At 44.2% G+C, this 72,089-nt stretch overlaps 1 protein-coding gene across 2 annotated transcripts; it reads right to left on the bottom strand.

The window, feature by feature from the left end:
- Nucleotides 1–37,755: 37,755 nt before the first annotated feature.
- On the bottom strand, nt 37,756–68,912 carry LOC106610359 (CXXC-type zinc finger protein 4). 2 transcript variants are annotated; one of them, XM_014209680.3, is made up of 3 exons: nt 67,998–68,912; nt 64,995–65,990; nt 37,756–39,798 (listed from the first exon to the last, which is right to left on the bottom strand). In XM_014209680.3, exons 2-3 carry the CDS (start codon nt 65,856–65,858, stop codon nt 39,754–39,756), a joined length of 909 nt encoding a protein of 302 aa, XP_014065155.1. In that variant the 5' UTR covers nt 65,859–65,990; nt 67,998–68,912; the 3' UTR covers nt 37,756–39,753. The 2 variants fall into 2 exon arrangements, with proteins under 2 accessions (XP_014065155.1, XP_082834617.1); XM_082978491.1 differs by having other exon boundaries at nt 68,002–68,912.
- Between the last annotated feature and the right edge of the window lie 3,177 nt (nt 68,913–72,089).

Below are 72,089 nucleotides of genomic sequence, written 5' to 3'. Positions count from 1 at the left end.
CTCTTTCCACCCGCGCCCCCTCCGTTCATCCATCGTTCCTCGGCTCGTGTCAGCGAGACACTGAGGGACGGGGGGAGCGCGAGCCACGGCAAAGGACACATTTTGGGAATCCAAGGTTAGCCAGACTTAGTCAGGCTCTGTGTGTATTTCTCCTATACAAGATGACCGTGACCTCCTGTGATCTGCTGTATGAAAGCCCGTGCTTGTTAAAGACTTGAAGACCATTTTATCAAGGCGAGATCATGAATATCAGTAACGTAGTCATTTTTGTTGTTGTCATAATCCATGTAACTATGTCACATAACCACAGTCATAAACACAGATGTCTTTGCTGTTCCGTTCTCACACGGTACATTTCTATGGCAGTAACATCGTCGCAGAATGTTAGGAGCTGTTTCCCATGTCCGTCTCCTTCGCTGTTACTTTGTCCTGTGTGGCGCAGTTGGTAGAGCATGGCACTTGCAACGCCAGGGTTGTGGGTTTGATTCCCACAGGGGACCAGGACAAACAAATATAAAAATGTATGCACTCAGTACTGTAAGTTGCTCTGGGTAAGAGTGTCTGGTAAATGATAAAAAAATTGTAAACAAAAAAACATGTTTGAATATTCCTCCTTTCACACTATGGTCTGATATCTATACTGCCATATACACAGTTCATCAGACATGTGTTCTAAGGGATTAGCTATATTATGGACATATGGACGTTTATAGCCTTGTTCTGTCTTATGAGCGTCCAGCCTCCCGCTACGGTCAGAATGAAGCAGATAGGATTGTGGGTAATGGAGAGTGAGGGCAGGTTTTTGGACGGCCTGATAAGGGGGCAGCCGTGACCTTGGGGCCCTTTCTGCTCCTCAGCTTAATTAAGGAGAAGGCTAGTGTTTCTGTGAAGCACCGTGACTGTCTCTCTTCTCTCTCACAGAAGGCCTGTCTTCCAAGGAGCTCTTCTACCGGCTGCATATATTCCAACTACTTTGTATTTCTAGTCAGGCGTTCTTCAGAAAATGATGACTACCTTCCTGACCTCAATACAGACCGGAACAGTACAAAACAGTGGTTGGCGGGCATGGAATTACCACGTTGCCACGCCGTCTTCGTGCTGCATGAGAAGAAAAACGTAATTGGCTACTCCTCAGACAACAGTTACCTTCAATTAGGCATGAAAAGACACGTTCATGTCGGATCGGTGGGAGAGAGAGATGGCCCCTTTTCGCCTGGCATTCTTTTTGCTGCTACCTTCGGCTGAGGTAATCTGAGGGAAAATCTGCTGGCCCGGCTTTGTTTCATTGTGCCGTCGTGTAATAATTGAATCATCGCATAACTGCAATACCACAAAATCAGCCGAATAAAGACACACAGAGACAGAATGAGAGCGAGAGAGAGAAAGAGAGGGTTAGGTAGAAAGAAAGAGAGGGAGAGAGAAAGAAGGAGAGGGAAGAAAGAGAGCACACTATTGAAACGGACACAAAGGCTTTTTTTTGTGTTTTTTTTTCTACCTTGATTGTCCAAGCGCATTGGTGGATGAAATGCTAAAAGGCTAGCTAAGCTAACACTGAGCAGTTAGGTGCTGTTATGGATACTCTTTACATTGGAGAGAAATGACACAAGAGTTGTCATTTAAAATGCACCGCTATAGCAGGCCTGTGAACATTTCTCAAAGCTAAATGTATCAGAAAATATTTTTGAAAAATGAAAATAGAGTTTCATGGGCATTTGGCAGGTGATTGGATTAAATCAAGCTCAGTTAAATCCAATATTTGCCACATAAGGAGCAGGAAGAGGGAATAGGGTGCGACGCTTTAATCTGACCCCGGGGTAAGGTGCCATCCAAGCTAAATAGGGACGGGGACAATGGACGGGCGGGGACTTTTTAGAGGACAGACTAGGCTTGTTGCCACCATCCCATTACACAACCATTCTGCTCCAAACCGGTAAACAACATTCAAAAACCAATGACATTGCATCTGCAGTCTTTTGAAAATGCCATACAATATTATACAGGTTACATTGTGTGATGGTATAGTGGAACAGGAGGTTGGTGGCACCTTAATTGGGGAGGATGAGCTCATGGTAATGGCTGGAGCGGAATAGGTGGAATGGTATCAAACACATCAAACACATGGTTTGATGCCATTCCATTCGCATCGTTCCAGCCATTATTATGAGCCGTCCTCCCCTCAGCAGCCTCCACTGGTATAGTGTAATGTGTATGCATGCGTGTTTGTTTACAGTTGTGTGAAGAGGCCTGAGCTAACACTCAAAGAGCGTATTTGTGTCCTGTCTGTCTGTGGTTTGTATGTAACTTAATTGAGGCGACAGGAGATAGCAGAACACAGTCTTTTTCAACACTGTCAAGTGTGATTCTGTGGCCATATTGTTCTCCTTCTGCTGGCTGAATGAGACAGACAGGGCTTACAGATCAGAGAGCCACACACACACACACACACACACACACACACACACACACACACACACACACACACACACACACACACACACACACACACACACACACACACACACACACACACACACACACACACACACACACACACACACACACACACACAGTGGCAGTGATAGATGTAGCCTATTAGCTAATTGCAGTCAGTGGAGGAGGAAGGGGAGGACCATCCTCCTCAGTGTTATTTCAGAAAAAAAAACTTGTGAAACATTACCAAAGTTATCATTTTTACAGAAAACTATACTAAATATATTTGTCACCAAATAATTGATTAAAACAGCTAGTTACCATCCTCCTCTGGGTACATTGACTTCAAAACAAAACCTAGGAGGCTCCTGGTTCTCACCCCCTCCCATAGACTTACTCAGTAATTATGACAACTTCCTGAGGATGTACTCCAACCTATCAGTGCTCTTGCAGCATAAACTGACATGTTGTCCAACCAATCAAAATATCAGATAATTAATTTAGTACTGAAAACATAAGCTACTGTTAGCTAGCACTGCAGTGCCTAAAATGTGGTGAGTAGTTGACTCACAGAGAGAGAACGAAAATAGTTGAACAGTTTTGAAGAAATTAATTTCTTCAAAAATAAAGGAGTGAGAGAGCTATATTTGTTTCACTTACTTAGCTAGCCAGTGAATGCAGCTACAGTAGCTAGTTTAGCCTACTCAAACATCCGGATCAAACAGAGAGGGATGCTATGTTACCTAGCTGGCTATGGCTATCCAACACTGGAACTCTTCCAACTTTTGCTTGCTAACTGTACACTGTACTGCATGATTGTAGCGGGTTTACTAACGCGTTAGTTCTAGTAGCCATGTTGACTATGATGTTAGCTAATATGGTGACAAAGATGTAGGCTGTGTGTAGCGGTTAGTGGTTATGATATAAAGGTTTGGCTTGGATTTTTTATTTTCTTCGCCTGGTGACAGACAGCTGATGTGTTCTACACTGAAGTCCACAAGTGAAGGGAAAAGGTGAGAGAAGGAGAGTGCATAGATGAGAGAAGGAATGATCCAATGATCAAAGGGATCATTCTGTTTGTATGTGGCTGTTATGAAAGTGAACTGTGTTTGCGTGTGATCAGGGGTGTATTCATTCCGCCGATTCTGTTGAAAAACAGTTCTTAAAACGGAAGAAAATGGAACAAAACTTGCATAAACATACCTGCATTTGTCCAATAGAAACTCTAATTTGTAACTGTTGGACTAATGATTACACCGTATAACAGCTAGATGCAGGCAAGACTGTGAAAGGCGGTATTGAATGTGTCAATGTCACCTTGATTACTCACATTTCTCTCAACCTGTGCACCTACGTTGTAAACTTTCATTCATAGGCTAGCTTGTAGAAACATCATGGGTATAGTGAAAATTTGAGTATCATGTAGTAGCCTAAACCTATCGCTGTTACAGTGAAATCAGTAAATGGAATATGAATGACAGTCATTCAATATGTTGTAATAGAAATAAGGCCATGCTCATGAAAAAAGTATCGTCTTCCCTCATCTTAAACTGCACCGGCCACCACTGATTTCAGTGTGGGTTCATACCTAATGTATGGAATCAGGTATCAGTAATCAAGTCTACAGTATGTCTTTGTGTTGGTATGACTGTATTTGTACCTGCGGTGGGAGCCATAGAAATAGATCTACCCTTCATGTAATCAGTCAAATTGCTGTGGTATGAGGGACTGAAAGGATCATTTAACCATTTTGTGAAATGTCCCTTGAACCTGTTCTATTAATTATATTTCTATAATGTGAGTGCCTGGCTATGTGTTTGTATGACATTTTGACTTCAACTATGTGAAAACTTCTGTGTGTGTTTGTATTGTGGACATTCTGGTACTAGCTGGATAGAGACTTATACCATGAGTTTGTATTGTGGACATTCTGGTACTAGCTGGATAGAGACTTATACCATGAGTTTGTATTGTGGACATTCTGGTACTAGCTGGATAGAGACTTATACCATGTGTTTGTATTGTGGACATTCTGGTAGTAGCTGGATAGAGACTTATACCATGAGTTTGTATTGTGGACATAATGGTACTAGCTGGATAGAGACTTATACCATGAGTTTGTATTGTGGACATACTTGTTCTAGCTGGGGTAACTCCTCCCCTCTGGGGTAACTCCTCCTCTCTGGGGTAACTCTTCCTCTCTGGGGTAACTCCTCCTCTCCGGGGTAATTGAATTCTGACAGCGCCCTCGTGCTTTACCTCCTAAAGTCTATGCCACGCACGCACGCACGCACACACACACGCACACACACACACGCACACACACACACAAACTGTGGCTCTTAGAGCTGTATAGGATTACTCTGCTATCTACTGGTGCTGCTGGCAGGAGACACAGAGGAAGGGGGAGAGAGAGAGTGAGAGAGAGAACGAGAGAGAGAGAGACACAGGAATAAGGAGGTGAAGATTTTCTTCCTCCTGAGTGCTCCGCTCATGCGGCGGAAATGCTGCGGAGGTCAGTTGCTACCCCCCTCCTCCCTCCCTCGGCTCCATCCTTCCCTCTCACTCTCCTCCTCCATCCCTCCCTTTCTCTCTCCTTCCTCCTTCCCTCTAACACTCCTCCTCCATCCCTCCCTTTCTCTCTCCTCCATCCCTCCCTCTCTCTCCTCTCTCAGCCTTATCTCTGCCCGTATTTCCTTCGCTCTCATGCCACGCGACGTTTTGACAAACAGATTTATTGGTTACGTCATATTTCTTCCCTGTTTTAATCAAATGCCGGGGCGGCGGGGCTGACTGGCGCTCAGATTAATATCGCCATTGATCAGATTGGATGGAGGTGTTCTCGAACCCACACCCGCTCCTACCCCCCTCATTTAGCCTCTACCGCCACCACTGCTCTGAGAATTCCGGTAATATGCCTCTTCTCTCTGTGGCCTTGATGTGTGTGAGGAATGTGAGCTGGCACTGTAGACTGATTGGCTGTATGTGTGTGGGTGGTTGGGTGGGTGGGTGTGTGTGTGTTTGTCTGTGCAGATCGTGTGCCCAAAGTGAACATGTATGTTTTATGTTTACAGGTGTGTATTTGAGTGTGTGTGTGATGATGACAGAAAGAGAGAGAGACAGACAGAAAGAATGAGAGAGACAGAGAGAGAGAGAGAGAGAAAAAGAGAGAGAGACAGACCGAAAGAGAGAGAAAGCTCCAGACAAGGATGAGGAGAGATGACAGCAAGAACAGCACAGGATCCAGCCTGACAATACCATAGGAAGTCATTTTAACAAATGCACTGGGGCTACCCGGGGTTAGTGAAAACCTTCTCCATCCCTTTCTCTCTCCCTTCCTCCCCTCTCCCCTCCTCCTCTCATCCCCCGGTCCCCTGCCTGCCACTCAGGCTGCGGCAGTTCGCCACTCTTGCCGCGCCGATCATGCGTGACATGAGGGTCAGCGGCGGCGGGCGGCGAGGTGAGTGGCTCCGGGGCCCCCCAGGGGGCCAGGCAGCGCGGGGGAAATTACCACACATCTTTTGTTGCTAAGTGCACGGCTGAGTGATGAACAGAAGCGGCCTTTGGCAGACGCTAACTGCAGGGGTGTTGAGGGAGCGTGAGGTGGGGGAGGGAGAGAGAGAGATGGTGGTGGAAAAAGGGAGAGGGGGAAGAGAAGAGGGGGTGCGCCGGGGAGCCGCAGCCTTCTGATTAAGGGTGAAAGACTGCCGGCTGAGGGAGGAGGGGGAAGGAGGAGGGAGGAGGGGGGGAGACAATTTAACCGAGCTCAAAGCCTGCCATCTCTGAAGAGTGAGGAATGAGACAGAGCCAAGGAGATTGGGCTGGTCTGTGTTAACAGCCTGCTAGGCCTGCCTCTGTCTTTCTCCCTCTCTTCTTCTTTAGTCCATCAACCTTTTTTTGTGACTTGGTGACAAAAAATGTAGCAAGGATTAGTCCATGCTTTAAAAATGAACAAAATCCTTTATGAAAAATATACCACAGTAAAGCCTGTATGTCTGTTTAGATTTATTGCAATGGGAAAACGGTGTAGACTGAATTAGCTTTATTCTTAACGGATGATGAGCATCTTTATTAGAAGATGAAAATATAATGTGGTTATTGTACAGAACATCTTCGACGCACCCTGGAATTCCCTTTATCCTATACAATATTGTGGGGAGAAATCAAGAGCTTTTCTTTTTTGGAATGTTTCAGAAAAGTTTAACTGAAACGGCACACTTTTAACTTTGGAAAGAGAGTGAAAGAGAGGGAAAGAGAGAGCAAGAGGAGTAAGAGAGAGTAAGAGGGAAAGAGAGAGTCAGAGAGAGGAAGAGAGGGAAGGATGAAAAACCCTCCCACATTTGACGAGGAGAGAGAGTGAGCACCTGTGTCATTGTTATGCCTGTTGCCTAGAAACAGCATTCTCCACCCCGGCCGCTTCACACTACACAGCTAACGGAAGCCATGCATGAAGAAAGCCTTCCAGAAAATAATAATAAACAGCAAATTCCATATTTCACGGACGTTTGAATATGGGCATTTATGTTGGGATGCAACCTCATCTCAACTCGTCGTGATTCTCAGCATAAGCAGGTGTCTACAATTGAATTAACAAGAGCTAGCCGTGCTATGCCGTACCGTAGCCACCTTGGAAAATCTCTTGGTTGAAGCGTTTCAAATTACCTGTTCACACGCACTCCCTCCCACACCTTTGCCGTTTTTGATACACAGTATGCAATGCACAGTCTCGCATAGGATTTTGCAAGTCAACCAGATAATATTGTGCAGGATATGTAACCAATATGGTTCATTGGACACTTTCTTTTGCATTTACTACATCAGTTAATTTCAGTATGTCATCATAATCTTGTTTTTATATAGCTTACATTTATAAATGTCCCACACAGCCTCAAAACATCCTTGTAATATGTGGAAAAGATACTTGGATCCAACTATTTCTAAAAATCTAGATTTCTATATGGAATGCTGTTTATCCGTCATACCATCTTGTGTTTGGTGGATATTTGTGTTATGGTGTGTTTCTTCTTCTGGATATTATGATGTTTTCATTGTCTGCGTTGCCTTGGTCGGTGTGGTCGCTCTCTCTCTCTCTCTCTCTCTCTCTCTCTCTCTCTCTCTCTCTCTCTCTCTCTCTCTCTCTCTCTCTCTCTCTCTCTCTCTCTCTCTCTCTCTCTCTCTCTCTCTCTCTCTCTCTCTCTCTCTCTCTCTCTCTCTCTGCTGTCTTGGCATTGATGGTCCTTGGGGCCACGAGACGAGGCGATGGAGGCGAGGCCCGTGCGTTAACAATAAAAACCCTTGCGCCTCGCCACAGCTTCTGTCGCCTGCATGAAACACTCCTGCCTTTGATGGCTGTTTCCGTCACAACCCACCCCCTCCCCTCCTCACCCACAGCCCTGCATCCAGCTATTCCCCCCACCTCCCAGACCCTATCTGAAGTAATGTGGATGCTGGTAGTGCAGAGCAGCAGTGCCTTGCTCTGAGCTCAAAGCCTTCACTGGTCGCCTTGGATGATGCCAACCCCACCATCCTTCCCCTCCTCCCCCCCAGCCAGTCAGTCGATAAGCAGAAAGCCCATTTAGAATTTCAGGGCAGGCTGGGGATGGACGGCTGGGGAGAACGTTGGACGGCAGCCGGGTCACCTGTGATACAAGTCAGGATGAGACGTCTATCCATGTCTGAGAACATCGGGAGTTTATGTAAAAACCAGCCACTAGGGGCAACAGTGAGTGCTGCTAGCTTCAAGCAGGTTTTGGTTTTGCTGGGGCATAAGTATCAGCCTCTGGTACAAAAGGTTGCATGTTTGAATCCAGCAATAGAAAGATGTTTTTGAGATTTTAGTTTTAAGCCTATCCCACACCTTAACCCTTACCTTATCCATTCAGAGTTAATGCCTAACCTTAAGATTTCAGAGTTAATGCCTAAGCTTAACCTTAAACACTTCGAAATGTGACTTTGGAACAGCTTCGAAATTTGACGTTTGAGAAACATGGATGAATGTCTAATTCTGACGTGACACTGCGAGAGCTGGTTGGGGACAGACAAGTGTGCCAGCAGCAGCCACACTCCAGCTGCCTCCCCAGCCAATCCTAGACCCTGTATTTTCTTAAAGGCCCAGTGCAGTCAAAAATGTGATGTTCATGTGTTTTATATTTCCACACTACTAGGTTGGAATAGTACTGTGAATTTGTGAAAGTAATGATAATGCCCTTTTAGTGTAAGCGCTGTTTGAAAAGAACACCTGAAATGTCAGCCTGTTGTGGTGGGATGGAGTTTTGGCCTGCTTGGTGACATCACCAGGTGGTACATTTAGTTAATAGACCAATAAGAGAGAGTTCCAAACTCTCTGCCAATAATAGCTAGTTTTCAGTTTTCCCCTCCACACTCAAACCACTCCCAGACAGTCCTAGCTAAGAAGCTATTTTTGTTGTCAATAAAAATGGTCAATATAGAAGCAATCACAGTAAGGTACTTAATTGTTACGCAGAAATGATTTGATATTGATATTAAAACAATTGCATTGGGCCTTTAATGTTTATTTATTTTTTACATGGGGAGTGATTACTTTAAAGAGCCAATGGCTGAGTATCGTAGGACTCTGGTCAAAAGTAGAGCACTATAAAGGGAATAGGCTTGCCATTTGGTACACAGCCAATGAGTTGGAGTGTGTGGTGGCTAACTTGGTGATTTATGCCGCTCATTCCTTTTGGCAGATATTGAAGGCGTCAGCGTTTTAACCTTGTGGCCTCTTAATGTGATTTGATAGGTCAGGCTGCTTTGTTGCCGGGCGCCCCTGCCAGCGCCTCGAGTGCTGTTGCCGTGTACGCTCGCCGCCCGCCGCCTGGTCCCACGGCCGTGACACTTTCCAATTAGTTTATCGGTTTTCACCCTCTGAAAAAAAAACAAAAGAGTGAGAGACAAAACGGTAGCGAAAGAGAGAGACAGAAAGAGGAGGGAGGGACGGAGAGAGAGCGAGAGAGAAAAAAAAGAGAGGGAAGAGGGAGAGAAAGGAGAGGAAAGTGTCACAAGACCCATTTGAGGATATAGAATATGTGTGAAACAGGGCTCTGTCACCCCCCCCCCCCCCCCCCCCCCCCCGGTTATGTAAGCGGATGGAGAGAGGAGAGGAGGTGGAGAGGAGGTTGACTGAGTGAGAAACACACAATGCTCACTGTGGCTGGCCCAGAGCAGAGAGAGAGAGAGACACACACACAGAGAGAGCGAGAGAGAGAGAGAGAGCAGGACAGAGAGAGACAAACACACAGAGAGAGAGAGAGTGAGGAGAGGTTTGGAGAGAGAGAGACAGAAAGACAGAGAGAGACCGTCTGTCTTTTTCTATGGACCTGGTTCATGTTACTGTTACCAGGGTCACATTCCAACAAGCTCTCAATAGCGAGAAGCCAGAGAAAAGAAAGCTTGGCCTCCAGCACAGCTATTTCAAAAGAACCACACACATTAAGATTAAGCAACAGCTGAGCTGTCCAGGAAATTCATCCTGTCATTATGTGTGGAGATGTATGATGTCACGCGGAACAGCTCAGCTATCCTGATCAGTCTGGACTGTGTAGCATTCAGATTTAGTCTGCATTTCACTTCCTGCTTGGATGGATAACTTCGAGACAGATCACCAAAGTTCCTAAAAAGTGATTGCCTGCCTGACAGTATTACCACATAGTAATCACGAGAGATGATAGCCAATTATCTTCCGCTACCACCCTTTATACAGCATCTCCTCAAAGAACACTCATCCGACGAGTCCCATTGGCCATAGTGTAGGAGTTGCCTTTCAACGCCGAATCAGCCATTGGCCAATAGGTGTTGCCTCAATCAAGCAATAACCCACGTCGCCGCGGTGACTCAACGCTAATCATCTAGTGTCTATCCCAATCATGATACCAAGGTATAGAAGCCTGGGCAATTCTCCAAACGAGCTATCGCCCAAATGCGTGCTGATGGTAATGAAACTATTATTTGCTCATCAGTGGTGTGTGCGTGTGGGGGCCGCCGTCGTCGTCGCTCTGGTCACATCTCACTATGATAATAAACCCCGGAGCCGTTGTTACCGAATCAGAGGCCTTCTGCGCTTCGGCTTCAAAGTACACCTTCCCTATTTAAAAGGAGGCTGGAGACATATTACTGGGAGAAAGATGGAGAGAGAGATAGAAGAGAGAGAGAAATAAGGAGAGGGAGAGTGTATATGTGTATCTGATATCTGTGTATCTGATATCAAAAGAGAGACAGAGAGTGAGTGAGAGAGATGGAGAGATGGAGAGAGAGATAGATAGCGAGAGAGAGAGAGAGGAAGAGATGGAGCCAGCCAGCAGTGTGGTAGCAGAGGAATTGATTTGAAAAGCTCTGTGGAAAGGCAGTGTTTACTACCCTCCCTGGCCAGCCCCTGACAGCACCACTAGCATCAAAACAACATTTGTTTTTCTTCCCTCCTGAAAAAAGAGAGTGGTTTTAGGAAGGAAGGAAAGGGAGCGAGGTAGTTGTTCGACTGCACAAATAATGGTTTGCCACTCGGGTATGGCCAAATGATTAGTATTTCTGGAAACTAGCTTGTTGCTAGTCGAGTAAGGCTGTGTTATGTTTATCAGATGTTGCTTCTGTCTCCAAAACTCGAAGTAGCCTATCTGTACTCTGGAATGAAAGAGATTTGATTTTCTTATATGGAATAGTATAACATTGAGAGAGACATCTAGATTCTGTCTTACTCCAACAATATATCACCGTGTAATGGAATCGGCTTGAATTGTCCCTAATGGGCTGCAGTAATTTATTAGTGGTGGTTGTTTATGACTTGGACATGACAAGCGCCAGATTGACTGGGGTTCCCAGGTTTCTACCATTACTACGGTTACTAGAGCAGACAGGCCTTTTAACCCTGGTGACATAATGAGGAACTGACAACCAATCAGTAGATGATTAGATAGTGGTATTTCAATTAACCTCTATGGGCTAGGTGGGACGCAAGCGTCCCACCCGTGGTGCACTCCATCAACAGCAGGTGCATTTCAAGAGCGGCAAATTTGAATCCAAATAAATGTCAAAATTCAAATTTTTCAAACCTACAACTATTTTACACCCTTTGAAAGATAAACATCTCCTTAATCTAACCACGTTTTACGATTTCAAAAAGGTTTTACGGCGAAAGCATAAATTTAGAGTATGTTAGGACAGTACATTTACAAGAGTTGTGTGTAATGTTGTGCCAATTCAAAGACAGGCGTCACCAAAACCATAAAATCAGCTAAAATTATGCACTAACCTTTTACAATCTCCAACAGATGACACTCCTAGGACATTGTGTTAGACAATGCATGCATTTTTAGTTCTATCAAGTTCATATTTATATCCAAAAACAGCGTTTTACTGTGGCGTTGATGTTCAGGAAATCGTTTCCCTCCAATAACCGGCATTCAAGTCAGCACCACAAATTAAATAATTAAAATTAGAAAACATTGGTAAAATATTATATTGTCATTTAAAGAATTATAGATTTACATCTCTTGAACGCAATCAACTTGCCAGATTTAAAAATAACCTTACTGGGAAATCACACTTTGCAATAATCTGAGCACTGCGCCCAGAAAAATACGCGTTGCGATACAGACTAGCCGCCATGTTGGGGAGATCTAAAATCGAAAATACTATGTAAATAATCCATTACCTTTGATTCTCTTCATCAGATGTCACTTCCAGGTATCATAGGTCCATAACGAATGTAGTTTTGTTCAAAAAAGCTCATCATTTATGTCCAAAAATCTCCGTCTTGTTAGCACATGATCTAAGCCCGCCGGACTTCATGAACGAGGGGAAAAAATATATTTACGTTCGTTCAAACATGTCAAACGTTGTATAGCATAAATCATTAGGGCCTTTTTTAACCAGAACATGAATAATATTCAAGGTGGACGAATGCATTCTCTTTTATAACGTATTGGAACGAGGGTACCCAACATGAACTCGCGCGCCAGGTGTCTAATGGGCCATCATCGTTCCATGGCTCTTGTTCGGTCAGATCTCCCTCCAGAAGACTCAAAACACTTTGTAAAGGCTGGTGACATCTAGTGGAAGCAATAGGAAGTGCCAAAATATTCCTCAGCCCCTGTGTTTTTCAATGGCATAGGTTTAAAGGTAATACAACACATCAGGTATCCACTTCCTGTCAGAAAATGTCTCAGGGTTTTGCCTGCCAAATGAGTTCTGTTATACTCACAGACACCATTCAAACAGTTTTAGAAACTTTAGGGTGTTTTCTATCCATATATAATAAGTATATGCATATTCTAGTTACTGGGTAGGATTAGTAACCAGATTAAATCGGGTACATTTTTTTATCCAGCCGTGCAAATACTGCCCCCTAGCCCTAACAGGTTAAACTGACATATACAGTAACGTTATACAAGTTAAGACTACCATAAGAGAAATGCTTGAGAAGACTGATTTGTTGAAATTGTAAAGTAAGAAAATATGTATTTATTTATTGCCTTTTTTAAAATGATTCTGTACAGCAAAGCAGACAAGTTAAAGTAATATATAGAAAAGATTAGTTACAGATCCAGGGGCAACAACTGCCCTAATTTGGGCCAATTCTGGACTTAGATCCCCTGTATCCATTAGTGGACTTCTAATAATGTTTTGTGTTAAAGGTCCTGAACAGTGAAAATCATGTTTTTCATCAAATTGGATGATATTTGGATGAATCCAGTTAATAGTAGGTTGACCGAAGTATGAAACATTTATGTAGCTGGTAGATTGACAAAGTTGATCATAAAGTTACTGGCCATCTCCCCCCATGTCAAACGCTTCGATTCAGGAGGCAGGCATTGCTACCGGCTTTATGCAACATCACGTAAAGCCGGAAATGTTATACACCAATGGTAGCTTCTTCTAATCGTGACTAATTCAAATATGCAACGCCTTAAAACCGTCATCACATGTGCGCATCATATTGCTTGGTTCACAAACCATAAGATAGCTGAAGCATGTGTCAGAACGGTACTGGTAACTAACACCTTCATCTGTGTGTTGACTTTTAGCTAGCAGACTACTTACCAGCATGCCGGAAAAGCACACTGTGTTGTGACTGGATGCCATAGTGTTGATTTAACGTTACACTATTTCCCAACCCTTACGAAAAAAGATTGCAGTCAAATTACAGTATAGCTGCAGTTAGAGTGCATTATAACTGCAGTATGCTGCAAATACTGCATCCAAAAAAACACCGTTTTTTTTTTTTACTGCAGTAATTTTGCAGTGTAACTGCAGTTAGAGAGCTGTATAACTGCAGTTCAACTGCAGTTCGCTGCAGTTATTTTGCAATTACTTCGTCCAAAATACCACAGTCGGCTGCAGTTACTGCACTTTTACTGCAGTTTCAATACTGCAATCTTTTTTTTGTAACGGGAAGAATGATGACATCCTACAGCAGGGGCTGCTTTCATTTCGGGTGGACGGGCTGCACCGAAAATTACAGTCATGTTGCGTGTGTGCAGTGCACATTTGGAGCGAAGTTGCTTTACCAATTGGGGAGAACATTCAATGGGTCTTGCCAGGAAACTAATCCCGAAGACGGATGCTGTACCATCACTGACAGTGGATCAGTGGATCTTGCAAGCGCTGACCATAATATAAGTATCAGAGTTTGATGAGTCAGACACAGTGGCTTTGGCTGTAACTGAGGCTACTTTGACATGTGAACGATTGTTGTCCTTCCATCCCTAAGCCCCCCACATTGAGTCTTAGACCACTGCAGCAGGAATGTTGTGATACAAAAATCAGCTTTCCCAAGGCAAGGAAGGGGGGATATGCAGTGAAGCCTGTGAAGACAGACCCAGCATACTGTAAGTCATAGTTATTCATTTTAAACCAATTGAGCATTTCACGCACACCATTTTAAATACAAACATTGAAAAGTTACAACCAAATATTTCATATTTCAAATTGAGTACTTCAAAAACACCAGAAAACACATCGTAGAATGAGTAGATCCCTACATCAATTGAACAGTAAATAAAAGGAAATTAAGTTCCCTACGTATTTTAACAAACATTTCCCTTTTGAAAAACATTACAGGCTACGTAGACAGGCTCCTGGATCTCTTCTTCAATGTGGTCACCCTTGATCCAGCACCATATGTGGGGAAGCTGTGCTAGCTGTCCATCCCAGGACCCCTGTCTGCCCAGTGTGAAAGGCCTGACAAGGAAGAGGCCATAGCTGGATTGGTCTCCCGCTTCAATCTTGGGGGTGACTGAAGCCAAGTGGGTGACTGAAGCCTGCTTGATTGAAGTGGGGTACATGACTCCCTGTCCTCTCCCGCTCCCCTCCCCTCCCCGTCAATCTCTGTAGTTTCTTGCATTTCCTAAAGCATAAGTAATTCACTTGTACGTGATATGATATCACTTTGTTACTTTGTATTGGTTTTTTTCAAGCATTCGGACTGGAGACGAGTGTTACAAATTGTAAGATTCAATGGGGTCCTGCACACTGTAGGACAATGCAATTGTGTATTGCTGCTGTTTGTCTGATATCCAACAGTCCATGTTTAGCTCTGTTGACCATGATGGATTCTGCAGAGAAAATGGGTTGAGGCATACTACTTAAGCTCGAAATGACATGGCCCATTGTTTACCTTGTTACCTGGCAACGACCACAAGGGAGTTTCAAAGAGCTGCCAGTCAAGGCGAGCTCATGAATTTAAGCTCCCCGCCCACTCAGCCTGTTCTTTTAGGCTTTCTGATAGTTAGAGATTTCTTCAATTCTGAGCATTTTAATAGAGTACAAATATTATGGGTGATGTTTGGGTCATTCAAAGGCAATTTTTACTTGGGAAATAGGATGACTGTGCGGGACCTTTAAATTATTTTATTTTATATACCAGTGAGATAATTCACATTATGCAGCCCATTCAGAGAGCTCTATTACATAAAGCCATACAGTCACCTATTGGCCCAAATTTCCCCTCGCAATGTGAAAGAATCAAGCCTTAAATACTTAACCCAATTTGGAGGGGTGGGAGAAAATTCCTTTTCGTGCCGTGGCCACGCTCATAATTAACGGATTGCGGCTGAGCATTAGGAATGTGATTTATTTTTCAGTGGCAATTTCGATGGGAGGTTTTCACCCTGGCTACGGACGTGTGTGAACTGCACAAGTCTGCGGGTAGGTTGCTGGGAAGAGAGAGAGAGAGAGAGAGAGAGAGAGAGAGAGAGAGAGAGAGAGAGAGAAAGAGAGAGAGAGCAGAAAGAGAGCAGAAAGAGACAGGAAAAGAAGAAGAAAGAGAGAGAGAAGAGAGAGCAAAAAGTGACAGGAAAAGAAGAGAAGGGGAGAGAGAGCCAGGCAAACAAAGCCTGCCGGGAGACCCCTACGCCACTTGTTAAAGGAAGTTTAGCCTCCCCGTGCCTCCAGCCATGGCGTTAATTATTAACAACATGGCTTCCTCTGAAGCGGTTCAGGAGGCAGCGAGGGACGGGCAGGCGGCTCTCTGAAAAAGCTCTGTGGAGAGCAAGCGAGGGGAGCGAGGGAACAAAAGGAGAGAGGGTACATTCTCTGAGTACAGAGACACTCAGTAAATGGATGGAGGAAGGGAAAGGGTTGTGAAACTGTGTTTCTGTTGTGTTGTTTTTTCGCTCTCCCCAAGATGAACTTCTGGCTGGCTTGGTAATTGCCCCCCCCCCGCTGCTTGTAAACACACAGCAACGACTTGACGAGGCCACGTGATTGGATGTCGTTTGCTTTACTCACGTGTAGGGCAATTATCATCATCTATTCAGCTGTCAGCTGATGTCACTGACATTTTGTGTTTTTGGAGAGAAAATCTCGCTTTGAGAAATTTCTAGAATTTCTATCAACATTTACCTAATGGTGGGCTAGAGATTGAGCTCCCTAATCAACATGGTAGCATTGATTGGATCTTCCTCTAAGAGGAAACAGGAAGTCGTGATCTTCCTGCCCTTGTGGTACACTGTAATGAAGCTGTCTCCAGGTAGCCATGGCCCTGTCCAGAAACAACAGCTAGACCCTATACTCACCTAGACACTAGATCTAAAATAATTGGATAAATGGAAACAATATGGCAAAATCTTCACCCAGCCTATCAGAAGACAAGATGGAACTATTACCAAAGATGGTGGATAAATGAAGATGTCCCACTGAGGCCGTTTACCATTGAAACAATGGTCAGTTCCGGTCTGCTTAAATGGCTCTCCTATAGTCACCAATGCATTAGCAGGTGGGTCTGGTCTGCTTAGTTCATTTACTGACCAACAGGAAGTGCCTAGGGGAATTCTATATAAGCTACGGTTTCTAGACAGGGCCCATTTGTTCCTACTATAGGTGTTCTGTCAAAAACCTTCCTCCAGGAAGTAACTTGTGTTCCACCATGTTATTCTCAAAACTATAAGCCTAGTCGTGTTGTAGCATACAACACAACAGCTAGCTAATAGAATGGGGGTGTTAAATAGGCTCTGGCATGTAATCAATACATGTCTGTTTTCATTTCAGTTGCATTGTAATTATCTGACAGTCAGTCCACCATAATTATCAATTACAAGATTGAGTTACCGTGATAATTAGCCAATGGGATCGAGTCTACCCCTTGGCGTTAAAGGCACAATCTGGTATATTGTGAAGATTATCTCAATTAATGATATGAACCAAGTGTCTGTGCTGCCGTTGGACTGCTTACTAAACAGACTCAGGATTGTGGCTTTAAAGCGAGATTTGGGTCAATGTTTCTTAGTTCCTCGACACTAACATAGCAGAATCTATTTTGATCATTATTGTACATATACTACAATGGAAAACTCACAAGGGTCCTTTGGGGAGTAATTGATTGTGATTCAAAGCAGACAGCTGCCCTTTTAAAGGTAATTCCAAATGGAGAGTCTTCTCATTCGCATCAAATAGAGTTCATCAAGGGCGTACCTTTTATTCAAGGACGTGAAACATGAGCAAGTGCTTGTTGTTCAAATGTTAGATTTTTTTTTCAAAGAATTAGTGGCGAAATTGCTATCTTTAAGCGTTTCACAGAAGTGATTAACGTACAATGATTAGAGATACATGTTGAACTGAAACAAAAGGTGAAACAGCGAAATCCCTGCAGAACTCCCAGTTTGCAGACTGGCTCCCCCCAAGCAGACAGCAAATTGCTGGACGGGCAACAACAACAGCTACAAACTGAACACTCCCTTGACATGCACAGGCCACTATCAGAACCCTCCCATTCCATACTTCCCAAACGGATCAATGCACACGCCATATAGCCCAGAGGCTGTAGAAATACCTTTCTCTCAACTCTAAAGATGTATTTTCTAAAGCTGCCACTCCAAACCTTGTATTGCTGTTTTGTATATATTGCATATTTTAACATCGTATAATATTTAAAGTGTTTTGCTGGTTTAGGATTTGACTATTTGATAATGATTTATGATTGTTGTTATGATTGTACATTTGTGTATAATTCAGTCTATGACTGCAAGAAACCAATACAACTACTGTTGTAGTCTATTGATGTGCTACCTGTCCCAGACCTGCTGTTTTCAACTCTCTAGAGACAGCAGGAGCGGTAGAGATACTCTCAATGATCGGCTATGAAAAGCCAACTGACATTTTCTCTTGAAGTGCTGACTTGTTACACCCTCGACAACTGTGAATATTATTATTTGACCATGCTGGTTATTTATGAACATTTGAACATCTTGGCCATGTTCTGTTATAATCTCCACCTGGCACAGCCAGAAGAGGACTGGCCACCCCTCATAGCCTGGTTCCTCTCTAGGTTTCTTCCTAGGTTTTGGCCTTTCTAGGGAGTTTTTCCTAGCCACCGTGCTTCTACACCTGCATTGCTTGCTGTTTGGGGTTTTAGGCTGGGTTTCTGTACAGCACTTTGAGATATCAGCTGATGTAAGAAGGGCTATATAAATACATTTGATTTGATTTGATTTGAACTACTACAGTTTAGAAATAATCTGATTATTGAGGCCTTAGTTTTATGTTGACTTTTATTTTGGCATATTGTATTGAGTCATTGTTAATAGACTTCTCTTTCATCATCAGGGACTTTAGTTTGGTGTGTCTATAGCCGTCAATTCCTAAATACTAACCCAAATAACTCCAATCCCCACAAGGCATTGCTGATTGGGTGTAGGGCTCTATAATCAGGAAGATTCGATACAGGTGTAATATCCACACAACCAGAGATGGGGAAGATCTCAATTGCATACTACTCATGTCCTCTCTCCTCGTCTTCTTCTCAAAACCTATTTGATGAGAAAGCCAGAGGTCCCGCCCCTCTGACCTTCTCCTCCAATGGGTTTTGAAAAGGAGACGAGGACCTGAGGAGTATGCAATTGAGATCGTCCCATGGACATGCAGCCAAGATAAAGAAGTCAACACAATGCACATTAGTGATATCTGATGGTTAACAATAAAAAGCAACGTTTGAATATTTGATTTCCACAATATTCATAAATATTGCTACATGAAAAAATCCTAAGTACATTCGTCAGTGTTTGAAGCAACTTGAAGCAACATGGAATCCAAGAAAGCTCCAGAAGGACAGCGAAAGCAGTGGGATCTCGCATTTTTCAACCCACTGTTTGAAAAACCAAGTAATCAGATGAAGCTTCACATCATTGATCACGTGATAATGTTACTTTGAAATGAGCCAATAAGCTTTTTATTGGCTGCGTTTCAAACTCATAAAAGACACACCCTCGTCCACTTACCCTCGCCTTATGCCCTTGGGGGAATCCCCGTCACCATCTTGGACGTCGGTCCAAATGATTAGCCAAACAAGGGAAGTTTGCAACGTAAGCCCATCAGCCCTAATTTTTGATTGAGTTTGCGAGTTTACAATTATGTTCACTTCGGGGCCTGAAACGCCCCATAATTAAATTCGCGATGATTGTACATGCGCTAAGAAAAGTCTGCCAAAACACAAAACCTCAACGTCAATATGGATAAGTCAACATACAAGTGTAAGTAAAAATGTATGTAAAAAGGTTAGAAATTGTGCTACTATTGCACATGACGGCACAAACACATCTCGTAAAAGTAATGATGTTTTTGTTTGGTTAACTTTTGGAAATTGTTCAAATAAAAATGTGTCCTTCAGAAGTTCCAGCTAGGCAAGCTAAAGTTAGGTAGCTAATTCATTACTAGCTATCATACAGTAGGCAAGCTAACGTTAGTTAGCTAATTAATTACTAGCTATCATACAGTAGGCAGGCTAACGTTAGTTAGCTAATTAATTACTAGCTATCATACAGTAGGCAGGCTAACGTTAGTTAGCTAATTAATTACTAGCTATCATACAGTAGGCAGGCTAACGTTAGTTAGCTAATTAATTACTAGCTATCATACAGTAGGCAAGCTAACGTTAGTTAGCTAATTAATTACTAGCTATCATACAGTAGGCAAGCTAACGTTAGTTAGCTAATTAATTACTAGCTATCATACAGTAGGCAAGCTAATATTAGTTAGCTAATTAATTACTAGCTATCATACAGTAGGCGTATATTAATAATTATATAGTCGGAGTGGTTGCTGTGTGGGAGATAGAATGATGGTCAAAGATAAAAGTAAAAAAAATAAAAAAGTCTAAATTAACAAGAAAAAGTACATTTGAATGACAGTAAGTGGCAGTGTTTTTACAACTAATGCCGGTTTGCCTGAGGCTGATGCCGTGCAGGTGTTTGTACACATGCATATACACACACTCTCATTCAAATAAGCACATACAAGAACACACACATACATGTAATAGTGCCAGACATGCACACAAACATATACAGTTGGCATTGCTGTTATGATTTTAGTTGTCCTTGATGTCCTTTGTTTTAAATGTTGTTTTATAATTTTTTTGCATTGTTGTTTGCTGTTTTCTTCTGTCTTCCTTTTTTCTCTTTAGTTCATTCTCTTGGTTGTTGGTGCATTGGGGGGTTCTTGGGGGTGGGGAATGGAATGAATTGTATTTTTTATTTTTCTTCCTGGGGGGGACTGTGGGAGGGGTCTCGAATGGTTGAGGGACAGCTATTGGGGAACTGTGGGGGGGATCTTGTAGGGATCGGGTTCACGTTTTTTGGCCTGGTTGTAGATCGGTCAACATGCCCTTGAGCAGGGCATTGACCCTGGATGCTTCTGTGTGTCGCTCTGAATGGGAATCTGTTGGATGACTGGTATGATGTAGTTGTTGAGAAACTTCACTGCAAGTATATTGTATTGTTTCGAATATTCAATAAATAAAAATAAATAAATAATAAGAATTATATCGTTAATATAAGTAGACATGCAATCATAATTGACTGTAGCGCATACAAAGCTCCCACAAGCTACCGGTAGCTGAAAACACAATCATTTCCGGACAAGGACTGTCCATTTAAAAATCATTCCTTCCTCCCTCGCCTCTTACCCTGCAAGTGTATACTCATCAGACGTCATGATATGAATGATAGATATATCATTAGAAGTGTCCACTTCATTTGAGGTCTGAGGTGATAGGGTGTGTCTTTTAACTGTTTGGAATGCAGCCATTGTGTCAGATCAGTAGTGCTTTGAAAACTGCATCGAAGTATCGGAGCTCCGGTATCAATCGTCCCATCACTACTTATGTGTATTGCTATATTTACCAATACACCTTTTATTTCAGTTATTTAACTCTTTAGTTGGTGTCCTCTCCCCTTGTCTCTCTAAGTGGTTGTACCCTGAGTTCCTTCCTGTTCATTGGTGATGTTACGTTTAATGCCGGACCTCCAAGGCTTGTGTCGAAATCGCTAAGCAGCTAACTTCGAAGTAGTGTGCGAATGCGTCTATCACTTTATCAGAAGTACGTCATCAATGATGTCCGACGCTTTGTTCACTTGTTCAAAGTGTGTGCTGTAAAGTGCGAGATCACACTGATTTTGCGGGGGTTCCAGTGCGTTCTTCGATTCCAAGCTGCGTTCAAACACCAACCTCTACTGGACACCATACGAACAAACATAGTTATAATTTTGGACTAAACGTTTCACCTGACTGGTAACTTGTCAAGTAGAGTAGGGAGTTAGGTAACATTCAGGAATGTGAAGGTATGAGGTCAAATCCTGTTGAAAATTGTTTATCTGAAACCACACTTTCTACACTGTTGTTCAAATAGTTTGTTTTATTTAGTATAGTATAAGCTTCTGTCTTAAGAATCCTAAATAATGCCCTAGATTCCGTTTTTGAAAAATAGTAAACTTGAAGGCAAAAAATGTCCGCTACCTAAAGACTCCAGTTCCAATAGTGCCTTGCTGCTGAGACCAAGCTGCAAATGGTGCCGGAGAAGATGCCAGATGTTTTACGTGCCCACAGCCGATTGTGCTTTTTTGTTTGCTTATTGGCGTTGTTTCTAACTTCTTTTTTTACTTATTTTGTTCATAATGTTGCCGCTACTGTCTCTTATGATCAAAAATAACTTCTAGACATCAGGTCTGTGATTACTCAACACGGACTAGCAGAATCCTCTTTTTCCTTTCACGACTCTGACGAGCTCGATGCGAAGAATACGCTGCTTCCTCAGGAACAGGCCCCGATCCCCCTGATCTGCATGAAGAGGAGGCGGAGAAAGAGGGGTCGAAGGTCCGGCTCCCTTCTGAGAATTCGCAGGCGATCGAATAAACCCCCACTTCCCTCCATTCTGCTAGCAAACATGCAATCTTTGGACAATAAAATCGACGAGTTACGCAGAAGATTAAACTACCAATAGGACATTAAAAACTGTAACATCTTATGCTTCACAGAGTCGTGGCTGAACAACGACAACATCAACATACGGCTGGTTATACGATGTACCGGCAGGATAGAACAGTGGCGTCTGGTAAGACAAGGGGTGGAAGTCTATGTATTTTTGTATACAACAGCTGGGGCACGATATCTACCCGAGGTAGAGTTTCTCATGATAAGCTGTAGACCACACTACCTACCGAGAGAGTTTTCATTTGTATTCTTTGTAGCTGTTTACATACCACCACAGTCAGAGGCTGGCACTAAAACAGCATTGAATGAGCTGTATTCCGCCAAAAGCAACAGGAAAATGCTCACCTAGAGGCGGCGCTAATAGTAACCGGGGACTTTAATGCAGGGAACCTTAAATCTGTTTTACCAAATTTCTATCAGTATATTAAATTTGCAACCAGAGGAAAAAGAACTCTGGACCACCTATACTTCACACACAGAGACGCATACAAAGCTCTCACTCGCCCTCCATTTGGCACATCTGACCATAATTCTGTCTTCCGGATTCCTGCTTACAAGAAAAAATTAAAGCAGGAAGCACCAGTGACTAGATCAATAAAAAAGTGGTCAGATGAAACAGATGCTAAGCTACAGGAATGTTTTGCTAGCACAGACTGGAATATGTGCCGGGATCCTTCCGATGGCATTGAGGAGTACACCACATCAGTCATTGGCTTCATCAATAAGTGCATTGACGATATCGTCCCCACAGTGACTGTACGTACATACCCCAATCAGAAGCCATGGATTACAGGCAGCATCCGCACTGAGCTAAAAGCTAGAGCTGCCGCTTTCAAGGAACGGGACTCTAACCCGGAAGCTTATAAGAAATTCCGCTATGCCCTCCGACGAACCATCAAACTGGCAATGCATCAATACAGGACTAAGATCGTACAACACCGGCTCTGACGCTCATCGGATGTGGCAGGGCTTGCAAACCATTACAGACTACAAGGAGAAGTATAGCCAAGAGCTGCACAGTGACACAAGCCTACCAAATGAGCTAAACTACTTCTATGCTCGCTTCGAGGCAAATAACACTGAAACATGCATGAGAGCACCAGCTGTTCCGGAAGACTGTGTGATCACGCTCTCTGAAGCCGATATGAGTTGAGAGCATCCTGACCGGTTGCATCACTGCCTGGTACGGCAATTGCAATTGCTCGGCCTCCGACCGCGAGGCACTTCAGAGGGTAGTGCGTACGGCCCAGTACATCACTGGGGCAAAGCTGCCTGCCATCCAGGACCTCTACACCAGGCGGTGCCAGAGGAAGGCCCTAAAAATTGTCAAAGACCCCAGTTCTCTCTACTACCCCATGGCAAGTGGTACTGGAGAACAAGTCTAGGACAAAAAGGAATCTCAATAGTTTTTACCCCCAAGCCATAAGACTCCTGAAGAGGTAACCAAATGGTTACCCGGACTATTTGCATTGTGTGCCTCCCCCAACCCCTCTTTTACACTGTTGCTACTCTCTGTTTATCTTATATGCATAGTCACTTTAACTATACGTTCATGTACATACTACCTCAATTGGCTCGACCAACCAGTGCTCCCGCACATTGCCTAACCGAGCTATCTGCATTGTGCCCCACCACCCGCAAACCCCTCTTTTTACGCTACTGCTAGTCTCTGTTCATCATATATGCATAGTCACTTTAACCATACCTACATGTACATACTAACTTAATCAGCCTGACTAACCGGTGTCTGTATATAGCCTTGCTACTCTTATTTACAAAAGTCTTGTTACTGTTGTTTTATTTCTTTACTTACCTACTTACCCACACACACACACACACACACACACACACACACACACACACACACACACACACACACACACACACACACACACACACACACACACACACACACACACACACACACACACACACATACACACACATACACCTGTTGTATTCAGCACACGTGACAAATAAACTTTGATTTGAGTAAGACCTTTAAACAGGTCAACATTCACAAGGCCGCAGGGCCAGATGGATTACCAGGACGTGTACTGCAAGCACTTGCTGACCAACTGGCAAGTGTCTTCACTGGCATTTTCAACCTCTCCCTGTCCGAGTCTGTAATACCAACATGTTTAAAGCAGACCACCATAGTCCCTGTGCCCAAGAACACTAAGGTAACCTGCCTAAATGACTACCAACCCGTAGCACTCACGTCTGTAGCCATGAAGTGCTTTTGAAAGGCTGGTCATGGCTCACATCAACACCATTATCCCAGAAACCCTAGACCCACTCTAATTTGCATACTGCCCTAACAGATCCACAGATGATGCAATCTCCATTGCACTCCACACTGCACTTTCCAACATGGACAAAAGGAACACCTATGTGAGAATGCTATTCATTGACTACAGCTCAGCGTTCAACACCATAGTGCCCTCAAAGCTCATCAATAAGCTAAGGAACCTGGGACTAAACACCTCCCTCTACAACTGTATCCTGGACTTCCTGACGGGCCGCCCCCAGGTGGTAAGGGTAGGTAGCAACACATCCGCCATGCTGATCCTCAACACAGGGGCCCCTCAGGGGTGCGTCCTCAGTCCCGTGCTGTACTCCCTGTTCACTCATGACTGCACGGCTAGGCACGACTCCAACACCATCATTACATTTGCAGATGACACAACAGTGGTAGGCCTGATCACCGACAACGACGCGACAGCCTATAGGGAGGAGGTCAGAGACCTGGCCGTGTGGTGCCAGGACAACAACCTCTCCCTCAACGTGATCAAGACAAAGAAGTTGATTGTGGACTACAGGAAAAAGAGGACCGAGCACGCCCCCATTCTCATCGACGGGGCTGCAGTGGAGCAGGTTGAGAGCTTCAAGGTCCTTGGTGTCCACATCATCAACAAACTAACATGGTCCAAGCACACCAAGACAGTCGTGAAGAGGACACGACAAAACCTATTCCCCCTCAGGAGACTGAAAAGATTTGGTATGGGTCCTCAGATCCTCAAAAGGTTCTACAGCTGCACCATTGAGAGCATCCTCACTGGTTGCATCACTGCCTGCTATGGCAACTGCTCAACCTCCGACCGCAGGGCACAACAGAGGTTAGTGCGAACGGCCCAGTACATCACTGGGGCCAAGCTTCCTGCCGTCCAGGACCTCTATACCAGGCGGTGTCAAAGGAAGGCCCTAAAAATTGTCAAAGACTCCAGCCACCCTTGTCATAGACTGTTCTCTCTGCTACCGCACGGCAAGCGGTACCGGAGCGCCAAGTCTAGGTTCAAGAGGTTTCTAAACAGCTTCTACCCCCAAGCCATAAGACTCCTGAACATCTAGTCAAATGGCTACCCAGACTATTTGCAGTGCCCCCACCCCCTCTTTACACCTCTGCTACTCTCTGTTGTCATCTATGCATAGTCACCTTAATAACCGGTGCCCCCGCACATTGACTCTGTATCGGTACCCCCCTGTATATAGTCTCGCTGTTGTTATTTCACTGCTGCTCTTTAATTACTTGTTACTTTTAACTCTTATTCTTATCTGTATTGTTTGAATCTGCATTGTTGGTTAGGGGCTCGTAAGTAAGCATTTCACTGTAAGGTCTACACCTGTTGTATTCAAAGCATGTGACTAATAAAATTTGATTTGATTTGAAAGGTGATGTTCCTGATTTTATTAGCAGTGAAGCCTTTAATTGAACCCACTCAATAAAGGTGTGGGAGCCAGAAGGAAACTACAGCCAAGATAGAGATGGTAACTTTGTACCTCGGCTTTATATGCTGGTTGATCAAGAGCTTTTACGTTTAATTGAATAAAGTCTTAGTTTTTATCTCCATCCTTGTCTCTCTCGGTGTTCATGGTCCATGTGGCCCAATCCTGTGTAGATTTTCTTTTTTCTCACTAGCTTATAGAGATTTAGGAGCAACCTTACATTTGGGAAGACATTTTTATTATGGTGCTAATAATGGTGTTTAGATAAAAGTAAGGTTTTCTACAGCAATCTGTATGCTCTTTGTGATAGCTGTAACTGTTTTATCACTACCACGTTTTTAACATCTAAAACCACTAAATGTTGTGCAACTTTCATACTGTAGCAGCATATTCCATATAGATTCCATCTGCAGGTTCACATAGAGTGGTTGTATGTTGAAGTAGATACAGTAGTGATGTGTCAACACCAGAGAATGGCCTAAATGTAGTTGCTGTAAAAGGAGAGTGGTAAATAAATACAATAGACCAGTGGTAGTGTGGTAGCGTGTGTAGTTATTCATCAGTGGTAGTGTGTATAATTTTAGAGTACAACAATATGAGACATAATACCCATAAAACCTAGCGGTCAAACAGGGAAATGGTTCCAATCGTTTTGCCACTATAATTTTTTCCCATAGGGGATTTCAGAAACACTTTAAAATAAGGGCTGTGTTTTGTGTAGGCTTACCCTTACCATGTAAATCTCTTTCGGACAAGGTGAGTATATCAATATATAAGCCTGTATTTACCCCCCCGAAAATGAAACGCTAATTAGCTGCTAATGTGGCTATGATAAAGAATTACAAATACCATGATGATCTGGACGAGACTGCCGAATTGAGGCAAATATACGAATCTCTGGATTAACCTTCTGTTAGCTGAATGTAGTAATTAATAAATAGGCTACATTTCTTTAAATGGACAAATGTGAACTGTCTTGTGCAAATTTTAAATTGACACAATACTGTTAGTGAAGGTATCAGCTAGAGATGACGTGCTGGAGCTTGCAGGAATTTGTGGTTTTGCATGCTGTCTATTGTGTTGCTAATTAGCATTTCCGAATCTGAGAGTAAATAGAGACGAATATATTGACAAAAAGTCCCCTTGTCCGAGAGAGATTTACATGGTTATCAAAACGTCATACCAGAGTAAGCCTACACGAAACACAGCCCTTATTTTAAGTGTTTCTAAGGTCCCCTATGGGAAAAATGATTGGAACCATTTCCCTGTTTGACAGCTGGGTTTTATTGGTAAGTTTCATATTACCTCCAACTTCCTTTGTAGAATAGAAACTGCATATTGTCCACTTCTGCCAGCCATTTGTGGGTCCATATTCTGCGCCTCTGGGTCCATATTTCTGCTCCTCTGGGTCCATATTTCTGCACATAATGTGCACACTAATAAAGCAGCTTGCTGTTTGCATTTTTTTCAGAAGACAACCAATTAAAACACAGGGCAGGATCAACTAGGGAGTCACGGTGTAATGTAAGCGCCCACGTCCAGGGGTTGAAGATTGAATGATAGATTTGGGATGAGGAAATCAGGAAATGTGAGAAAGTTAAGATCTTAGATTTTGTGTGGTGTATACCCAGCATTACATTTACATTTGTCATTTACCAGACGCTCCTAATTAACCAGAGCAACTTACAGTAGTGAATGCATACATTTTCGTACTGGTCTCCCATGGGAACTGTGGTGTTGCGAGCACAATGATCTACCAACTGAGCCACACAGGACAAAGTGAACCAAAGTCCTTTGTCTAAACAAAGTTCCATGGAACTTGGATAGTCTTCAGCTGCTCTCTGTGTGGAAAACCACCAATGCAACCCAGGTGCTGTTATTTTAAACCATAATGAGGCCACTCAGGCCAGGTGACCTGTAGAGCAGGTGGTTATGGGCCATGTAGTCTTTACCATGGCAGCCATCTTAGGCAGTGGTGTAAAGTACTTAAGTAAAAATACTTTTAAAGTACTACTTAAGTTGTTTTTTGGGGTATCTGTACTTCACTATTTTTACTCCTTACATTTACCCTGACACCCAAAAGTACTCGTTACATTTTGAATGCTTAGCAAGAGAGGAAAACATCCCTGGTCATCCCTAGTGCCTCTGATCTGGCAGACTCACTAAACACAAGTACTTCATTATGAGTATTGAACTGTGCCCCTGGCTATCCGTAAATTAAAAAAGAAAATCATGTCATCTGGTTTGCTTAATATAAGACATTTTACATTATTTATACTTAAGTACATTTAAAACAAAATACTTTTAGACCTTTTACTCAAGTAGTATTTTACTGGGTGACTTTCACTGGAGTAATTTTATTTTAAAGGCATCTTTACTTTTACACAAGTACGAAAATTGCCTCCTTTTCCACCATTGATTTTAGGGTAGACACCTCCTGTGACAGCACAAGGCTTACTGTGTGGCATGCCCACAGATGGAGGGGCTTGTCACGTGTGTGTGTGGTAGTCCAACAGCATGAGACAGACAGGGGTTTAAGCAATAAACAAATTTGATTTATTAGGATCCCCATTACCCGACGCCAATGACGACAGCTAGTCTTACTGGGGTCCGACATATAATAACATTTTTTTTTTTTAAAGGATTAGACAAAATACTTTACAATTTACATACATTTAAAAACATGTAGTGTGTGTATACATCTATCAGTTCCACATACATGTCAGTACATTACACACAACAGTAACTCAAAGGTAAAATGCATCTCGGAATGACAACTTTGGGGGAAACTAGGGAAGCTGCCTCTTACCCCACGCAGTCTTCTCCTATGCAGGGGAGCTGCCTCTTACCCCACGCAGTCTTCTCCTATGCAGGGGAGCTGCCTCTTACCCCACGCAGTCTTCTCCTATGCAGGGGAGCTGCCTCTTACCCCACGCAGTCTTCTCCTATGCAGGGGAGCTGCCTCTTACCCCACGCAGTCTTCTCCTATGCAGGGGAGCTGCCTCTTACCCCACGCAGTCTTCTCCTATGCAGGGGAGCTGCCTCTTACCCCACGCAGTCTTCTCCTATGCAGGGGAGCTGCCTCTTACCCCACGCAGTCTTCTCCTATGCAGGGGAGCTGCCTCTTACCCCACGCAGTCTTCTCCTATGCAGGGGAGCTGCCTCTTACCCCACGCAGTCTTCTCCTATGCAGGGGAGCTGCCTCTTACCCCACGCAGTCTTCTCCTATGCAGGGGAGCTGCCTCTTACCCCACGCAGTCTTCTCCTATGCAGGGGAGCTGCCTCTTACCCCACGCAGTCTTCTCCTATGCAGGGAGCTGCCTCTACCCCACGCAGTCTCTCCTATGCAGGGAGCTGCCTCTTACCCCACGCAGTCTTCTATGCAGGGGAGCTGCCTCTTACCCCACGCAGTCTTCTCCTATGCAGGGGAGCTGCCTCTTACCCCACGCAGTCTTCTCCTATGCAGGGGAGCTGCCTGTTACCCCACGCAGTCTTCTCCTATGCAGGGGAGCTGCCTGTTACCCCACGCAGTCTTCTCCTATGCAGGGGAGCTGCCTGTTACCCCATGCAGTCTTCTCCTATGCAGGGGAGCTGATGTAGCACATGGGGATGTGTGAAGCCCCAGCCTGAAGTGTCTAGCTTCAGTATAGCTAGCTTTTCGCATGTGGCAACACGCTTCAGGAGAGAGGTCACATGTGCTAGTAAAGCAGAGGTCCTGGGTCCGAGCCTCAGTGTGAGCCAAATCAGGAGGAAGTGGTACTCGCTAAGCACCGTGACATCCATTATACTAACCCCTGTAAAGCTGTTTGTGGCCGCTGGGACAGGAGTCTTCTAAATGTAGCTCACAGCAATAGCACCCACTAGGGCTTTTACTAGCAGTCCCACTCTTGTGTTGGCAACTCTTGATTGCAGCCAGGTGTCAGGGCTCCACAGCTGCAGTCAATAAGATGATTAATTCACCAGAAAACCACACCCCTGGCTACGTCCCAATTCTCCCAAATAGTGGCTAAGGAGGGTGTGAGAGGCACTTCCCTATCCACACACCCCTCAAGATGCCACAACCAAATGTGGAATAAGGCCAATTCTATTTGATCCGGGAATTAGTGCGCTTGACATTTACAGGTAATTTCAGATTGAGCCGACATATGCAGTGTTTACCATGAATGTGGTCTCCACGAACGCGGAAACATAGCCTGTAAAAGGTGCATAGCCGAAAAAGGGGGATATCGGATTAAATACCGGCCTAAATGTATTAACTGAGTCACTATAAATAAGGACATCTACTAAATATTATTGCCGTTATATTTTACCCAACGTTGGGATGTTCCTTCTCCGTGTTATTTTGCTTCTTTTAATACGCTGTCATCCAGCCAATTATCGCGTTAAGACAATGAGACTCTGTGACCTTTACACCCCCCTCTTTTTATTCCCCCTTTTCTTTCTCACTCTTTTTCTTGCCCTCATGCCCCTGGGGAGCCTACGGTTCACCGGCGTAAAACATCCCTCTCTTCTGGATCATCACTCTTTACTTCTGTTCCCCCCACCTCCTTATTATCCTCCCCCTCTCCTTCTCTCCCCCTTCTTCTCTTCCTTCCTTCCTTCCTTCCCTCCCTTCCTCTTCTCCCCTACTCTTCCTCCCCTCGCCTCTTCTCCCCTCTTCTCCCCCTCCCCCTCTCGTCCACCCCCTCTTCTCCCCCTCCACTTCTCTTTCTCCCCTCTTCTCCCCCTCTTCTTCCCACGTATCAGGAATTCAGCAGCCTTCCACCTCCAATCACATTTTAATGGGATGCCGATATCCTTTTCCAGAAGAGGGTATCTGGGTCAAGATGAGTCTTTCCCACACACACATACAGAGACACAGACACATGCGCACACACACACACACACACACACACAGCCCAGTGGAGCTGCCATCAGTCAAAGCGGCACGGTGGGTCTGGGGGCATTTACATAGATAGATGATGGAGCGATTACAGAGCACCAGGGGTATTAATCATGCTGGTGGGGAGAGCGAGAGGCCCACTGTGCTCCTCTATAGGGGGGGGATCTCTACCTAGGGTATAGTCTCTACTGTAACTCCTGAGCCTGGGTCTATGTGCCTAACCACTGTGTTTGATATAAGGCCTAGAAATGCCCTGTTTCCTTCGCCATTAACCACGTTTCCATCCACAGTTTTATGCCAGTAAAGTCATACCGTATCAAAAGAAAATCATGACAGCTATGATGGAAACAGGAAGTTTCGGTACAATTGTATAAACGCCGACAGATCATTTGTTTGTTCGACATGGTGGGATCTTTTAGTGCCGGTAAAATCAATTACGTGAGAAGTGGTGGTGGAAATGCCTTTATGCCCAAATATTGATATAAGAGCCATCGTATGGAAGTAAAGTTGGAGTCACGCGATGATATGGTGTGTGGTCTTCTCCTAGGGAAACCATGCAGTTTATTAGTCTACATATGAAATAATTTATGATGAACTTCCCAGGGGGGTGAAAGTGCACAGGGATGATCTTGATGGTCCTTTCCAATAAATATTGAGGGTCTGATTCTGGTCACATGATGATAGATGCTTGATAGATGCTATGACTTATCCATAATAATGTCATCATGTAGACTAGCCTTTCAGCACAGCCTTCCTGTACTGTATGGCTAGAGCGCACGTGGCAAGACCAGAGTAGGCACATCTGCTATTTAACGCAACAGTTTCTGTGACTAAACTAGAGTTGAAAATGTGATGGAAACATATTTAACTTTAGATTTGTACTCGGTACATGAAAACTTAAGCGAAAAAAAACACATTTTGTGTGCACTACATCTCATCTCACACAGATTTTTATCCGCAACATATCCGTGTAGAAAATGCGCATATTTTCTTTATGCGGATTCTAGAATATTCACATGAAAATTTGTCGCCAATCAGAGGGAAACCTAACTACTGAAGTACTTAAATGTCAGTTTAATTTAATGTCAGTGACAATTTTTTATGGACATTCTGAAAATTCTGAAAGTCGTCATATGTAATGTTTTCACATGGAGCGACCCCATGCTTACTGTAAGTGTACTAAAACATGCAATCTTCAGCACTTTAACATTTCATACCACCCTAGTTTCTGGTGGTTTTATGAATTTTGAATCGTGAGTGGTGGCTCTAAATATGACGGGCTGGGCGGACGAGGTGATGGCCTAATCTACAGAGACAGGTGAAGTACTCCGCTCCTCCTGGCCGTTTGCTTTGGTAAATGTATCTGCCATCCCGTGACCTCAATGGGACGTGACACATCAACCCCCACCACCACCACTATATCCCACCACCATGTTTCTAAGAGGGAGACCAGTGTTTTGGCTATACTGCTCCTGATCATTCTTTAAATGGTCTAGGTCTTTATCTCAACCATGTTGTGAAGCCAAAGGCACATATTCACATGTGGACAATTACGTTATTCAAATTCCAATGTATTGAATCCAATTTATTGTATTCTAATAACTTATTCTATCCAGTCAAAAATGGCTGCTAGGCCATGCCTTAACAGACATTGATAATGTTATGAATATCCAAGAAGGGTTGTCTAATATAGACGGACAGATAGATGGATGGATGATAAACGAGTGGATGAATGGATGCATGGATAGGTGGATATAGATGGATTGACGTATATCTTGGTAGATCAGTCACAGTGACAACGCTCTGTGAAGAATGATGCATATGGGCTTCTGGAAATGAAAATGTGATGACTCTGAATTTACATTTGATCCAGCTGGCGAGATTATCAGTCAAGGCTGCTGTCACAAACCAGCGTACGGTCTCCCCACAAGCACAGCTGTGTCATGCCACAACAAGTCAACACATTCATATAAACATAGAGGTTTGAGGTGTGTGGGAGTTATGCGGTAGCCGATTTCATTATTTTAAATTAGTCGGATCCACATCCACAACAAGTTTGTCACCACGTTTTAAAAAGATTGCTGTAAATAATTGAATACGTTACTTGGGGAATTTTTCTAATTTGATGAGTGTAGATATGCGACTTGTCACTCTGCCAATCACTCCATTAGCTCTGAGCCTTGGTAGCGTTGCCCGATGACATCATTCTGTGTCCTTTTGACACAAGTCAATTTGATTACCCTAGGAGGCTTAAAAAGATTGGAAGCAACACAATGGTCTCAAATGATATTGTTTTAGAACACACAGATGGAACATTAATCTACTTAACACCTGCCTTCCTATTACGTAAGATTAGATTTGAGTGGTTAAAAACAGAAAATCAAAACTGTGTCCAACCTCAAGCAAGGCAACACTTTGTCTTGTCTACAAGATAGAATATGAATGCTATATGAGCAGTTCCTTTACTAACTACAGGACATTCAGTAATACAGAAGAAACATAAATACATTTCTTTGCATCCTGCAAGGCTCCTTTCCTGTCTTCCATGATGTCCAGTCCCGGTCTCTATCCCAACGTCCACAGGCCACACTAACATACAAATGAGTATGAAGCCATATATCAGAGATGCATTCTAAACCGCGGACATTGGAACACAGCCTCCGTCTGCATAGCGAGCCTCAGTGCTGCCGCCCTGAAATACACCTCCAGTGAGTGACTTTGATTGGCTGATTCCTCAGTGGTCAGTCTGGGGCCTGCCACCGGGGGGAAAGGAGGGTTTAAATGATGTGGAGAAATGTCAGTGGACGTCAGGAGGCTCACCACCCCGATCAATCAATCAGGCTGGCCTGATCCCCCTGTGGTGTGTGTGTGTGTGTGTGTGTGTGTGTGTGTGTGTGTGTGTGTGTGTGTGTGTGTGTGTGTGTGTGTGTGTGTGTGTGTGTGTGTGTGTGTGTGTGTGTGTGTGTGTGTGTGTGTGTGTGTGTGTGTGTGTGGAGAGATGGTGGGGGACGTACCCTAAACATATTAACTTTCCCCATTCATCAATTACCCTGGAAACTGGAGTCTGTCAGAGGGATGAGCAGATGGTGTGTGTGGTGTGTGTGTGTGTGCGTGTGCGCGCGGGCAGGAGAGAGAGAGAGACAGCAGGGTTCAGTACGCTCACTCAGGAGGCTGCAGGATAACTAATCAATCTACCTGCCTCAGAGAGCAGGAGAGGAACAGGGAGAGCCGATGAGCAGAGAGCAAGCCAAGGAGGTGCCTGCACACTCTTCAGAAAGGGGGTGAAAATATGATTCCCTGCATCCTTCTCAAAACACATTGGAGAAGGTCTGCGCTTCCTCCCTAATTTTCTCCAATGTGTTAGAAGGAGAGGAGAGAGAATGCAAGGAATTGAGGCAAGACTTTTGAGATTCACTCAGCATCTCAAGAGTCTATTAAATCAAAACAGAACGGGAGCCTTCAGAGGTTAAAACACAACAACATTTCTTCTGACGCTGCATGAGTACACATCAGATTAATTGAATTGATAAAATCATGTTTATTGTGAGCAGCAAATAGTGAACTGAATATTAATTCAATCAATCAATCACACAGCTTGGAAAGAGAACTGAATGGTCTCCCTCCACAAACATCTGGATATCGGTACTGATTGAATATAGTAGTCCCCAACACTGTAGACTCCCTTTGTCAGTTTCGGCCAAACTCTCTTCACCAATGTCTTGTACAGTAATACAGCTACAAATAATTGAAAATGTTAATGCATTTATGTGTGTGGGCTATAAAACATTCAAGAATTTTGAGGCCTACAATCAAATGCTCAAACATTCAGGCAAATGGGTAGGACCAGAAGTAAGTAGTCTCTCCAAGTGCCTGATTTCAATCACTATGGTAAGCAGGAAATTAACTGGCCTTCGAAAGTCCCACCTTGACCTTCTAAGGTCTTTCCTGTTACACCTGCATACGGGTAGCTGAATCTTGTCTTGAGGAGACTTCATAACCTTAGACAATATGAGCCCAGGTGATTTTTCCTCCCCCCAAAAAACGTTTTGAAGTTCCTTAAAAACACTTCTCACCCTGAAGACTAAAGTACAAACTCCTTTCAGAGGGCAGATGTGTTTTCTCTCTCTCTCTCTCTCTCCCTCCTCCTCTCCTCCTACCTGCTCTTAAATGTGTACCGGCGGGTCTAGGCCTGTCATATAGCATCAGCGCGCCACTGATTACTTCCACCTTGTCTCCCTCGTCAGGGAATGATTCTGACACGCACTCACACCCTGCTTTCTCCGCATCAATATGCGTGCGACGGAATAACTGCAGACAGTAAATAAATAATGAAAGAGGAGAGAGAGAGAGAGAGAGAGAGAGAGAGGGAGGGTGGGAGAGTGACACATCGAGCTTCCCTCTCTTTTTCTCTCTGTCTCGCTTTCCTCTCCTGTGTGGTGTGACTCACCCAGAGTGGCCAAGTGTTATGTCGTGCACTGGGGAAGGCGCGCGCACGTGTGTGCGCACTGTGCATACATAAACGATCGCCTCACAGACGGACTTGGATGTGAGGGTGTAGGTTTGATGGGTTTTGTTTGGAGAAAGAGCCCATTTAGAATACACATTAGGATTAACATAAAACGGGTAGAAAACACAGCAGCTGCATACTTTGAAATGAATAGCTAGCTAGGCCCATCCGTGTACATACAGTACATTAGAATGACCACATGACCTGGTCAGGAAAAACTCTTGGCCCTAAACCACAGCCTGTAGTGATAAACAAATGTCTGGTCAGATCACGTGATGAGGAAAAACACCTGGCCCTAACCTAAAACATTATTTTAGATGTGATGGCAGTTAAAGATGCACTATGCAGAAATCACTACGCTAATTTCTGGTTGCTAAAATTGTAATAGTTCGCCTAATTTCAGTTTATGTGAAAAAAGTAAGTATAGTGTAGAGAATCATTGTACCATCTAACCCCTGTGAAATATATTTTCTATAACCAACAATATAGCATTTTCAGCTGTTTGAGGCTGGTGAACAAAACCGAAAGTAAAAGATGCTAAAATATTACTTAAGAACGGGAAGCATAGAAATAACGCATATAGAACAGCTCTACTGCTTCTTATGCATGCTTTCAATGAGAATGAATTATCTATAAATCGCATTTCTATGTGAATTTGGTCAGGTCGCCCAAAAAGTGACATATTGCAGCTTTAAAGGATGAAAAAACCTGTACTGACGCATCACTTCCGCCCAACTAGAAACTCCATATTTCCCATCAACAACATTCCCATTCCCTGAGCAGCGTTCCAGTATTCATTCATTCCAAGAAAGTGACTGTGCGTTTTCCCTGTACTAGTCCTGTGTGCCAGGGATAACTCCTTAATGGTGTGAGCATCCCTCCCTCCCCTGCAGTCAGAAATCCCTAAAGGGATTACCAGGAGGACCACAAGGACTCAATCTCAGTGAAGGGCATGGTTGGGGGTAAGCATCTAATCTCCTGGATGTATTCCCCCTGGAAGATAAAATGGCATCACCATAGAAATAGAATCCATAGAAAGGGCTTGCAACGTCCACTCATTATGCCATCATGGATTTCATTGGAGAAGCCTGTTCTATATTCTGTTTCTATGTGCATCACACAGTAAGGCAACTCACTAATTATAACAGTGTACAGTTAGGTGGTGTAGGTTTGTTGTTTAGGGCTGGTTTCCTAGACACAAATTAAGTTTGTATTCTGGACTAAATTACATACTCAATTTGGAACGGAATGTTTTTTGCGTATGTTTTTGGGCCCTAGGTCTAGGTTTAATTTTGGTCCGGGAAAATGGACGTTAGAGTTTCCATCCTATGACCCAACTACCCTAATGAAACCCTATGAAGGGGGGATGGAAATTATTTTGAACTTTCTAAAACCAGATAGAAAGTATTTAGAAATGATAATCAACCTACATATTTTTAAACACCTGCACTTTTTTCTGGCACCCAAATTGCTTTTGACAAACAAACCGGTCCGGAAAAAATGTGTGGCCCTCTGCTGATTTTTTAAAAATCCCCATGTGGCCCTCGAGCCAAAATTATTCCCCACCCCTGCTGTATAGAGTCCTCCTGGCACAGCCTGTCCCACCAAGTCCCCCTCCCCAGCTCCATCCCCAGCCGCATCCCCAGCTCCATTCCCATCTCCATCCAGATGAGATGAGCGCTGCACACATTTCATGGGAGAATACTCAGCTCATACATCTTCATCCCCGTTTACCATTTTTCTCCTTTACCCTCTCCCTCCCACTCTCAGTGCAGGAGGGGGAAAACGTTACCACAGGGGCCCGAGGACTTTAAATCCCAGTTTCCAGACTGATCCAGGAGAGGAGAGGGAGGAGAAGAGGGGGGATTAGAAGAAGCCAATCTCTGATATGGTTTAATCTCAGCGGCCAAGCAAACGCCGGAGCTCCCGATGCACGTTATTTATCACCTTCCCATCACCGGCGGTGGCGGGGATTTGCCACACAGACGCATCTGCCGCGGAATGCACGCAGAACCATTTCTAATGTAGCTCTCCTCTCTCAGGCCTTTTGCCGCCAGCAGCTCAAGACGCAGGTTACGGCTGCGTGGGTTTCGTTACCGAGGAGGAAAAAGTCGGTCCCGGATGATTTCATCTTCCTCCGTCTCCTCAGCGACCCCAGTAATCCACAGCAAACCCAAATGCACCCCTCTATCCCCTCCTCCACTGTCCCCCTCACTACTCTCGCCAAACCCCCCCCAGACCTGGAAATCATTCGGGCTGCACAAGCCATCTCAGCCCCCCCCCCCTCCCCCATCCTCCTACCAGTGTGACAAACCACATGGGATTTCACTAGTTCTTTAAAACCTGCTGCCTCTGGGAATGACTCTTTTCCACCATGCGACATTTTAGTATTCCGGGGGAGACGTGACTAGGGATGCAACCAATGCCGTTTATATATCCTCTCCTCGTTGTTGTTTGAGTGATGCTCGCAGCAGCAGCAAATGAGAGAGGGAAAAACATTGCAGGTGAATCAGAATCCAATATTTAATTGTACAATGTGAGGATAAAAATGTTGCGTTATTCGTCGACATTCAAAATATTTTTTTGTCCTTTTTATTTTAACACATAAAAGCATCACAACAACAATATACAAATTCTTGTTAATCTTTAAAACCAAAACACATTTACACATGCAACAATAGGGTTTTGAAGACAATGAGTAATTTATTGAATAATTTTGTCGTTTTTTGGAATGTGTTCACTTTTTGCTTCAGCTCAAGAGACTACTGCATTTGTTGTTATTGTAGTCTCTGCAGGAGAAAGGTATGGAAAGTCCCGTACTTCCAGAATAACTGTAGTCAGACATACTCAGTGAACATATATCAGTTATATTGTATATAACCATTGTCAGATATGTAAACTGTACTGTTGACTTAATATTACATTTTAATGTTGATTTAACCTCAGAATTACTTTACTAGTATTATTAATAACTACCTTTAGACAGCTTGGGTGTAATAACGGTAACACTTTACTTAGTCTGCAAGTATATATCATAAACCTCAAGACAGTGTAATGGATATTACATGCTTATAACAAGTAATAAAGCATTATACCTGCTAATAACAAGTAATAAAGCATTATACCTGCTTATAACAATGAAGCATTATACCTGCAGGATATAAGTAATGAAGCGTTATACCTGCAGGATATAAGTAATGAAGCGTTATACCTGCAGGATATAAGTAATGAAGCATTATACCTGCAGGATATAAGTAATGAAGCGTTATACCTGCAGGATATAAGTAATGAAGCATTATACCTGCAGGATATAAGTAATGAAGCGTTATACCTGCAGGATATAAGTAATGAAGCGTTATACCTGCAGGATATAAGTAATGAAGTGTTATACCTGCAGGATATAAGTAATGAAGTGTTATACCTGCAGGATATAAGTAATGAAGCGTTATACCTGCAGGATATAAGTAATGAAGCATTATACCTGCAGGATATAAGTAATGAAGCGTTATACCTGCAGGATATAAGTAATGAAGTGTTATACCTGCAGGATATAAGTAATGAAGCATTATACCTGCAGGATATAAGTATAGTGTTACCTATAAGATGACCTTTTCTATTTCAAACAAAAACCAGAAGATGGTCAGGAGGTGGCCAAACAGTTACATGAAAAAGCTAATCATAACACCATCTTTGAAGCGTATCAAAACCACAGAGAAACGCAGTCTGGCTCGCAACCACCACTTTGTGCAGTAACTGTAACACAACGATGCTCCTTTTTGTTTTCCAAAAAAGTACAACTCGCTACACAAGACAATGTGCCCTGTTTCGTAACGTGCTGGACAAAAACTGAAAGAAACCCCAAATGAAAGCATCTAAATAATAATGCCGTTCTCTCTGGCATTGTGTGTCACTTATATGATACATCACATTTACCAAAGAGGACCTTATAGTTTCCCTCAGTCAGAGGCACACACACAAACAGGGAATGCAAGCATTAAACAAAAATGACAAATTTAATAAAAAATAATTCAGCTTTGATATAATAATTTGAAAACGGAAATAAAAGGGAAAACACAAGCAGAATAATCAACGTTAAAGATTATTGCGCCAAGGTTGTGTGTGACGATCACATGATCAATCCCAGCAGCGGCCATCTTTGTTGTTGACGTATTGGTGATGATTGTCTATTGAGTCCTTTACATAAGATTGACTGTAAACTTTACAGCCAAACGACACTGAAACACATTCATATACACTGAAAATAGACATTATGATACTGTCAAAAGGTACAATAATTACACAGGAAAGGAAATTACAGAGTTAAACCAACACCATAATGTTTATCGCTTCATCTTTTTAGAGTTTCTTCCTCCTGGTTTAAAAACTAGGAGGTTGTTTGGGTTCTCTGAGCCCCCAGTGCTTCCTGCAGTGATGTCATCAGAGTTCAAACTGGACCTCTGACTGCATGTTGATGTCACTAAGGTCGGGCACTCTAAAAGAACCACCGGAATGCCTCGCCATTGTTGACTGGTGTCCTCTGTAGGAGAAACGAAAAGAGCAAAGGCAAACGGTTAGCAACAGTTACCAAGGCGAAAGGAAAAGTGCTACATTTCTCTTTTTCTTCTTTTGAGCATTTTAAAACCAAGGAAAAAATGTGAGTACAGTATACAAGGCCACTGGGGCACCAGGAGGCCTACTGTATGTTGTCTAAGGTGGCCCGGGTTTCACCTTAGAATCTTAATTTTCTCTCACAAAGAACACTTTGTTTGTAAAAAGACCACAACAGCTGAGCAGTCAAACCACTCACTCACTCAACCCAAACATACCTTAGATATCCCCACGTCTAATTTCCTCTAAGAGCGTCCCAAGGTTAAAGACACCTCCAGTACCTACCAAACACCCACCTACACCCAAATAATCACTACACCATGATGAAATATTCACCAGAAAATTCCCATGATGCAACAATGAGGCGTTTAATTACGGGAAGCTCCAGCCGAAGTGAGGGGGAACCAGCGTGTCACTTCAATTTGGGGCCGCGCCAGCCCCACTACACTGGAGTGACAGCCACTTCCTTTTTGGAAACCAACTATCATTTATAATTCACAACATAAAAAATATTCCCCAGAAATCCCCATAACCAATTAGCTGTTTTTTTGTGTGTGTTTTTTTTCAGCTCGACAGAAACGGTGGTGTCTGATTGAAACCAAAAATCACTTTACTCTGAGCAGAGAGGAGTGGAAGAGAGAGGAGGGGAAATGTGATATTTCAATATGAGTATAATCACTGACTCTTCACAGAGGAAGTGGATGAGTGTCTTAGAGCTAGGTACTCTGAAATAACCAAGATGTGGGCTGCATTAAAAACAAGTAGCTAGCCAATTCTGGTGCTATGATACAGTATGTCATATAATCCTACGTGGGATGAGCTTAAATATTGGTACGCAAATTATGTATTCATTCAATCACCCGTTCATGTATATAACAAAAGATCCAGCAACATACAATTTATTCAACTTTCCTTCTGTATTTTGTCAGCAAAACTGCCATGTGAGATATACCAGGTACACAACATATTGCAACAATACAACATTATATTGCAACAACACAATATTATATTGCAAGATTACAACAATACATCATATTGAAACAACATAGTGAAACAATACAACATTATATTGAAACAATACAACATATTGCAACAATATATTGCAAAAATAAACAAGGATGCAAATGCACATTTTCCCACCACAAAACAGGTGTTTCACTAGAAAGTCACACAGATCTGACCTCAAGAGGGAATATGGGTAGAGATCCAGCACTGTTTTAGTGAACCAGGTGATGGGTTAGCAGCCAAGCATACTGCTAAGCACTTGTGTAACAACAACCAACTAATTGATGTACCAGCGAGTCAGTCAGTGAACCAATGACGCAGAGGGAGGGAGGCTACAATTCTATCAATATGGCCAAACACTAACATCACTGAATACAGGTCTACTCATCCAAATATGGAATTACAATACCCCCCCATCGCCTACATAGTAGAACAGCTTCTAATATATTCTGAGAGAAGCTCACTAATACAGTACGTTGTCTTAGAGGCCACAATAACAGGAGGATTGACGTCCTGTAAACGCTAATACTAGAGCAACCGAGGCAATCAAAATGGGTTACAACTGCACAATGGTTTCATCATAACCTCTCTGGTCCGTTATGTCACCCGCCCCTTTCCACTCTACAAAACCCACACAAACACAGTAATGTCTCAACTAATTAGACGGAAAGCATTCATACATTTCAGCATTCGGAATTCTGGATGAAAAGCGTGCCCAAATTAAACTTTCTGCTACTCGGGCCCAGAAGGTAGGATATGCATATCATTAGTAGATTTGGATAGAACACACTCTGAAGTTTCTAAAACTGTTTGAATGATGTCTGTGAGTATAACAGAACTCATATGGCAGGCAAAAACCGGAGAAAAATCCAACCAGGAAGTGGGAAATCTGAGGCGTGTAGTTTTTTCAAGTGATTGCCTTTACAGTATACAGTGACTTAGGGTTCATTTTGCACTTCCTAAGACTTCCACTAGATGTCAACAGTCTTTAGAAAGTTGTTTCAGGCTTCAACAGTGAACAGAGAGCGAACGAGAAGGCCGGGAAGTTGGTGACTCAGAAAATAATATGAGTTCAGTGGCGCGCATTCACGTGAGAGGTAGCTGTGTTCCATTACATTTTTGAAGACATTGGAATCGTCCGGTTGGAATATTATTGAAGATTTATGTTAAAAAGGCCCTAAAGATTGATGCTATACATCGTTTGACATGTTTCTACGAACGTAAATATAAAAATGTTTTACTTTTCGTTGTGAAATTTTGCGCGCGCTTCCTGCATTTGGAGTAGTGGACTAAACACGCAAACAAAAAGGAGGTATTTGGACATAAATGATGGACTTTATCGAACAAAACAAACATTTATTGTGGACATGGGATTCCTGGGAGTGCATTCTGATGAAGATCAAAGGTAAGTGAATATTTATAATGCTATTAATGATTTTAGATGACTCAAATGGCGGGTATCTGTATTGCCTGATGCTGTTTTCTGAGCGCCGTACTCAGATTATTGCAAAGTGTGCTTTCCTCGTGAAGCTTTTTTTAAATCTGTCACAGCATTTGCATTAAGGAGATGTTTATCTATAATTCTTTGAATAACAGTTTAATATTTTATCAACGTTTATGATGAGTATTTCTATAAATTGATGTGCTCATTCACCGGAAGTTTTTGAAGGAAAAACATTTCTGAACATTACAGGCCAATGTAAAATGGGTTTTTTGGATATAAATATGAACTTTATCGAGCAAAACATACATGTATTGTGTAACATGAAGTCCTATGAGTGCCATCTGATGAAGATCATCAAAGGTTAGTGCTTAATTGTAGCTGTATTTCTGGTTTTTGTGACGCTTCTCCTTGCTTGGAAAATGGCTGTGTGGTTTTTCTTGTCAAGGTGATGTGCTAACATAATCTAATGCTATGCTTTCTCCGTAAAGCCTTTTTGAAATCGGACAATGTGGTTGGATTAACGAGAATCTTATCTTTAAAATGGGATATAATAGTTCTATGTTTGAGAAATTTGAATTATGAGATTTTTGTCGTTTTGAATTTGGTGCCCTGCTATCTCACTGGCTGTTGAATAGTGTGTCCCGCAGGTGGGACGGTCACGTCCCACCTACCCAAGAGAGGTTAAACCGCGAGACACCACTTTCCTACAGTATGAATTCCTATAGTATATAGAGAAAGTAAGCAGTTGTACAATTAGAAAATACATATTTCATTCCTACAGTATTTAGCTGGCTAATTGAAAAAATGCCACTTTACCACTTTAGTAATGTAGGTTAATTTACAGGCCCAGTTAATGGAATTTACAGACTACCACCCCCTCAGTGTAACCGTCAGCCAACCAGGAAAGCATTTAAAGTACAACTTATGGCAACATTATTCAATTATTAAGGTTCAATACAACCAGGTATTTATTTAATCAATTAACACACTTTTTAGATGTTTTTTTTTCTCTGCTCTTTGCTTGAGTGCTCTGTTTACCATTATTTCAAGTGGGCTAAAACACAGGATAACCCCACACTTACAGGAACCTATTCCCCCACATCTACTTCCCACTGTCTCTGTACTAGCAAGCTAACACTACTGTCACCTGTTGGCTATACAAAAAAAAGCTCAATGAAATACTGGACATCACAACATGGAAATGATTGAATGTCCTCAAAGCTTCTCCTCCGGATGGAATAGAGGTGGGAATGGAAGTCAGGACGTGACACAGAAGAATTCAGGAGAATGGACCAGGTCCAGACGCAGTTAACAGAGAGTTAGCCAACATCATAACGTGTCATGCTATAACAAATATTGAAGTAACATATTGAAAGAGAATATAGCAAGGTTGTGAAGGTTACACACACACACACACACACACACACACACACATGGTTCCACAAACGTCTCAAACTATCTATGAATGAAGGCGAGTGTCAGAATAATGTCGGCTAATACAAACTGAAAGAGTGAAAATGTGTGAAATTTGGAGTGAAACGTGGAGAAAGGGAGACAGAGATTCTTGGCAACAGAAAAAGCTACAGAGCTGAAGCAGACAGCTAGAGTGTGAGCGAGAGAGAGAGAGAGAGAGAGAGAGAGAGAGAGAGAGAGAGAGAGAGAGAGAGGAGTGGGAGAGGAGCCTAAAACTAATCTGCAGTACGAGACGTATTTCCATGTTCACACGTAATTAAGAAGCGGCCCAGCCATGGGAAAGAACCTCCACCAGGAGCAGATCCTTGAAATTAAACCCCAAAATAAGAATGTGAAAGAAATAGATGGGAGTGCCGCACTGTATTAGCCCAATAACCAGGATCTACATTCTAAGAGCAAGAAAAAACAATACGCAACACTCCTAAAACATGATACTTTAACAGAGGGAATTTCACATGACAGAGCCCAACGAGCCATGCCAAACCATGCTGTACTGAGCTAGCCGGGGTTACACATCCACCAAAGTCGCTTGAACCGTGCTAAAAAAAGGACACTGCTAAAATAAATGATCGAGCCAACACTGTTTGCTTTGGGTCGGCACGATAGTGTGCAAAAAGGTAGAAGCTTCCCTAGTCCAGAAACATGACAGTTTGTTCGGTAGAAGGCTGAGGCGGTGAGAGAAAGGAGGGTAAGGGGAGGATGTTTATGTTGATCCATATATTCGGTCATTGATCAGTCCCTGGATGGAAGTGTGATGCTCCACTCTCCACAATAATGACCCTGATGTGGGCGCTCGCCATGTCTCCGTTTTGTTAAGTCCCGCGCTATCGATCTATTTGGCGGTGGGGACTCTTGAGTGCTGCTTGCATTGTGTGCCTGAGACAGAGTATGTGTGTGTGTGTGTGTGTTCTCAGATTCCCTCGTTCTCCCTGGTCCCTTGCCTTGGCTCACTGCAGTGACCAGGCACAAAGGCAGCTCAATTAGCACAGCTCCACGTCTCCTCGCTCCCCCGCCTGCTTCCGCAGCATCCCATCGAAATCACTCCATCAACCCACCGCCAGAGAAAGGAGGCAGAGAGAGGGGGGGAGAGTAGATAAATGGAGAAAGATAAGAGAAATAAGATGAGGGAGGGAGAGAAAGAGAAATGAAACAGAATGACACAGCGTGTGAGAGAGCAGAGAGAGAGAAGAGAGACGAGTAGAGAGAGAGGGAAAAGGAGGGCTGATAGTGTTGCTCCCCAGTCCCTGGCGTAACACTGAGGTTTCACCTCATGAAGTCAGGGTAACGCAGCTGCTCAGCCTCACGTCAACACCACTGGCACTCTGACGCCGCCAGCGGAGCATGCATGACTACCTAGCTACAGAGACACACAGGTAAGGAACACAATGCGAGCCACTACTGGGTTAGAGTTTAACCGAGTGAAGAGATTCACAACTCCCCTGAAAAATCCAAATGACTCCAACCCCACAAACTGGAAAGGCCCTGACATTTAAAGCAGAGCCACAGAGTTCAGGTAAATATCTTTAAAAAGGGACATGGGGGAGACAGGAAGTCAGAGATCACACGGACTGGGATATGTTCCGGGTTGCCTCAGAATAACATGGAGTTCATTAGGAAGTGTCTGGGGAATGTTGTTCCCATTGTGACTATTAAAACATACCCTAAACTGTGGATAGATTCGCGCAAAGCTGAAAGCGTGAACCACCGCATTTAACCATGGCAAGGTGACTGGGAAGATGGTTGAGTACAAACAGTCCAGTTATGCCCTCCATAAGGCAATCAAACAAGCAAAACGTCAGAAAAAGTGAAGTCAAAGTGAGACAAAGAGACAAAGTGAAGTCGCAATTCAACGGCACAGAAACAAGACGTATGTGGCAGGGACTCCAGACAATCACGGATTATAAAGGGAAAACCAGCCACGTCGCAGACACTGACGTCTTGCTTCCAGACAAGCTAAACACAGTCACCCGCTTCAAGGAAAACAGTGCCGGGTCACCACCACTCCCAAGGATTGTGAGCTCTCCATCTCAATGGCTGATGTGAGTAAGACGTTTAAGCGTGTTAACCCTCGCAAGGCTGCCGTCCCAAACAGCATCCCTTGACGCGTCCTCAGAGCATGCACAGACCAGCAGGCTGGAGTGTTTACGGACATATTCAATCTCTCCCTATCCCAGTCGGTTGTCCCCACTTGCTTCAAGATGTCCACCATTGTTCCTGTACCCAAGAAAGCAAAGGTAACTGAACTAAATGTCTATCACCCCGTAGCACTCACTTCTGTCATCGTGAAGTGCTTTGAGAGACTAGTTAAGGATCATATCACCTCGACCTTACCTGACACCCTAGACCCACTGCAATTTGCATACCGCACCAATAGATCCATAGATGAAGCAATCACCATCACACTGACCTATCCCATCTGGACAAGAGAAATACCTGTGGAAGAATGGTGTTCATTGACTACAGCTCAACCTTCAACACCATAGTACCCTCCAAGCTCATCATTAAGTTTTGGGCCCTGGGTCTGAACCCTGCCCTGTGCAAATGGGTCCTGGACTTCCTGACAGGCCGTTCCCAGGTGGTGAAGGTAAACAGCAACTCCACTGATCCTCAACACAGGGGACCCCCACAAGGGTGCATGCTCAGCACCCTCCTGTACTCCTTGTTTACACATGATTACGTGGCCATGCATGTCTCCAACTCAATCATCAAGTTTGCAGAGGATACAACAGTGGTAGGCCTGACTACTAACAACAACAACGAGACAGCCTCCAGGGAGGAGGTGAGGGCCTCCCCCTCAACGAAACGAAGGAGCTGATCATGGACTTCACTAGGCTGAAGAAATTTGGCTTGGCCCCTAAGACCCTCAAACTTTTACAGATGCACCACTGAGAGCCCTCTGTCGGGCTGTATCACCACGTGGTAGAGCAACTGCACCGTCCGCAACCACAGGGCTCTACAGAGGGCAGTGTGGTCAGCCCAACGCATCACCGGGGGCACACTGCCTGCCCTCCAGGACATCTACAGCACCCGGTGTGTCACAGGAAGGCCAAGAAGATCAGCAAGGGACTCCGCCACCCGAGTCACGACCTGTTTACCCCGCTACCATCCAGAAGGCAAGGTCAATACAGGTGCATTAAAGCTGGGACAAAGAGACTGGAAAAACAGCTTCCATCTCAAGGCCATCACACTGTTAAATAGTCACCACTAGCCGGCCTCCGCCCAGTACAGTACCCTGAAATTTAGTCACTGGCACTAGCTGGCTACCACCCGGCACTCAACCCTGCACCTTAGAGACTGCTGTCCTATGTACATAGTCATGGACCACTGGTCATTTTAATAATGTTTACGTACTGTTTTACTCATTTCATATGTATATACTGTATTCTAGTGAAGGCTCATCCTATTCAACTATTGAATAGGATGTAGCTCAGTTGGTAGAGCATGGTGTTTGCAACGCCAGGGTTGTGGGTTCGATTCCCACGGGGGACCAGTACGGAGAGAGAAAAAAAATGTATGAAATGTATGCATTCACTACTGTAAGGCGCTCTGTATAAGAGCGTCTGATAAGAGCGTCTGCTAAATGACTACAGATTTACTACATATTCTATCCATAATGTCTATACATCCCATGCCATACATGTAAGGGATAACGGCTGAAGTTCTGGACATTACCTTGGAAATATTGGATGACGCAGGGCCTCGTCCCTTTACAGAGTTCATTTTTCCAAGGTAATGTAGAGAACGGAGGAGTTTATCCCGTTTATACCACAGTTGCCCAAGAAAACAATATGAAAGCACACATTTACCGGTAGAAATACAAATGTATACTTTCTCATCTTTTGGTTGCTAGAAACGTTTGCCTTCTCGTCAGGACACTCGTCAACACTGATGTTACTTACGGGGAGACCGTATTGGATATCAAAGACTACGCTAAAAGCTAGCTAAATAGTTTGTTGGTAGCAAACTTGCCAATATGACAATCGAATTCAAAAATATCAGTTGCTGAAAACAGCTGGTGAAACTAGAAACATGTGGGAGGATTTGACAGCTTTAGTGGCGGAGAGGACCAGAGAAATTAACTCATGTTCATCAGATGCTCCAACAAATGTGTCTTTAAAAACAAATCAATGCTAGCTAGCTAACTTTTTTCCTCGTTGGACCTGCGTTTACAATGTAGTTTTATGTAGTTGTTGGTTTAGCTTTCTGTGACTTTGTAGCAAGTATGGTCTGAATGGGTAAGTGCATATTGCATCATGATTTAAAGGTGTCCGTTATCTGGTTTTAATGTCCATACTAGAATACCCTTCTAGCCAATCAGAAACAAGTATTCAACAATGCTGTGGTAATAATATATGTATACTCCAGACTCTTCCTAATATTTCAATATTTCTAATTTCCATTATTTAACTTTTTAGATATGTGTATTGTTAGATATTATTGCACTGTTGGAGCTAGGAACACAAGCACTTCGCTAGACCTGCAATAAAATTAGTTAAATATATGTATGCGACCAATAGAATTAGATTTGCACTAGTCTGGCCTTCCTCTCCTAGAAGGATACAGTGAGGTCCTGACGACAGCTGAAGCTGATTGGCCATGGCAGTGTAGTTAATGGTGGGGGTCTGGCGTGTCCTGATTGAGGGTTAGGGGTGAGGGCGAGAGGAGGATGGTTGAAAAGGGGATGAGGGGGAGGAAGAGAGGGGGAGGGGGGAGAAAGGTGGGATGAGGAGGAGAGGGCTGCTGACTCATAATCAACCCCCCTGATCTGATAGTCTGTCAGGGCTGTTGTGATAACACACACCAGATAGCACCCAAACACATCCCTCCTCCCTTTCTCTGTCGCATTTCTCTTTCTCACATTCACAGTCTAATGCACGCCCCCCCCCCCCCCCCCCCCGGCAGGCAGGCAGGCGTCACACAGAGCAGAGCGTAGCATTGGTAGGGTCCAGAGATAAACCACTCAAGACGATGAGGACGATAATGGGCCACGCCGCAGCACCTCAAATTCAATCAACGCCCGCACGTCAATGCGAATGAGCGTAAAAGTGAAATATGCTCGCCGGCGTGCGCTAAAAGACGCCACCCAGGGCCGGGCTTGAAACAACAACAACAACATCTAGGAGAGCCGAACAGAGGGGGAAAAAAAGGAGAGAGAAAATGAAAATACTGTCTATTCCGCCTCTCCCGCTCTCTCTACACGGCTCAGCAGCGGCGGCTGCTTCCAGGAGGAAGAATCCCACTGGCATTCAGACCAGCCCTACTTTAACCACAGACGGTGAATAAATTACCCTTTTGAACTTGGGGTGATTGCAAATGTGCCCTGGTTCCCTTGAGACATGTCTGGTACTAATCTTCTCTTACAATCTCCCCTTCTCTTCCCCAAACACACACACACACACTTTTCCCCACCGCTACGGTCATGAAACTTAATTCAGCCGTAATTACGCCAGACAATTTCTGAGCAGTACTAACTCCCTGCTCGGCCATACTTATGCTTCTGACTGAACAGAATATTCAAGGAACTTGACTACTTTCTCTCCCTCCCTCTCGCTCAAAGAAAAAGGGATGAAAAAAAAAGTGTCTGGGAAAAATGTGTGAAGTGTCAGAGCAGAACAGAAAATCAGAGCAGAGGGAGAGAGACAGACATAGACACACACAGAGACACAGAGACACAGAGACACAGAGACACAGAGACACAGAGACACAGAGACACAGACAGACAGACAGACAGACAGACAGACAGACAGACAGACAGACAGACAGACAGACAGACAGACAGACAGACAGACAGACAGACAGACAGACAGACAGACAGACAGACAGACAGACAGACAGAGAGAAGCTTCTTAGGAGATACACATAGTTCATTGTCACTGGGCAGACCTCCTTCCCATCCACACTCTCACCAGGGGAGGCTGAACTGAAGTGAATAGCAGTCTGGGGAGAGTGGTGTTCTGCTAGGCTGCCTGATGTGCTCTGCTCCAGAACGCCTCATTATAAACACACAGCCCCATCCATACGTTACCCTGACACAGCCATTATTTATTCATGGCTAGACTGACTGGGAACCAGGCCACCTTCCAACAACTGCTGCAATCCTTTGGAGGAGTCAATCCTGACAGCCCTGGTGTTCTGCTAATAAAATACAACACACACAAAGCTATGGATACACACGTGGGGACACACACGCACCCGCTCGTTGACACTAGGCTAGCAGTCTCTCCCAACGCGCTGCCTCTCAAATGTAATTAAAAACACATTCCACACGCCGTAACAACTGCAACCCAAACTGAAACTCAAGTACAAGCTAAGGTCAAACAATTTGTTTTGCTTTTTTTCCCTCCCCAAAGTTCCTGCTGCCACAAAACACAGCAACGCCACATCAAGGCAAAGCAGGCTGCTACTATCTAGATAGGCCCCTTCATCATGTCGTAACATCTTGAAATTAAACGGTTAAAAGGGAGAAAAAAATTACCTTGATGAATTTCTTTAAACTCTTAAGTGGAGGCAGACAAAAAGGTAAGGAGGAAGGATGTGAAGAACAAAAAAAAAGGAAAGAAACTCAAGCTGTCAGAACCAACCAAAGTGTAGCCTAGTCACAGATTCTGGGCCACTCTCCACGGCTGTGTCCCAAATGGCAACCTATCCTCTGTATAGTACATCACTTTTGAACAGGGACAATTGGCCTCTAGTCAAAAGTAGCGCACCAAGTAGGGAATAAGGTGCATTTGGGACACAGCCCAGTTCTCCCTGCCTGGAAAAAGAAAGTTTCAGCAGCGGTGCAGTCAGCCTTAACTGATGGGTTATATATTGCCTGTCACGTCATTCTGAGGGAATATTGGGGCGTTGCAGAGACTCACACCTGGAAGGTACGGCAATCCATCACCACCTGCACTCTGAGGGGTGTGGGTGTGTGAGTGAGACGTGTGTGTTTACGTGCGTGCTTGAGATCTCATCGACGCTTCTAGCCAATATTCCAGCCACCCAAAGCCTGCTTATAACCCTACTCCTCCATCCATCCATCCAAGGCCGCCATCACGGACAGACCACTCACCTAGTCACCCACACGCCATTGCTCCCCTCCCAACACACACACACACACACACACACACACACACACACACACACACACACACACACACACACACACACACACACACCCCCTCGGCCGCCTTCCCTGCGTCAAACGTCAGCCATAACGCAAACACCCCCCTTCCACATCTATCTTCAGCCAGAGAGAATATTACCTATGCAACGATAACCATCAAAAGGTGTTGGGTTGGTCTGTTGGTACTGCTGGAGATAAGGTAAAGGGGGAGGAGGGGGGCTGGGAGCTGAGACGTAGCAAAGGGAATAAACCATTTGCGCTGAGATGAAATCCTCCTCTTCCTCTCCAGTATCAGATGCGTCGCTCTTCCTCGTGGATTAGCAGTATGTTTTGTGGCCGAGCCCGTTTGCAGATGAACTAGTGTTAGCCAGAACGGCTGTGCAGCAGCAATAGTCACAGTGCAGCAGCAATATTCTGGCATGTTTAGACAATTAGGCTTTTACTTAGAAATCTATGAATCATACCAAAATAATGATCTAACACATTTGTAATTTAACAAAACCACAATGATTTGTCCTATATTATAAACTGGGCGGTTCGAGCCCTGAATGCTGATTGGCTGACAGCCATGGTATACCACGGGTATGACAAAACATTTATTTTTACATTGGTGACCAGTTTAATAATAGCAATAAGTCACCTTGGGGGTTTGTGGTATATGGACAATATACCACGGCTAAGGGCTGTATCCAGGCACTCGGCGTTGCGTCGTGCTTAAGAACAGTCCTTAGCCGTGGTAAATTGGCCGTATACCACACCCCCTCGGGCCTTATTGCTTAAATAACATTCTTAATTCTAAGAGGTGTATGTTTCTGCTAACCCATCTACTAGTAAGGGCATAAGGGCAGTAAAATCCTTGCCGAGTGCAGCCCAGCTATGGGAATGAAAAAGTCGGGCCAAGCCTATAGATAAACTCTTCTCTTTTCACTAGGCATGAGTCCTAGGCCTATCAGAACAGATAGCTATCAGGATATCAACCCCCATATTTCCTCAACACCCACGATGACTAAGTGTAGCAATACAACTGTAAAGGGCAGTCAGATAGACATATCACCCGAGTAACAAAAACCTTTTAAGATCTTTATTTCAAATAAAATAAAAAGACTCAGAAAATGGTAAATAAATATTAACAGGTCATGAATATTTAAACAATTAAGAGCTCTTGAACTTGAAGCAGTCGAGATTTAAAGCCTCCAGGCAGGTCTTAAAATGGCTGCAGACCATACAGGAGGTGAACACACACACTGTTATGTAACGTTGTACTTCTATAATGATCCTGTAAGTGCTATAGTCAAACCCCTATAGGACACCTTTAACAAGCCTTTTGAGAGAAGTGTCTCATAAATGTCCTTGAAATGACTTTAGCCTCTTATTAAAACAGCTGATAAAGATGATTGCAATATAATAAAGAAAAAAAATGCAAAGCGAGACGCATCAAATAGCATATTAATAAATGACAGGTATGCAAGTGTCAAACTATTCTATTGGCCCTTGAATAGGCCTATCCCAAAGCAGCATGTCCAGGAAGCAAAACGTTGAAATAAACCGTGTTATTTTCACCTGAGCCAGATCTTTCTTCCACACCATCTGTCTTCCAATGAGAACGCACGACAGACACCACCTCAAAAAGACATCAACCAACCAGTCTGCAACACTGCACTAATACGAGCAGACAGAGAACCCGAGTTACCCAAGTCACTCCTCTAATAGTATAACAGTGGGTTAAAGCTGCCCCGGCGCGCACCGGGCGAGAGCGCACGTCCCACGCTCCGACTGACCATGCATCCTTGGAGCATATCAAGCTAAGTGTATTGCGGATGTTTCGTGAGTAATGAGGAATTTGGGAGGTTTTTGCTGACCGCTCGATACGGAGTGGAGGGGCGTATGTTGGTGTGCTTAAGAGAGCTGGTGCTCGGAGGGGGGGGGGAGTGGTCACAGGAGAGGGATTGAGAGAGAGAGAACAGATAAGCGATTGTGCGAAGGAAGAGAGTATGAGAAACAGAAGGGGAGAGAGAGAAAGAGAGCGAGAGAGAGAGCGAGAGAGAGCGAGAGAGAGCGAGCGAGCGAGCGAGCGAGCGAGCGAGAGAGAGAAGGAGGGCAATTAGCATAGATGCAATACTGGCGCGGTCCTCCGGCTTGATATTTGACCTTCTGCAAGAGCCTAGCCAAATATCGCCCTGAGAGACCCAGACAACCATATGGCAAAGTGCCGCCGGAGGCCCTGCTCAGTTTGACTCTCCTGGGCCACCGTATGCTAATGTGGGGGAACATAATTACACTACAGTATTCCTATAGGAGCTGTACTTTACGGCGTCACCATAGCAGCAGATTTACATTAAGATAGCCAATGGGACTAATGTCGTCTTGGGGGACGAGTGGAGTGGAAATGTACAGTTTTATCCAGTTTAGCATTGGGCTGGCAATGGAATGGAGGTGGAACCATTGAGTTAGAATGACAAGAACAGACATTCCCATGAGTGTACCAGTCAAATTGCCAAGGTTCAATTTTTTTTTTGTTACCATTCTAGGGATTCTATTTCTATCAAGTGACCCAGTAAGAGTAAAACATAGTCTAAACATGGAAAGGTAGTCCTATTCTTTATGCTATATGTTTCACAGTATAGCTCTACTGTCAATGCTATAGTCAGTCACACTTCACTGCCATAATGTGTTAACGTCCGTAATATCAAAATAGGTATTATTTCGAATGAAAATAGCCTAGTGTAAAATAAAAATCAAACACTCACAGTCCAACATTGATTACCAATGTATTGAGCTGTATCAATGTATTGAGCTGTATTATATCTGGAGTATTTCTCCTGTCTTATCCAGTGTCCTGTGTGAATTTAAGTATGATCTCTCTAATTCTCTCTTTCTCTCTCTCGGAGGACCTGAGTCCTAGGACCATGCCTCAGGACTACCTGACATGATGACTCCTTGCTGTCCCCAGTCCACCTGGCCGTGCTGCTGCTCCAGTTTCAACTGTTCTGCCTGCGGCTATGGAACCCTGACCTGTTCACCGGACGTGCTACCTGTCCCAGACCTGCTGTTTTCAACTCTCTAGAGACAGCAGGAGCGGTAGAGATACTCTCAATGATCGGCTATGAAAAGCCAACTGACATTTACTCTTGAGGTGCTGACTTGTTGCACCCTCGACAACTGTGATTATTATTATTTGACCATGCTGGTCATTTATGAACATTTGAACATCTTGGCCATGTTCTGTTATAATCTCCACCCGGCAAAGCCAGAAGAGGACTGGCCACCCCTCATAGCCTGGTTCCTCTAGGTTTTTCCTAGCCACCGTGCTTCTACACCTGCATTGCTTGCTGTTTGGGGTTTTAGGCTGGGTTTCTGTACAGCACTTTGAGATATCAGCTGATGTAAGAAGGGCTATATAAATAAATTTGATTTGATTTCAACCTAGAAACACCACTCGTCATCAAAATCCAATACAATGAAGGGACAGAAAGCTTTGAAAGCAGGATTTGTACATATTTTATTCCTTTTTAGTATGAAGAATGTATTATTTTGAGCCCTGTAAAGAAACTAATTCAATATAAAAAGTACTCGCTATTCAGCCTCCCTGACAAAGAACGAACGAATCACACTGATCCCACTGTTTAAAAAGGCACTCACCGTCTGTGATACATTAGAAAGATATTTAGGTTCAAATTAAAAAAGTCCTTGATGCTCTCGAACACTGCTCAGACAACCACCCCCATTTATCACAGATGGTAAATCCCAACACATACAGTCAGAGGGGGCTGACCCTACTACAGAGGGTGTGTGTGTGTGGGGGGGGGGGGGGGTTAGGCCCCCTTTACGTCTGCAGCCCTACAGAAGATAAGATCACATTGGCTGTGTTCAGTATGGAGAAAACATTTGGAAACAGGGAAGTGCTAGTCTGGAATTGTCCAATAAGAAACTCAATATGTTTGTTTCACAGACCAAAACATTTCTAATACTTTGTACCCTACTACTGACCACGATCCCGTCATACAGCAGCACAGGACTCCATTTAAATTAGCCTAATTAACCTAATTCCCCTTGTGAAACTAGCAGTCCGGCCCAGCCTTTCTGCAGAGAGCTATCCAACACTCCACTGGGAGAAAACCCTATCTGGGGTACTTAGGGGTGACAGAGGTTTCCAGAAAACAAAACAAAGACAGAGAGAGAGGGTGAGGTCAGTGGCGTTCTAAAATGGGAAAAACAGACAGACAGAGAGTGAGAGAAAGCAAACAGGGGGAGGCTAGATGGGAAGGAAACCGAAAACCAAACTCCGGGACCCACGTCAAGTGTGCAGGCGCAGGGTACCTGAGGGATCTGGAGTATAGGAAACTTCCAGCCCTTTGAACGAGCGATGTCAGTGAGCGCTTGTTGGCGTGGCGGCCAGAAGAAGCCATGTGTAGCTGGTGGAAAGAGGGCCTAAGGGAGGCAACATATTGCCAGCTCCTCTGAAATGTTAAATCAAAATGCAAAGTAGGAGAGCTATGTGTGTGTGCGCGCGCGTTGAGTGAGAGCAGCTCTTCGGAGCAGATTCTCCACAGCAGAGGACTGGCTCCAACATACAGGTCTGTACTGGGGGGTGGGGGGTTTGGGGGGGGCTGAATTAGGAGGCAGGGATATTTATGGAAAAAAATCTACATATGATAAAGCGTACCGCATCACAAACAGTACAGTTTTAGTTGTGAAAACCCTGATGAAGACTATGGGCAGACAGTTTCATCAATAAAGGACTGCTGAATAGCCTCTTCACTGTAGTTGAGATGTGAATTATAGTGCAGAACCAGGTACTGTAACACCACACATTAGAGATGAGGAATATTCTGGGAAAATTAACCAATTAAAATTAGACAATTTACAAAAGCCAAAAATGTGATATCCATTAACTCTCAATTATGTGTTCAACTATTATCACTAGTTAGCAGACACTATGACCATACAAAACGACAACAACATTGGACCTTACAAGCATTAACACATTCCCGGGGGCCAAAGACGTGGATGTCGATTAAGGCAGCCCCCTGCACCTCTCTGATTCAGAGGGGTTGGGTTAAATGCGGAAGGCACATTTCAGTTGAATACATTCAGTTGGACGACTGACTAGGTATCCCCCTTTCCCTTTCACATGTATGTGTAACCCAACACGTGGCTAACACACGCTAAGGCACTATTAGTATAGCCCATGGCTAATTAAACACAGAATCATTCAGTATGTTTAATTATTTAATAGTATTAATATATTGATACATTATCAAATTCAAGACTGAAACCAGAAGACATTAAGACCGTAGACTACAGTACAGACCAGGGTTACTCAACTCTCACCCTACGAGATCCTGAACCTGCAGGTTCTGTTCCACCTGATAATTAATTGCACCCACCTGGCGTCCCAGGTCTAAATCAGCCCCTGATTAGAGGGGAACAATGAAATAAAATGCAGTGGAACTGGCCTCGAGGTCCAGAGTTGAGTTTGAGGGGTGTAGAGACTAAAAATACTCAAAAAAACATTGAACTATATAGATACACATTCACAGTGTTGCCAGCCAACAAGACACGGTGATACACTAACGTCATGATATAGGAGAAGCGGTTCAAAACGGACACATTTCGATTGACACCAAGACAGGCAAACTACTAAAACAGACACAGTCGCAGCGTAGCCAGAAAACAGCCAGCCAACGGTGCAACGTGATACGCTGAAGGCAAAGCGTTTAAAACAGAACTCATCTGCTCGGTCATCCAGCTCCACACCGATCAGACACAGAAAGTGGTCACACCACGTCAAAATAAACCAGCTACTATCCAGATCCTCCCACTGCTCTTCACAGTGGAACTACTCCAACCAGCTCTCTCAAAGTGTGACAACCATAGAATAATTAATTATATAGTTGGATTCTAGTTCTATGGTGCCAAAAACGACTTCCTTTTAGAATATGAACAACATTCTACAGTTCTATGGTGAATTCTAGTTCTACAACCATAGATATACAATACGTTTCTCATTGAATGTAAACAGCAAAAGTGCCAACGGCTCTATATTTCAATGGACAAGGTACTTCCTGGTTTGTGAATGGAAAATACGCCACCTGATGTCATCAACAGACCATACATTCTATCCTCTTTGCTCGGGGGGGCAGAGATTGACTTCACTCCTCTGGTGACGTTCTCTAACCCCGAGGGGTTCTATCACAACAACAACAAAGCCTTAAAATGTCTCGCTGCACACGGTATCAGATGCTTGGCATGAAATATTCATATTTGAAAGCAGACCCGGAGTAAAGGGAGGTGGTGGTGAGAGAGAGAGGCAGAGGGATATTGGAAAGTGTTTTGTCAATGGCTGTGTTTGAAATGGCCCCCTATCCTCTACAGTATATTGCGCCCTACTGGTAAATAAGGAATAGGGGTCAATTACAGTGCACTACATTGAGAATAGGAAGCCATTTCAGACCCAGACAAACAGGTTTTCTCCTGATTCTTCCTGAAAACAAGACACCTCATCATTGCACCTACCGTATTATAAATGATTAACTATCTGCAATGATAGCTGAGGAACACTATATTACGGTTAGATGAATACCCTTCTGTCAAACGATGTGCTAAGATCTAAACTGCCATGGTTGACGCAGTGGCCTCGTTGCACTTACTAACATCTGCTCTTCTTCGCTCTCTCCACCCCCCCCCCCCCCACCACACAGGTTCCCAGTAATGTCGAGATACCTTCAAGTTCTCTGCCAGAGCCGACCATCCATAATTTACCATCTGTTTAAAATTTTAAAAGGTGCCACACATTAACGTCCTCAGCACCTGCACTTTCACGCTGTCCACCCGCCACGCTCCGTTGCGCTCCCTCCCCCACATTCTTCCCCGCTCCCTCATCCCTCCTCTCCTATTATTCAGGCCAATGACAACGAGTTCCCCCTCTCCACCGAGCCGTGGGATGTTAAATCAAAACGGGGGCAGGGGGAGGGGACGGGCCGCGGGCTGTAAGGGCACCTCCGATTACACCCCAGACTTAATTGGTGGCAGTGGCAAAACTATCAATTCTTTAAGAGCTTTTGTGCTAGCTGCTGGCAGGACTGGGAATATAGCCTAGCAGCCTAGCCGTGTTGCAAATGAAAGCTGACAGAGGCACCGCTGCTGCAAGACAATTCTTGATAAAAAATAAATAAATTTAAGACAAGAAGGGAACAAAAGACAGAGAGACCCTGGCTTCTCATGAGTAGCCCAGGGTAGCATGCAGGAATGCTGCAGGAAGGAGAAGAGAGGCTAGATATGTATAATTAAGCGGTCTGCGTGGCAGCTCGGGTTGGCAAAATCCTATTGTCTTGACAGAAGCTTAAGGTTGCCCTTCAGGTTGAGACCACACGCTTGTGAGGGTTAGGGTTAGGGCCTCATCCCCCGTCTTTTATCCCCTCGCTCAGACCTCCGTCAAATTAAAATCGGTGGTTTAAAAACTCAAATAAATCCAACAAGATTGAAGATCCGCCGATCTAAAAGGCCGTCTGTCCCTCAGGGTTATTTTATTCTCGCCACCCTCCACTCCACCTCGCTACTCTCTGCCTGAAGAGATTGGCTGAGGGGGGGGGCGACTCTTCGTTATCTCCAGGGAGGCAAAGGTTGGGGGAGAGGGAGAGGGAAGAAAAGGCCACAGATTGGTCCTTATCTATTCTGAGCACACCTAAAACAAATTAGACTCGGGGCGCAGTCCCGCCGACGCGTCCGGCGATTATTTGGCGCGGCCTCTCTCTCATTAAGAAGCTTGAGATGGATCCCTGGCTCTATTTTCTTCAAGGTCCTGCCTCCCACCATTTTAGGGTGTCTTATCACAATAAAAATGTTGTTTTTTTTATGCCAGAGGATGTTGTGCCGCTGCTAACCGCCGCCGTTTCATCTCGCCATTTCATGTATTTCACAACACGCCACAAAGAGAGAGGAGGACGAGAGAGAGCGCTGCATGCCCGCCATTTTCCGTGGCACTCTGTTTTTCCTGGGGCCGATGCCATGGCGGTGGCCTTTCAGATTTGCTAATTGAGAAGCGGTTTTCTGTTGAATGGGATTGTGCTACATTTCTCTCTCGCTCCTGCATGTTAAGACAACCCACGGTATCAGAGATAGCCTGTAAACACCTTTCCAAGGCTAGCTAATCATCTCTTTTCAGTATATAGTGTCGCGGTGAACAGTGGCTCTGTTTTACAAGATACAAGGATACATTGGAAGTCTCAGAAACCTCAATCAATAAGATATTACTTGAAATGTCTGAGGAATTGTCCCCTTGTCTCTCAAGCAAGCTAGGAAGACATGCTCTTGCTGTTGACATCTTGCAGTAAACGTGAGCCTTTAACATCGTGTACAAATCTCAGATGTATTGAATCATTCTAAATGGGATAATATTTATTTATTGGCAAGATGGTAGAGGTTAGATTGTACGACAGTGCACCCATTTGTCAAGTGAAGAACTAGCAGAGAAACTGGGAATAAAGGAAAACGCAGCAGACCGTCGGCCTCCGAATTTGTTTGACTGAAAAGGATACGCTATAGATCTGTACCAAGTACTACAATCTGAATGGGGAGTCTTAGGGCCTCACCCTGTACTGAACAGAAAAAGATGCTGTTGAACATTTCTCTGGTCTGTGACGTCGCAAAGCACCACGATAAACCAACTCACTCAGGGGGAAGAGAGTCATGCACAATGCCTTACTTCTCAGTGCACAACACAGCAGCCATCTTTAAAACGATCAAGCCAACCATCCATAATCACAGTTTGTCGTCGTCCTAACTCACGTATTGTACTCGTATGAATTTGTGAAGATCGCTCAATGAGCAATAGTAGCTTTAGCACGTGGGGGAAATAGAGTATCTCCTTCCCTCTGACAGCCCCTTGCGATCTTTCAATAATTCATGGTGCATTTAAGCTGCATCTCTCTCACACTTTTAAACTGTTTATGAATACAACCTCTGAATAGAGAAATGGATACACATTAGTCCTGGACTCTGAGTCCTTCCCTAAAATCAACTATAGTGGAACAGTGTGACTGCGCTCCACAAACTAAGCAGTAAAACTGAAGTAAAAGAAAGGAAGAAATTAAAAATAACATATGGGTTCAGGAAACACTTCAGTAGGAAGGTGGCATCCTAAAGACGCTACAACAGATTCATACCCAGTACTGTATGCGTTCAGAAGCAGGACATAAGCATTTGGGGTATACTCAGAAACGGTCTGAGTCACAGCCCTGGTGAGACCTGGCCTGCAGTGCCAGTGCTACAATAACATTGTGTGTAACTGTAGGACGCAGGGCTCCCTTGTGGAGGAGACTTTGGTCTCAATGGGACTCCCTGTTGACATAAAGAGGTGTATAGGTTCTCTCAGACACACCAACACCGACTACACCTAGAACCCTAGAACCACACCAGGCAGAGTTAGCTGCTGGGGAAATGTTAGGTTGGATGAGATGCCTCCTCTACGCCACACTAATCCATTATGGGGTCAGACAGAGAGAGCGAGAGAGAGAGAGAGAGAGAGAGATGGAAGGGATGGAGAGTGAGAGAGAGATGGAGAGAGATGGAAGGGATGGAGAGAGAGAGACATATGGAAGGGATGAGAGAGAGAGAGAGAGATGGAAAGGATGGAGAGTGAGAGAGAGATGGAGAGAGAGATGGAAGGGATGGAGAGAGAGACATATGGAAGGGATGAAAGAGAGAGAGAGAGAGAGACAGATGGAAGAGATGGAGAGAGAGAGAGAATGAGAGATTGCATTGCTTGCTGTTTTAGGCTGGGTGTCAGTACAGCACTTTAACATCGGCTGGTGTAAAAAGGGCTTTATAAATACATTTGATTGATTGATTGATTGATTGATTGAGAGAAGGAGTAAGAGAGAGGGAAAGAGACAAAGAGAGAGAGAATGAGGGAATGACAGATTGAGAGAGCAAGAGAAGCAGACAGACTGCTGCAGAACAGCACAGTGGTGACACGGGGCAATCCTCCAGGGTCCTGCATTAGTGCGCTAAATTAAAGGGGGTATTAGATTAAATTGGCTCTCCGATTTCAGGGGTGTGAGTAAAATTCTGATTTGCATTTATCCAGCGCTACTTAAGATATAATTAGTTCAGGGTGATTCCCATGTGGAAAACACTGACAACCAAATCTAACTGGCTTCTGCCGCTAGCTTATAGTCTCTTCCTCCCTTCCTAGGTGAGAGGTACAAGCTGCTAATGTTTACGTGTGTGTGGAGTGGGGGACTGTGAGTGTGACTGTGTGAATGAGACTGTGTGAGTGTCCCTGCGTGCGAGAGACTGAGTGCGTGTGACTGTGGCGACTGCGTGCGTGCGAGTGTGTGACTGTGCGTAACTGCGTGCAACCCCGTGACTGCGTGCGACGCCGTGCGACCCCGTGCCTGCGTGCGACCCCGTGCATGCGTGTGACCCCGTGCCTGCGTGCGACCCCGTGCCTGCGTGTGACTGCGTGCGACCCCGTGCCTGCGTGCGACCCCGTGCCTGCGTGCGACCCCGTGCCTGCGTGCGACCCCGTGCCTGCGTGCGCCCCGTGACTGCGTGCGACCCCGTGACTGCGTGCGACCCCGTGCCTGCGTGTGACTGCGTGCGACCCCGTGCGACCCCGTGACTGCGTGACTGACTGCATGCGACCCCGTGCCTGCATGCGTGCCTGTGCTGAAGTCTATACAAACTCGCTCGAGTGCTGCTTATTTTCACCACATTTACGTCTCAACATGGAACCATGCAGGATTGTTTACAGCACCGAGATGTGGTGAAAAATGACTGAATCTGAACATATCAAAAATACATCCAAACCAAGTGGGTATGTAACTAACTTCACACCTTCTACAATGCCTTTGAACCCCAACACACACACAGCCTCCTCGGCACAACCTGATTCTATAATTACAGGTACCGGGACAAAAATAATAATTACCGGTACAAGAGGAACCCCATAATCTGAATGACAGAACTCACAATTCTAGTACCTATCTCTCTTTTAAAAGCAAGTTTGGATTTGTTTTTGTTTTTCACACCCTCCCTTCCTTCCATGGCAATTCCAACGGTCTTAGTTGGCAAATGGATGTTTTTCCCGAACCCAGCCAAACCATCCATCAGGCATGAAAGGGCGTCTTCCTGAACACCCGTTTGAGAACACCTCGTTTGAGAACACCTGTTAGGACCTGGGGATGTGGAGTCAACATCAAATGAGCCTCTATGGGACACCTGTAACCTCCAGCATTTAACGACATCCTGCAGTGATTTTTTGTTGGTACTTTTCCTGTTGAAAAACTAAGTAAACACACGTGCTAAAGGATACAACGACAAAAAAAAAATGCTGCGCAAAAGAGTGTATTTTAGACAACTTCAAACTTCCAAGGAGTAGGGCATTCAAAGAGTTGGTCTGATAGTGACTGTGATGTCATCAGCCTCCCCCTTGCTTGAGGAGCCCCCCTCCCCCAGGACCACCTATTGAGATCTGCCTTTTGTTAAGTGAACCGAGTGTTAAATGAGGTGAAAAGGAGACTGCGTGCGGAGTAGGACTTTAAAACCCACAACAGACAGGTTTCAGAGGGAAGTGCAGAGGGAATTTGTCTCTTGTGGTTAAAGGAGTTATATGGCGTAAAGCTGATGTTGATGTACTGGTAATCAAGCCAAGTATCAATAACACTAACCTGGTCCCAGGCTGTATAGCCAACGCCTAAGGTCTTTGTCAACAGATCAGGGACCAGTCTAGGAAAACACGGACCTGCCTGTAACACGGGTAACAAGGATTGTGTGGTTTAATGGAGGTTGCAAAGTGATCAATATTTTACCACATGCACCATACAGTCAACACTGAATGCAAGCCTGATGTAGTCATTGCACTCTAGAAATATGGGACCAAATAATTAACTTGACTAAATTATAAATTCATCCAAATATGACACCTTCAAATGGGGGACTAGATACATAAAGTGCTTTCATTTCTAAATGGTAAAACTGATGTGCATGAAAACACCCGCAAATAAAAGGTGACATTTTGTACTATCCCCTCGTAAAATCTCAAATCCAAAATACTGGAGTATAGAGCCAAATTAAAATCTTTATCTTCACTGTCCAAATAAATACATAGGGTAGTATATGCGTGGACCATACAGTCAAAACTGAATCCAAAATTTGAGGTAAACAATAAACTAAACTTCCATAGTGTACCTTTAACACAGAAACCATTAACTCACAACCCTTTAGACAGACCTAGAAGACAGTTCAGGACAGTATCATTACTAATTCCATGATAACATTCAGTCTGAAGCATGGAACCAGCAAATAATCTCACTTTCTTATACACAGTCTGTTGGAACCAAACAGAATCCTGAACAAATAGGTGGTATGATGAGTAAATAATAAAAAGATGTTCTGGGCCATTACTTCACTAGATCCACAACATGCCTCCATCTGCATATTCACGCAGATCCTGTGCATTATCTAGGAGTTATGAATCAATGTTTCCATTCTTTTCTATAAGGTAGGCAAGAAACATCAAGGGAAGCAATCCAGCAATAAGAAAACAGTCTAACAAGGAGCAACATGCTTTCTTTAAGCCGTCTCCTCCCCTTCATCTACACTGATTGAAGTGGATTTAACAAGTGACATCAATAAGGGATCATAGCTTTTCACCTGGATTCAGCCTACGTCATGGAAAGAGCAGGTGTTCCTAATGTTTTGTCCACTCAGTGTACATCTGTATCTCCAAAGGAACAACAAGCTTTCAACACATTCATAACTACGACCAAGTTCTGAAAAATGTACGGGGGAAAAAAAGTAAACAATGACTATTAAACGTTGAAGAGAGACGTACTGTTACAGTAAGTTATTCAACATGTGATATTATATTAGGACCCTTTTTTTTTTTAACTCGGCTCTACCTGCCACTTAACTATTGAACCAATCCCTGGCCCACGCCGGCCTACTGCGCCATAGTGTGTTGTGGTGGTGTACCACAATAGAAACCCGTGTTGTGTCAGAGGAAGTCAGAACCATGAACACAATCTTACATTTTACAACTATCTGTATTCCACCACAGTCCTTTAGAAACAAAATGTCATGCGCCAAATAAATCAATTCAAATACAGCAATTAAACAAATAAAACAGCCCTGCCCTCTGAATGTAGAGGGCACTGAAACTAAATGCTCTCGCTAGCTGTCAGTTATGTTTGTCCATTTTCTCTCCTTCCTTCCTTGGTCTAAAAATCAAAAACACACCCATACTAGTTTCTCTAGCACTATCCCATTACTGTAAGTGCATCACCCCAAAAACTTCCAGACATCTTTGCATCACAATTGCTTTCTAGGGCCCACCATTACTGTATGCAAGTATGTGCAAAGTATCAACCCCTAAAAGATTGATCCACATTCGGTCATAATGGCCTCAAATAGAATAGAAAATGATTTCACCTCAAAAACCCGCTATCCTCAATCAATTCCTATAGGATCAGGCGAACAGAATGTGTCTGGGGAGGATTTTATTTCATTACACCCCTCCCTCCGTATTAAACTAGGGGAGTGTTATGAGACGGACGCCATCAGCGGGCCCTGCCATCACTCTCACGGTGGTCGGCCCTGGTACTTTGTGGGTAATCGGCCTTCGCCGTCCAGAGACGGTCTCCGTAATTGGTTAAAATGACCGGGGTGCAGAGAGGGATGACTCTCTCACCCCCTCTCTCGCTCTCTCTGCTGAAAACCATTTCCCAGCTCCGGCTTGGAGCCGAGCCAAGCCCAGGGTTGTTCGGATGCGTTCCAGCCCCAGCCTGACTGGCAGCAATTACCGGGTGTCTGAGCCAAGCTCAGCTTGCGCTCCGCACAAACACCCCTAATTACTGCCAATTAGGCTAGGCGGGTAGGCAGATTGGAGAAGCTGGGGGGATGTTCAGGCATGGGTGGGCATGGAAACTATTTTCAAGGGCTTAGAAAACGTGACTGGATGAAAAGGTTAATACTTTGGAGTGCGGGGAGGGAGGGAGGACGGTGAAGGAGGGGAGAGAAGGATAATAACAAAAGAAAGGAAAAGGGGGAGGGAGTGAAAGCCCCTCCCGGTTTCCTGGTTCTATTTTCTCACCTCCAGCGACGAGCCGGGTTTCTTTTTCAGCTCCTCACATTTCCTGAACTTGCAGATCTGGTGGCCCGTCTTACGGTTCCGACAACTGCTGCACACGCCGCAGTTGATTAGCCGCCGGCAGGGCGCGCACACCCCGCACCGCTTCCTTTTCTTCTTCGCCGGGTTCCCGCCGGACGCCGAGGAATTATTCTGTGGGCAGTCTGCCAGATTGGCAATTTGAAACGCACTGTCTGTAACGGCTGCCGAGGCTGCGGGGGAGTGAAGGGCTGTCATGACGATGACCCCGGGAGGTAATGAGATGCCCCCTAAAGCCGGAATGGCGGAAAAAGTTCCGACACGTTCCTGGAGATTCATTATCTCTGCTTCGCCGGCGCCGCATTTCAGCTTGTTCATGCATTCTCCCGCTAAAGGTCTGCAGTGTTCGGGGGATAAGGTAGAGAGGAAATTATTATTTGCCATTTGCTGTAGCGTTTCTGGCGGCACGCCATGCTTCCCCGGCCTCTGGGAGTCATTCCTGTGCATGCTGGTCCTATTAGGGTTTATTGTCGCCGATTTCCTCCCCCAGAGCATGGCGTTATCGCAGTTCCACGGGGACATGCCTATCCGGGCACTGGGGAAAATGGGTGTTGTGATGCGGGCGATCTTGGCCGTCTGGCCGAACGCGCCGTTGGTTTTGTAAAAGTTTGCGAAAGAGCGGTACCGTTCCATCTCGGCGTTATAATCCAAAAGCTGGCTTAATCCACCATCCTGGAGGTTCTGCAAGTTCTGCAGGTTCTGCAGGTTCTGAAGGTTATCCTTTTGTAAGAGAGAAACGTCTGCGTTCTGTCCGTTCTCAATGCAGAGAGCATTGTTTATATTAGACATGGCTGGAGGACGGTTGAGCAGGGTTCACTGGGGAAGAGTCCGGGGTCGCCGTCAACGGTGGCCTTCGTCAAACTAGAAGCTGCTGGTTACCACCAACAATATGTTACCATCCTGCTTCTGTCTCCTCCAGCACTGGAACACAAAGAACAAACAATTACAGATACAACAGGAAAACAACATCCTCAGCCTAATCCATTTCCATTCTCTCTCCAAGTTTTTCCATGAGATAAAAGCTGATAAAAGAAGTTTGACCAATCAGCTGGCATGTCGTTCATTTTCTTCTTTCGGACTACTTTATAATGAAACGCATCTCAAACTATTGCGAGCAGATCCTTATCTGGTGACAATAATATAATAGCTCTGACATACCAACATGTCATAACGGGATACAGGAATTAGCATGCTCAAGAGGACAGCACTAGCTTCGTGTCAGAAGAGACTTTCAAGAGATTTTTTTTAATACGGTTGTTAAATGATTCCTGGATATATTTTAAATAAGTCTCATCAATTATGTATTTGATGGTATATTCTTGCAAAGGACAAACAAATACACATGGATGGGATATAAATGACACCAGTCACTTAAATAATATAAGCACAATATTCAGCCAAAAAGTATCATCCATGCTCACTGAAACTAACTACTCTGGAACGTCAACACAAAACCAACCTGTTTTCAAAAGCAACCTGACATTATCCCGGTGCTCTACAGTCTCCAAAACACTATGCACGTTGAACACCTCACGAGGGACAACATTGTATATTATTTTCACCATCACTGATGTTCTTCTAAAGCGATAAGGTCTCTTCCATGTAAACCCACTCCCGTTCGCTCTCTTAATAGCACCTGGTATTCATTCATGGATCCCGGGTTCTATTACAATGACAGCGGAGAGAGACCACCACTGGTGAATTTCAATCCAACCCACGAAGCCAGACCTCCACGGACAACCGTAGTGTCAAGTGCCTTAGGGGGGGAGACTCCATTTCCTCTCTTCCCTCCCTCTCCTTTCCCCCAGTCTGTCTGGAATTGGTTTCCACTGATAAAAGCCCCATTAGACACTTCTCTCCCCCCCCCCCCTCCCTCCATTAACTTTTGCAGGCTCTTTCAGTCTTTGTTTAATTGCCAAAGCCAATCCATTGCAGGTAAACACTAAAGGATTTTGAGTCACTTCCATGGTACAACCCAACAGCTAGCTCCCAAAATGAATGATAAATATCCACACAGGAACAGTGGAACCCCAGAGAGAGAACATATTGGGTGTCCTTAAAGCACAGCCAGAATAGTAAAGCACATGCCCACTCTCAATACAACTGCCCAGCAAGCAGTAATTCTGCTTACATCTCCTCTACCACAAGATGACATTCCTGAATGATGAAATCCATGCCAAATAATGGATTAACCGTTTTTGTTTTATTAATATTCAACTTGAGGACAAAGCTAAAATAGATCATTCTTCTAAAATCACAATATTAAACAAATGTAATAGTAACTGTTTGAATACAATGACAGCCTACCTGATAATATGAAGCAAATATTATCCATACAAATGCATAATATAGATATAGATAGATAAGATAGATAGTAGGTGGAAACAAAAACATGCCATGGTGTGCCATCCCAACAGCACCCCACCGCCACCAGTAAACAAAACCGTCCATGCCTCAATGATCGGTCCGGCTCGCAGTCATTATTACTTAATCAATTCACCCCAGGAGCAAAATACGCAGCCCAAAGGCAATCAAGTCAGGGCTATCGATTCTCAGCCTGTAAACAAACTTTAGAAAGACAGAAATGTTCGATACTTAGAGAATGAGAGGGAGGGCGAGAGAGGGAGACAGAGAGAGGACCACAATAGTGTACGTCCGATGACGACTGACGAGCCCTTGTGTGGCTGCTGTGGCTTCCATTAATTATCGCTAGTCTGGTCTGTCGGAGACACTCGGAGACCAAAGGTCATGCAAAAACAATCCATAGAGGGCTCTGGACAGTACATATAAACCGTTACAATCAATCCGACAGCGCCTGGATCACTTTACCGCCAGCTTTAGCCGACATAAATCGGGGGGTCTGAGTAAAGCATGAGAAATATCATATGACGCTGCCTGTACTGGGTAAAATGGAAGAGCTTCACCTACCTACCAGGTTCCTGGCGAGAAGAGATTCCAGACGCCTAGCAGTCTGCTGCCAACACAGAGCGGCACATTACCGCAAGGCGCGATGGAGATAAAAAATAACGCGAGGATGTGGGAAGAGCACAGCCACACTGAAAAAGAGCGCTCAAAACAAAAGGAGCATTTTTACAGACTTATTTTCCTGGCTTGAGAAAGCTTGAGAAAAAAAAGTAGGAAAAATAGCAAACTTAAAGCGATAGCCTATCGAGCTTTTAGAAGAAAAGAAAAAGCGGTTTATTATTATAAAACCACGGCGCTGTAGGGGGGGTGGGGGGGAAATAACGGTGCGTTGTAGGTGTTTCCTCTCCTTGGTCCGAGGTGTATTGTGTGTGGCTGCCTACTGTTAGCTCCGTGCTGTCTCCTGTCGCTGTGTGTGGCTGATTGGTGCTGAGGTGAGGACGCTAGGATGTGGACACCTACTGATCATTGGTTAGAAATGACTATAGAAACACTAGGCGCACTCGGGAGGGGGCTGGCTTAGGGCCAATGACCGTGGCTTAGGGCGCTCTGCCGGGAAATAACTCTGGGGAAGCTGCGTCTTAACCTTTTGTCGTTCCCTTTCTCTCCTCTTCTATTTCATTCGGACACGCGAAGCGTTTAGAGGGTTGTCATTTACAGTATGCGTCTTTTAATAGGGATTTGCGCTTCGCGTGAGGGAAATCTTGTCAAATTAATTGGAATTGAGCGGTCCAGTGATGAAGATAAAATGCCTCCTATCAGGATGTTTTTTTTCTCTTCTCCCATCTCGGTTAGAACGACTGCCATAATTACGAAGACCTGCGCGTGCCACCACGGGGATTCATCACGATTAGGCTATAAATCCCTCCCGATGGCCACAAACACACGGCTCCCGCGTAGAAACACATGGATGCACGGCACATTTATTCCATGTGCCCATGTGAGATGCACTCCATTCACAATATTATGGAATATCATTTCTCGCTAATGCACGTGAAATATGGTAATGTAATTGAATAATGAAATTATGGCGCCAATCAATTACCGAGCCAATCATTCAACCAACACAAATTAGGCCTATAGATGTGCAATTGGTGGTGTAGGCTAGCCTGAAATTATTAAACATCCCTCAAACTCAAGATAATTAATTTCATGAATAGACTCTGCATGAAAAGTGCCAACACAATGCGATTTCAATAGATCTGGGCTATTTGCCCAAATAGAAGTTGATTACCAATTTTACCGAAATGTACCTTTTTAGTTATAATTAGTGACAAAGCTGTCAGATCACTTGTCAACTTAAAATGGCTTGAAAATAAACTTATAGAAGTAGAACTATTTTAAAACGGCGAACTTTAAAGTAAAAATTGCTTGCGGCTAAAACAATGGATCTCCCAAACAGACAGCAACACACACACACCCTTGATTACAAATGACAGGCACCTGTGTGGAAATGAGCCAAATCAGCCAAGACAATGAGCGGAGCAACTAACAGAACGTCTAGAGCTATCTGCCACATTCACAACAACTGGGAACTCGGAAAATACGAGGTCAAATCATGACGTCAGTGATCTTCAGGTCGTAAAGTCGGAGCTCTAGAAAGAGGCTCGAGTTCCGGTGTTGGAATTCCGAGTTGGATGACCGTTCAAATCGATTTTCCCCAGTCAGAGCAAATTGTTTTCCGGAGTTCGCAGAGATAGTGGCACTGATTATGGAGAATGATTGAATGGGTAAATTACGTACATAATTGTATACACATATGCTTCATAAATCTATAGTTTAAAAAGTAAAATACGTTTAAATACTCTAAAAATATAAATGTATTCCATTGTGAAGGACTAGCCTTCACAGTTATACACTATATATACAAACGTTTGTGGACACCACTTCAAATGAGTGGATTCAGCTATTTCAGCCACACCAGTTCTTCACATTTCTGCCCTGCTAGAGCTGCCCGGTCAACTGTAAGTGCTATTATTGTGAAGTGGAAACTTCTAAGCGCATCAACGGCTCAGCCGCGAAGTTGTAGGCCACACAAGCTCAGAGAACGGGACCGCCAAGTGCTGAAGTGTATAGCTCATAAATATCGCATGTCCTTGGTTGCAACACTCAACACCGAGTTACAAACTGCCTCTGGAAGCAACGTCAGCACAAGAACTGTTCATCGGGAGCTTCATGAAATGGGTTTCCATGGCTGAGCAGCCACACACAAGCCTAAGATCACCATGCGCAATGCCAAGCGTCGGCTGGAATGCTGTAAAGCTTGCCGCCATTGGATCTGTAAAGTTTGGTGGAGGAGGAATAATGGTCTGGGGCTGTTTTTCATGGTTTGGGCTAGGCCCCTTAGTTCCAGTGAAGGAAAATCTTAACGCCAAAGCATACAATGACATTCTAGACGATTATATGCTTCCAACTTTGTGGCAAGAGTTTGGGGAAGACCCTTTCCTGTTTCAACATGATAGTGCCCCCAAAACACAAAGCGAGGTCCATACAGAAATGGTTTGTCGAGATTGGTGTGGAAGAACTTGACTAGCCTGCAGAGCCCTGACCTCAAATATCATCAAACACCTTTGGGATGAATTGGAATGCTGACGGTGAGCCAAGCCTAATTGCCCAACATCAGTGCCTGACCTCACTAATGATCTTGTGGCTGAATGGAAGCAAGTTGCTGCAGCAATGTTGGAAGTCTTCCCAGTAGAGTGGAGGCTGTTATAGCAAACGGGGTTACCAACTCCATATATATGCCCATGATTTTGGAATGAGATGTTCAATGAGCAGGTGTCCATATTGGGGCTCCCGAGTGGCGCAGCGGTCTACGGCACTGCATCTCAGTGCTTGAGGCGTCACTACAGACACCCTGGTTCAATTCCAGGCTGTATCACAACTGGCTGTGATTGGGAGTCCCATAGGGCGGCGCACAATTGTCCCAGCGTCATCAGGGTTTGTCCGGTGTAGGCCTTGTAAATATGAATTTGTCCTTAACTGACCTGCCTAGTTAAATAAAGGTTAAAACAAATAAAAATATATATACTTTTGGTCAAGTAGCGTACCTAAAAACAGTCAAATACATTGGCCCATATTAATGAAATGTCTCAGAGGAGGAGTGCTGATCTAAGATCAGTTTTCCCTTTTAGATCATAATGAATACGATTGTATGGACAGGGTGGATCTGATCCTAGATCCGCACTCCTGAATAAGTTGTCTGCCTGAGCCAGTGGGATGCCAGTGTGGCCTCTTCTATGAAAGGTATCGGGTACTAATGGTTTGCCATCATTTTAATTTATAGTGTTGGCACTCGCCAGTGTAAGGGACAAGCCAAATTGGCATTTCATTCAAGAAGGCCTATCTCTGTAGTTCTATGTAGAAAGTTGATTATATTTGTGTAGTAGGCTAATGCTGTAATTACACTATAGCGACAACATTGTATAGATGGCAGTGTAGGTGTTGCCTTTAGCCTATACAGAAAACCACGTGACCTATACTCAAAATAATCTTTAGATGATGCATACATTAATATTGCCAAGTCATGCATCCTACTATGAGCTTACAGTTCGCAGAGACCCCCACCCCTCCCCCCCCCGAACTATTACGAATAGAAACAACAGCAGTCCTTGTCATTGGACACAGTGAAAGCATGTGGTGGTTAGCTATAACTCCTCAACATTACTCGTACGCTCTTATTTCTGCCTCGAATTAGGGCTGGATTCAATCCATATTGCCGAAGTATCGCGGAAGACAAGAGGTCAAATGAAAAGGTCATTTCCGATTGAGCCGACATATGCAGCGTTTACCGTGAGCGAATTGAGTCTCCGCGACCGCGGGAACGTTGCCATTTAATTGTCAATCGCGCTATAAAGCGGATCTTCAGTGCTACGGATTGAATAGAGCCCTTAGTCCTTTGGGAGTGTTTCTTGGTTAACCCTTCTATTACATGTAAACCATCAGTATAAGCCCGCTGCACATTTACACATCACATCTGTGTCTACGTAGCCTAACCATCAACGACTGAAAATCATTTAATCTTACCAGCGTCCACACCTCCCTGGGGAAATCTGCCTAGGTGGTCCTAACCTCTGTCGAGCTAAGCCACACAGGGCA

Source organism: Salmo salar, chromosome 08 (genome assembly GCF_965601325.2).
Source record: "Salmo salar chromosome 08, fSalSal1, whole genome shotgun sequence".
NCBI lineage: Eukaryota > Metazoa > Chordata > Actinopteri > Salmoniformes > Salmonidae > Salmo > Salmo salar.
This window is presented reverse-complemented; position numbering and strand designations above follow the sequence as displayed.

Bases quoted from the DNA above. Each gene is read 5' to 3' on its own strand.
- LOC106610359 (XM_014209680.3), bottom strand. From the start codon at position 65,858: ATGTCTAATATAAACAATGCTCTCTGCATTGAGAACGGACAGAACGCA. The intron at 39,799-64,994 runs GTGAGAAAATAG...TTTCTCCTACAG, and splicing joins AACCCGGCTCGTCGCTGGAG to AGGACACCAGTCAACAATGG.